The 72,089-nt window shown below is 38.1% G+C and overlaps 1 protein-coding gene, 1 non-coding gene and 1 pseudogene across 2 annotated transcripts; 2 read left to right on the top strand and 1 right to left on the bottom strand.

The window, feature by feature from the left end:
• Positions 1-28,565: 28,565 nt before the first annotated feature.
• On the top strand, positions 28,566-29,576 carry LOC124235173 (olfactory receptor 4C16-like; annotated as a pseudogene).
• A 2,118-nt stretch (positions 29,577-31,694) lies between these two features.
• LOC124236528 (small nucleolar RNA SNORA18) lies at positions 31,695-31,824 on the top strand. Its single transcript, XR_006887763.1, has one exon. It is a non-coding gene; the product is annotated as a small nucleolar RNA SNORA18 (small nucleolar RNA).
• A 10,517-nt stretch (positions 31,825-42,341) lies between these two features.
• Positions 42,342-43,292, bottom strand: LOC124236289 (olfactory receptor 4S2). The gene has a single exon (XM_046655162.1). The coding sequence runs from the start codon at positions 43,275-43,277 to the stop codon at positions 42,342-42,344; it is 936 nt and encodes a 311-aa protein (XP_046511118.1). The 5' UTR covers positions 43,278-43,292.
• Positions 43,293-72,089: the final 28,797 nt, after the last annotated feature.

The raw sequence follows: 72,089 nt of genomic DNA on the forward strand, positions 1-72,089 counted from the left end.
AGATCAAAGGAAAATATGGTGGTGGAAAAAATCAATGGTTAATGCTTTTTTGGGGGAAAAAGGTTTAAGGATTTCCACCTCTACCATATTTTCTTAACTTACCCATACTCTTTTGTTAACCTTTCTTAATAGCAGCAACATGACAGAAAACACTGTTTGAAATATATTAAAGTCCAAACAAACTGAAGGGTCAGTGGATTGCCACTAATTGAGAAGTATAAACGTGCCACCTTCCATATGACATATGACAGTAATATCATGTAAGGATTGATCTGATCTGCATCTTGGCCCCTTTAATCACACCTAATGAGTTCAAATTAACAAGGAGGAAATTTTAAACTCAGTAAAAGAGGTGTCATAAGCTCAACAAATGTATGTCTGAAAATGGAAGAAACCAATTGGATTAATTGTAGGCTTCATCTCCCTGAATTTATGGGAGTAGAAGTTGAAAAATCACTTACAGGGAATATCGCATGGTGGATCCATCACTTAAATAGGAACTTGGGGAAGATGGGTGAACTCACCCTGTCGTGTTGGGACTCCACAGAAATAGGGAAAACATCAAAGACTTTGGTCTATTCAAGCTCATTTACTTCATTCTTCACCATTTCCTTTCACCGTCTGTATCTCCACATCACACTGCTCTCACACATCCATCAGGGACTGATGAAAATAGTGTTATCCAAATACGATATTACCAATGACTGTGTGGAGTGGGCTGATATAATAGGCCTTTTTCTGTGTCTGGACTCCTTTCCTTCAACCTTGCACTGAAATCCCTAAAGATGATAATAATAAAGTGGTGGTAGATTTGGGCATACGTGTAACACAATTAACAATACATACTAGTGATAGGCTGCATAACCACACTTGTTAGAATACAACAGCAGTAAAGCTCGATGATCCAGTAAGTGGGAGGTCCTCTGTATGGCTAGAGGCCGCAACCTTAAACTCTCTGGAAATTTGTCTACAGAAACAGGCTATGAACCGTGCACCCAAAGCAGCTCTCAATCTCTGTGCTGTTTAACAAATCGCTCTTCCTCACCAGACCTCAGTCTGTCCTCCATGAGAAAGGGTCTCAGCATCAACTATCCTTGAAATCCTGTCGAGTTTCAACAAACTGTCTCTATGTATCTATGATTCTACTGCTGTGGACACGTGTCCCCACTATGGAGCTAATTTTAAAAAGAACTGTCTTCATACCAAAGAACCTCATTGTCTCTAGGCTGATTTGACCTCAGTGGCAATAATGATATCAGCTAGAGAGTGTGAGTCATGGAAGATCAAATACGTTTAAACACAGCTCCCGTAACTGGCCTCTCTTCTGCATTGAGACTTAATAAGGACTTCACAGAAGTGGTTATACACGTTATTCGTGTTCAGATAAATAAAAATTAAGACCTCAGTGCAGCACCGTGACTCACCTAAAGAGCAGCAAAAATGAGAAAGATTCACAATGTCAATGTCAAGTACTTGCGTGAGTGTGGAAGAACTGCAGCTCCCACATGTCGACAGCAGGAGTCAGAATGGACGGTCAGCTTTGGAAAACTGTATGGCAGTATCCAGAACAGTTGGCCCTACCATTCCATTCCGACTTTGGTATCAAATAGAACTGAGTGCATACATCCAGCCCAGACTGTAGGAAAATGATCACAGTCACATTACTTGAATCTGAAAAATAATCTAGAGCATGTTCATTGAGATGCCCCACAGCAATGAGAAGGAACTGTCACCACAGGCGAGAGCACGGAGGAATCGTACATCCATAATATAGAGAAAAATAATCCAGACATAAAATAAAAACTGAATGATTTCACTTCTATATAGTTTTCTTAAAAAATACAAAACTATCTATCATACTGGACATCGATTTGTGTTAGGGCCCACAGACAGTCTCTGAAATGTTCCTTATGTTCCGTATTTTGGTCTGGGTTCTGGGTGCAGGGATGTTTTCACTTCTGAAAATTCACTTGCTATTTTATAATGATAAATAAATAAATACACACACAAACACATACATATATATAACTTTAAAAGCTTTTCAAAAACAAAGACTATTTACTATCAGATTGCAGGCAACTCCAGGATTTCATTATTAATTTTTAAATCTCTTAACAGGTTATTGTATGTGTTTTTAAGATATTCTTGTAAAATTAATAAAGCATACAACTTTCATAGAATATTTCATTAAGTGATTATCTTTTATATTACAAAAAATGTGCTGTTTGCTTATAGAATAAAGATGCTGTTAGCAACCCACAGCTCCTGGTTTTCTTTGTTGGGGAGGGGAAAATTTCCCTCTACCCGTCTTGATTCTTCAGCATGGCCTAATAATTAATTTGACACAGACAGATTAATGGGAGAAAAAAATTTAATTTAATTTTGTACGTACACAGGCCCCAAGATATGAGACCCAAAGAAGTGACCAAAGCAGACAACCTTTACACCTTTTAGAGCAAGAAAAAATAAATTTGTGAAGCACTGACACGACAAAAGAAAACTTAGGCTTGGGTACTAATTAGTGAAGCAACTAAGTAGAGTTTGTTTATACAGACTTCTCCTTGGCTATTGGGTAAGCAGCCACAGGCCTTACACACAAGAAAATGCGTGGCATGAAGAATAAGACAACCACTGTGAGGTGGGAGCCACAGGCAGAGAGAGGTTCATGCCACCCTTTAGAGCTGCAAGATTTCAGGGAGCATAGGATGACCACACAGGAGGCAATAAGGATAAGGAAGATGGTCATATGCATCGCCACACTGTTGAGGATAATTAAGAGGCCCAGGACGTGGGTGTCCATACAGGCCAGTTTCAACAAAGGAAACAAATCCCAAATAAAGTTGTCTATAATATTGGGGCCACAAAAGGGTATGAGCAGAAGCTGTATTACTGCATGGATAAATACCCCCACGCAGGCCCCTCCCAGCAGCAGGCAGTGCACCCGAGGACTCATGATGGTCACCCAATGCAGGGGCTTACCGATGGCCACATGGTGGTCCTAGGCCATCATGATGAGAAGAGTGATCCCCACACCACCACAGAAATGCTCCATGTGGCCTTTGAAGAAGATGGTGATGCTCTCAGAGAGGGAGTCCACAACCATCTTATAGGCAATGACAGAGAGTAGGCGGCATCCATGAGGGACAAGACAGTAAGGAAAAATTACATAGCTGATCTCAGACTCTGACTTGTGATCATGGTGGCCACATGAGTAGGTTTCCCAAAACTGTGGACGCATACATGATCAGAAACATGGCAGAGAGTATTTTCTGTGGCTTTAGGTTCTCTGAGAGACCCAAAAGAATGGATTCTGTCACCTTGTTTGGATTTCCCATTTCTCAGGTTCTGATATGACCTCCAGCTGAGTTAGAAAACATAACAAAGCAACATACGCTTTATAATTAGTGATTGTTTGACTTCATATATTTCTAAGAGTTTGGGGAACTTATTGCTTATTTTTATTCATTTATTCACCATTCAAGCATTTGGCTTTTAAGAACATGCTAAATAAAGAGCTTAAAAGATAACTACTTCATTAATGCAAGGTTTCCTTCAAGGCTTTTCTCCTCTCTCTTAAAATGCTTCTTCCATGTGAATAGGTTTTTCCTCCTCCTCCCTTTATGATTGTATTTATTAATAGCCAACTTTTTGGAGCATTACCTTACTCCAGGCACTAGAATGACCCTGTGATTAATCCTGTCTTATAGATGAAGGAACAGACTCTCATGGAGTTTAGGAAGCTTAACCAAGATGGCGCAGCTCGTGATGGGGAAGCCAGAATGTGGAACATGTTTTCTGACTCCAGAATCAGTGCCCTCAAGCATCAACATTGCTTCTCTAGTAATTATGCTCTAAGTGTATCATTCACCAATCACTGAGTTAAGTAACATTACAATCGTTATCCTGTTGTGTCTTCTAAACAATCTGACATGGGTTTTTCTTCCTGTGCTCTTTTTCAAACAATTCGGCAATTCTTTTGTAATTTTGTGCTGTACTTCTAAATATCAAATGATCAAAATGCATCTAACATTAGTGATTCTACAGTCCCTGACTACTACATTGTTCAGTGATGATTACAAACCATGATGCTCATGAATTGGCCCAAGTCATTTCTTTCAGCTTCCTCTACTCCCTAAATGAAGCAAAGGATCCCAGAATGTAATAATGACAGAACAATTAGCATTTAGGTTCTCTCACTATGTTGCTGGGCACTGTGCCAAGTATGATACACGTATTATCTCATTTGATAATTCGATAAAAATTATCTCACTTGACAAAAATGATACCGTGTGAAGGAGGTACCATCGCTGCTCCCATTGTAAAGAAGAGAAACTGAGGTCGTGGGAAGTTAAATCTCTTGTGTAAGATTGTATAACCAGAGTGCTCTGGAGCTGGCATTTTGATTACACAGCCCAGATTCTTAACTACTGTGTTCCCCCACTGCAGAAGAGAAGAACAGGTAATGTGGTGTTTCAGGAGGATTACTATTGCAACCTAGAAGAAAAGCTACAATGATATGCCTCATATGATGGGGGACATTTAAGCATGTCCTAGAAATTTTGCAAAGAGCATAGAGTCCAACTGATATTTGAATTGTAAAATTCTGTGATTGCCAAGAGCCACTCTTGCTATTCAACAAGAGTTGGGTAGCCCCCCCCCCCCCCCCCCCCTACACGAAATGCAGAGCATCCCCTGGAGACTGTGGAAGCGCCATTTTATTCACATGACTTAATCTCATCCTCTCCGTGCTAGCCCAAGAACTGAGATCCTTCTTTCAAGAGCCTTTGTGAACTATAAGGAGCATGGCTCAGGAGGCAGGAAATGAGAAGTGGATTTTCTTCCAGGCTGTGTCACTAATGTGCTCTGTTCTTTGGGCATGTTGCTGGCACCTCTGATTCTGTTTCTTCATTTGCAGTATAAGGTCCACTAGATGAGAGCGACAGAAGAGACTCTGTCCTCTTCACACACAGACTCACCTCTTAATTGCATTGTTTATGCCTCTGGGTAAGAGTTCCTTAAAGAGATGATTCATTTCATGGTAAGAAAAGTTGAAAGCCACTGCTCTACGTCATATCTAATGCCCCATCTGTCCTTATGGCTTGGAACTTAGAGTGACTTCCTGTCAATACAGTACAGAATTGATTTTTTCTACCCAACATTCAAATCTTGTCACCAGCACCTCCTTACTATTCAACTTCATTTCTCTGTCCTTCTCACTTAATTTATTCCAATGTCATCCCACCCACTTCTCACAGACTCACACCGTTTCTTTCCATATCCATCTTTCTGTTTGCAGGAAATGTCACTGGATTCAGACACTGCAAGCTGCCCTCTAAGTCACAGGCAGGCCACTTACTGGCTTTGAAATCTTAGCCTCCTCAAGCCTCAATTTCTGTGGAAGCACGATGTGCGTATTGCTGACTGCTTGAGTGGAATGCAAATGAGGGCTTTTCTCATGGAACCATGATGAACAGCCATATGAGGTAAGCACTATGATCGTGAGCATTTTCTGAAACAGACCTGAGACCTGGAAAGTTGTGTGACTTCCTCACAGTTTCTTTGCAGGCTCATGACTGGCTCAAAAGCACAAGCGATTAACCACTATGCTTTACAGCCCACACTACTTTCACCTCCCGCCTCACAGAGCTGCTGTAATGGTCACAGGAGGTAACACAGGTGAGAAAGCTGTGAAAACAGTGTAACACATTGTTTTCCCAATTGTGTCATTATGCCTATAGGCTCTCGGCTTGCCTACTGCCGTCGTCCATTCCCTCTCCCAACCAACTCATCACCAGCCTCCTTCATGCGGCCCTTCCTCCTTCACCCAATGCCCGCCTTCCCCAGCCTGAATACTCATCTACTAACTCATAAAGCTTCTTTTCTACATATCATTATTTCATGCTTCCCTCATTTGCATACGGAAATGTTTAAGGATTGCTACTTCCTTCGCATTTCTCCAAGTTCCTAATAATTTAGTAAGGATGCAGTGGACATCAACACAGTCCAAGACATTTCATCAACTGGAAGGAAGCTGCAATGAGCTGTAGGGCCCAGGTGATGCTGGCGCCAGCTCATCCTCCAGGGTGGAGAGCAGTGTGTAATCAGAGTCTGGTTGCCATTTCTCTGTCAACCAGGCACGATGATGCCGTTTACAGGGCAGTCTTCACTGTTTGCATTCCTAGATATGCTTCAGCCAAAACCAAGAACAAAACAATACCTTGAACTTCCAGTTCAGTGTTGACTCCCACCACCAGCTGCCCCCATGAGATAGTTCCTTTCACTGCGGGTCAGTGAGGAGTTGCTTTTTATTAGGCTCTTCAAGTGAAGACAGAGGCTATTATAGTGAATACTTTTCTTTTTCTTTGCCAGTCCACTTCCTTCATGTTCCATAATTATTTAAGTAAACAACAAATATTTAAAACATTTGTCAGATGTGGTCCATTTCCTTAAATAAGGGCAGGACTGGTAAATTTAAAATAATGATAACAGAAATCATTGTGAACTAAAGAAAAGAAACAAAAAGAAATTATCTAAGTCTTAAAGCTAGACTGTGGCTCAGAGAAAGGAAGACTAGGGCTATTCCCAGCAGAGGAAGCAACATGGGCAAAGGCCCAGTGGTGGGGATAAGAGACAGTGTGCAATGTAAAATGGAGAGCAGGGGCCTGGTTGACAGAGCAATAGCAACCAGACTAGTTCTCATTTGACTTCTGGAACACTTTTTAGCTGTGTAATTTACTAAGGAAGATTTATTCTTTCAGGTGTGCATTTGTATTTAGAAATATTGAATTCATATATTTATACATACACTTTAATAGTATAATTGTATAATAATAGGTGCACATATATACTACACTTGACATTTTAATAAGTAATTTATCATTGATAGCATTCCATGTCACTATGTGAAGATTTATCTTATTTCAATTTTTGATATTTCAGCATTGCTGCCATGAACATGTATGTGTTTCTGTAAGATAAATTTTTACAATAGAATTGCAGAATAAAAGGGTATAAACATTTTAAATTGGAAAGAGTATTGGTAAATTCTCCTTGAAAAATGTTTATTAACATCCATAATGTATTAGACAGCATTTTTCTTTATATAACTTTTTGTCTTTCTTCTTTATATCCATTTCTTCCTTTTCAGTTGTATTATTTTTCTTTTATCTTTATTTTCATATAGACATGCATTGTATATTATAAAATAATTCAGAAAAATTTTCAACAAACATTTAAATTAGTTTTGTGGATAAAAGACAGTGAAAATTATTTTTTGTAGATTCATCAATATGCTCATTTCAAAATAACGACCGTAATGACAATAATTAGCATTTATTAATCTTAGCAAATTTGTCCCTCCCTTGAGGTCACAGAGTTAGTGAGTGGTACAGAGTTTGGATTTGAATTCCAGGAAGCCTGACTCTGTGGCTTCTTTCTTTCTTAGTTCTATTTGACATATATATATATATACACACACATAATTTCTCCAGTGAACACTTGAACACCTAGGTGGTTCTAACCCTTACACTTGGATTGCCAATTTTCTGTGGCATGTGCTCATGGAGCCCTGTGAGCAACTAGACAATTCAATTTATCACTGACGGACTTCAAAACAACTCCTTCATAGAAACACATGCCCAGTTCCTTTCTCTTTTCATAAAACTAAGGACTAGCTAGTAGGAGTGCAGCTAACTCCAGTAGAATTTTGCAGGATAGACATGTCAAATAATGTTCTAATTTTAAAAGTTAAGGTCTGCTATAACTTATTTCTGTTTGCTCAGGATGCTCCTCCATTTTGTCTATGGTCAACACACTAAACCACCAGCATCAACAACATCACCATCGCCATCATTGTCACTGTCACTACAGTTCCCTATGGGAAGATCTACTTGCAACTAAATTTGGGTCTTCTGTTTGACATATAGAAAAACATTAAAAAATTCAACTTATTGTTAAGTTAGAAAATCAATATAAAATATTATTGACTAAATATTACAAATTTTAAGAAAAGTAATACTCCATATTTTGTTTCCCTTAAGCAGAGATCAGAGACCAACAGTAGCGAAGGAAAGAGAGAAGAACTTTGGGGTCTAGGAAAGAGGAGAGTGAAGGGGAAGGAGAGAAATGGAAAGACAGTGGGAGACACAGACACATACTCACAGGGAGACAGAGGGAGAGAGAGAAGTGAAATTGGAAAAAGGGCATCAGACTGATGAAATCCCACTTGTTTATTCTTTCTATTGTATCTCTTGTCCAAGGAGACATGGTGTCTGAAAAGATCCTTTTAAGACAGATGTCAAACAGTGTACTGCCTATCTTTTCTTCTAAAAGTCTTATGGTTTCAGGTCTTAACTTTAAATCTTTGATCCATTTTGAGTCTATTTTTGTGAATGGTGTAAGAGAATGGTCTATTTTCATCCTTTAACATGTGGCTGTCCAGTTTTCCCAACACCATTTGTTGAAGAGACTTTCTTTTCTCCATTGTATGTTCTCAGCTCCTTTGTTGAAGATTAGCTGTCCATAGATGTGTGGTTTTACTTCTGGGCTTTCAATTCTGTTCCACTGATCTGTGTGCCTCTTTTTGTACCAATACCATGCTGTTTTGATTATTATGGCTTTGTCGTATATTTTGAAGTCAGAGATTGTGATGCCTCCAGCTTTGTTCTTTTTTCTCAAGATTGCTTTAGCAATTTGGGGTCTTTTGTTGCCCCATCTGAATTTTAGGATTCTTTGTTCTATTTCTTTGAAGAATGTCATTGGGATTTTGATTGGGATTGCATTGAATCTGTAGATTGCTTTATGTAGTATGGACATTTTACTATGTTTATTCTTCCCATCATCAGACTAAAGAGCTTCTACAAGGCAAGGAAAAACAGGATTGAAATGAAAAGACAACCCACCAACTGGGAGAAATATTTGCACATCATATATCTGACAAAGTGTTAATCTCTATAATATATAAAGAACCCACACAACTCAACAACAAAAAATCAAACAACCCAATCAAAAAATGGCCAGGGGATATGAACAGATGTTTCTTCAAGGAAGACATACAGATGGCCAATCGGCACATGAAAAGATGCTCATCATCGCTGATCATCAGGGAAGTGCAAATCAAAACTACACTAAGATATCACCTTACATCCGTTAGAATGGCTATAATAACAAAAACAAAAAATAACAAATGTTGGAGAGGTTGTGGAGAAAAAAGAACCCTCATACACTGCTGGTGGGAATGCAAACTGCTGAAGCCACTATGGAAAACAGTAAGGAGATTTCTCAAAATATTAAAAATAGAAATACCATATGATCCAGCTGTCCCACTACTGGTTATCTATCCAAAGAACTTGAAATCAGCAATTCAAAGAGACTCATGTACCCCTATGTTCATTGCAGCACTATTCACAATAGCCAAGACATGGAAGCAACCCAAGTGCCATCGACTGTTAACTGGCTAAAGAAGATGTGGTATATATACACAATGGAATACTACTCATAAAAAATGATAAAATCATCCCATTCACAACAACAGGGATGGACCTTGAGGGTATTATGTTAAGCAAAATAAGCCAGACAAAGACAAATACTGCATGATTTCACTCATATGTGGAAGATAAACAAACACATAGACAAAGAGAACAGATAGTGGCTACCAGGGGGAAGGGGTGTGGGGGGTGGGCACAAAGGGTGAAGGGGCACACCTATAAGATGACAGATAAATAATAATGTATAACTGAAATTTCACAATGTTATAAACCATCATAACCTCAATAAAAAAAATTAAAAAATTTTAAAAAGTGCATCAGAGAATCTTCTGGGAACTATTTTCAGATAACATTATCCACTCCTTGTCCTGCTGCCTATCAGCACTTTTTGGAAATGACCATATTTTATTTTATTTACCAATTTTTATTTCTAAGATAGAGGCCCATTCATTTAGTTTTTAAATATTTGCTCAAGAGGGTACAAAAACAGATCAAGCAAAATAACTCAATATAACTCAAGTTAGAACTCAAGTTCATACTCAAGTTTCCTTACCCAGAGAACAAATATGGCTCACAGGCAAAGGAAACAGGTATTGAGCGTAAAGTGTTGACTATTTTAAGAGTAATATGTACCCACTTATTCAACATAATTAAATTAATAATTGTCATATTTTGGAAGTAATTTATGTGCTATAATTATACACAATAACTAAAATCTATTAAGTATTAAATACTTAACCAAATAATAAAGATGATTCTTAGAGCTTAGTTTTCACAGTTGGTCAAAAATGGCAAGTTGTATAAATACCGTTTCTAAGGTCGTCTCAGTTCTAACCTAAGATCTTACCAAACTCAAGATTAATTCACATAAAGGAACTTCAAAGAGTCCAAGAACCAGGGGGAAATATTTGAGCTTGGTTTTTCTAACCGTGAAGGCAAGCTGTCTGGGACATAAACGAGGGAAAAGTCATCCAGTTATTACGTATTGGTCAAATTTGTAGAACTAGGACTCTTATTGCCTTCAAAGAGAGCTTTAAAACAGAAGCCTTCAGTATTTACGATCCTAATGAATAAATAAACTTTCTGGTTTACCAAAGGATTTACACTGTCTCCAATTAAGGATGATTGCTAAAAGGCACCCAAGTACAGTGTTTACCAAATCTTTCAGGTCCCTTTTTGAATCCTAGTTGACTGCGTTCTTAGGTCAAAGTGGAAACACTGTTCATTGAGCTTCTTAGAACATACAGTACAATGTAGTGCTCTCCTTTGGGTGATGGAGCTGGGCTGTAAGAGGGCAGAGTGGCTATTTGAGCAGCTGTGATGATGCACAGACTCGCATCAATCTAGTTGCATCTCCTGAGGCTGATTCTTCACTGACGGCGGTGCTAATCTCTAATCCAGGAAATATCCACGCACCTAATTTAATAATAGGGTGTTTGCAGGGGCAAGAGCATCACTGGGGCCAGATCAAGATGTTGTTCCACAAGTGGAAATCTGGATCACAGTATTAGCCATTTAATCATTTGTTCCTGCCCTGTGAACTGTGCCTCAGTTACAGAATGGCCACATGTGCTTTCATCCGGCAGAGCCATATACTTCTTAATATGCATTGCTTTGTTTTCCTCCCTTTGGGATAGTTTCTTTTTAAAGCTCAAGAAGTTATTGAGTAGCAATTGGTATCCTTGAGTAGTTCTGTAATATAAATGGAAAGCAAGACTGGGTTCTTTATAAGAATTCCTAACTTCTCCAGATTCTCTACCCTGAGATAGTCAGACTGACTTACATTACATCCTAGGGGCCTGTTATTTCCTGATTTGCTGTTGCCAATTTTCAATTTCTGTATCTCATTCATAATTATTTTAGCACCTCCCCCATTGAGCTCTTGTTATCTTTCAATTAGACTCCCCTTCATTAGCTTTGATATTATTTAAATAATTGTATACGGCCTGGATTAAATGGTATTTTTTTCAATACTTCCCCATGGCTGACTCTTGACTTACTTTTGGCTGTGTGCTGGCCTCCCAGGCAGGATATGAATATAAGATGAAGAAAAAAGAAGGCAGGAATCTTTTATTCTAATTTCTGCTACCTCTAATTTTTAGCAACAATTGCAACTTCTGTCATTTTTAATATTTGAGTATTTCTTGTAATATTCTTCAGGAATTAGAATTTCTGGAAGCAAGTGCAATTGCTCACAAATCTGAGTGAAGCAGTCCTTCGTGCTGCAGTCACTCAGCAGTGGGAATGCCATGCTCTCGCGGTAACAAACCTTGACAGATGCAAAGAGAGTTGAGAGACCCTCAGAGCTTTTGCGAAAAGAAACTTATTGTTAGAATTTGACAGAAAGTATCATATTCAGAGACTCTTTACATGTTTCTCTGTCAAGTATATAATTTTGCATTTTCACGGAGGAACATTATTGCTTTTAAAAGTTTCAGTTGAAGAAGTGTCATGATTTTCTAACTGGTTAGTCAAATTATTTTTTAATGACTGAAACTGTAGTTGAAGTTGAATTAACAAAAATTATCTACAGGAACTTACACCCCGATTAAAGCTGTATTCTAGAACACAGAACACTGAAGTCTAAAGATACCAGTTGGAATACATTATCCACAGTTACCAGCTGTGGAATTTTGAGCATAAGTAAATTACTAATCTCTTAGTCTTACCTGCTCATCTGTTGCCAAGAGCTGGAAGAAGATGGCCTCTGCAGGGTCACCTTCCAAGTCCCTCAGGAAGGCAACTAACGGGAGGAACCTAATGTGCATCCAGAGACCAAGATGGCGGGAGTGTGGGAAACGTGGCTTTTAGCATGCCAGCACCTTCCAAAGGGAAGGTAGGTGGAATGGAGGTGAAGGGACTGATGCAAAGTGCTAAACACAAGTTTAAAATTCGGACTATGGCTGTTTACAAGGAAGAATCAATGTCTTCACACAGGGAGATCTTTAAAGGCTTTATTAAAATGGTAAGGGAAGGAAAGAAATAGATGGGGAATTCCTTGGTAACTGGAGTAGTTTCTATCCTTACTTCCTAGCACTGAATTCTAAGCCATTTAGCTAAAAATATAGTAATAAAGTGATCATTTTATCTAATGGTAAATTTTCCAAGTTTACTAAGAAACTAATCTTTTAAAATATGTAGAAATATGCATATGGTTGATAGTGACTTATACACGATGAAAGTTTTGAAAAGACTTTGAAGAGTTCTTCAAATGTTTTGGTGACATGTTGAAGTCTAGTCTAGAGTTGTTTAATTTTAGTTCAATTTATTTTTATAATATAGGGCCAAAGATCTGAGTCTACCAAGTTTTTCTTTCTTTGGTTCTACACATTTTAGAAATGTATTTATTCTTTCCACAGATATTTATTGAGTAACTATTATGTGCCAGACATATTTTAGATGTTTGAGATAAAACGGTGAACAGAATAAATAAAGATTCCTGACATCAAGAGCTGAGATTCTAGTGAGGGAGAGAGAAAAATAAACAATCCACAAATACATAAGCAGATGGCATGTTTTGTTAGAAGTTTATATGTACTGTGGAAAAATAAAACAGAAGATGGTAAGGAGGACCATCAGGGCTAGTGGCAGAGTCTAATTTTAAGCAGATGGTCAGGGTGGTCTTCGTGGAGGGCATCACATTTGAATAAATATTTGAAGATGGTGAGGGAGTCAGCCATGCAGGGTATCTGGTGGGTTCAAGGAACGGCCAGCTGGCGAGTGAGGTGGGACCCCAGTGAGGAGGAGCAGATGAGGTCAGAGAGGGCGTGGTGGGTCCAGATCACACAGGGCTTTGTAGACTGTATTAATATTCATTTTTTACGAGGTTGAAATTCTTTTCCAGTTGTGTCAAGGTTTCTTTGTGAAGTAGAAAGTAAAGTCATTGGTTGAGACAGAACAAAGGAAGGAACACATAGGGGCTTTAATGCTAGAGGGAGAGGTGGAAATAGTCCTCTAGGACACGCAGTCCTTTATCGCTAATCGTCTTAATAGTCCTGTGGTCACTGTAGGAGAGTGAGAGAATAAGTGGACTGTGCACCTGCGGGGTGGTGGTCTAGCAGCATCAAGGGCTCACTTGACATCCAGGTCATGAATTTAAAGTGAAACCAGTTAGTGTGGTCCCAAAATACCATGTCCTGGGTGAAGTACAAACTGGTTAAAAATTCACACAATGCACTAGCATTTTCTGAAGACAGGCAAATCCACAAATTCCTCTAAGACCAGGTTACGTTGAAGGAGCTGGAACTTGTCTTATTATTTGACTTGATTGTAACCTGGCAGGAAGATTGCCTAAGGGCCAAATTAATCAAAGCATTGGAGTGCCACAGAAAGGAGCGTTCAGAAGGTTGCCCTAATCTGAGCAAAGACTAAGTTGTGTGGCTTGTTTCTCTACCTGGTTAGGAAATCATCCTGCAAATTGGTCTTTATCTGAGCATTTATCGTAGCATTGGCTTAGCTTATTTGTCCTCAGGTGTGACAAAATTCCCACTTAAAAAAAAAATGTATTGTTAACCCTCTTCAGTAACAAGCTTTTCCTTTCCCCTTCAGGTGTAGAGTCTTTGTCTCTTTATTTTTCTCTGAAAGGTCTGCACAGTGTTGTGCGTCAGTCAAAAGTTCTGTAAATGGTTCTCCAAACAGATTTCAAAACATCTTAAACGTGGCAACAAGGCACATGTGAAAGCTGCCTCTGCGCCCCGGGAGCAGGCCCCAGAGTATCATTCATTCCTGACTTCATCCCAAATCTCGCTTGCCAGCTCCGCCTGTAATTAGCAAGATTCCTCCACTTTGCTGGGCGCGTAATCATAAATGTGGTTCAGGTCAGTTTTCCCGTGGTAGATTGTTAAAGTCACTTTCTTACACAGTTTCGTTCTCCACTTAGATCGTGTTACAGCCCCAGGACCGCGGCACTGGCTCGCTTCGCTTCTGCTCTTCCAATGACCATTTCCAATCTCAGAGGGAGTTACCTAAATTGGCAGATATCCGACAAAGCAGAACTACTACGTTATAGGGCTGTTCCTTAAACTCCACTGGTTACTTCCCTAAGATGAGGGTACTTTTTCATACATTTCTGATGTTTCCTATAGTTCATGAGGCTTTAAAAATTATGACATGCTCAGTTTGTAGCCTGGTTTGGGGCTGTCTTATAAGGGCCAGCACGCGAAACTTTCAGGGGATTTAGAAGGGAGGTTGTAGCTGTATCAAGTGGACATTTAAATTTGAGTTTTTAATATGTGGTACCTGGATGGGAAACCCTGAGACGGAAGTTCCCTTGTGACGAAACTCACATTTTACAATAAGGAAAAATGAGTTAAAGTTGGCTTTTGCTGACATGGAAATCATATTATTTGTATTTGCACATACGTTTATCGCTTCTGGTGGCCTTCATTCCTCTCAGTGCATCCAGACTTCCATCTGGCGTTATTTGCCTCTGACTGACGGGCTTCCTCAGCTTCTCCCGTGGTGAAGTCTAGTGCTCATGACTTCGTGCGTCTGAAAGTCTTTACTTCGTCTTTATTTTTGGAAGATAGTTTTGATGCATCAAATTCTCGGTGGACAATCTTCGTTTCAGTACTTTAGAGATGTTGCTCTGCTGTCTTCTGGTTTACACGGTTTCCGGCGAGAAGTCTGCTCTAATTTTTATCTTTATTCCTCTGTACGTGAAGTGTCTTTTCTCTTTGGCTGCTTTTAACATTTTCTCTTTATCACCACTTTTAACCAATTTATTATGATGTATCTTTTAGTGTCTTTTCTTCCAGGATTTTTGTGCTTGGTGTTTATTGAATTCTTGGATCTGTGGATTTATAGTTTTCATGAAGTTTGGAAAAAATGTGGCCGTTAGTCTTTTAAATATTTGTTTTCTAGCTCTTCTCCTATTCTATTCTTTGAGAATTTCAATTACTCGTATGTTAAGGCTGTTTGAAGTTTTTCCGTAGCCCATTGATGCTCTGTATATTTGTTTTTCAGTCCCTTTTTCCTCTGTTTTTATTTTAGATAATTTCTATTGCTATGTCTTCAAGTTACTAACCTTTTCTGTGGCAGTGTCTGATCTTCTACAGTGTCCAATTTTCTGTTAATCTGCCATCCCATATGTTTCTCATTTCAGTTATTGTATTTTTCATCGCTAGAATTTCAGCGTCTTTTTTATATTTTCCACATCTCTATGTACCATACTCAATCTTGTCTCTACTTTCTTGAAAATACTTAATATAGTTATGATCATTGTTTTCATGTGCCCACTTACTAATTCTGTAATCATTGTCATTTTTTGTGTTGGTTTGAATTGATTGTTTTTTCTCCCCATATTGTGAATTACGTATCTCTGCATCTTTGCATACTTGGTAATTTTTTACTGTCTGTTAGACATTATGAATTTTACCTTGGTTGCTGGATATTTTGCATCCCTATAATTATTCTTGAGCTTTGTTAAGTGGGATTAGAGCAGTATTTAGTTTATGGTTAGTTTATGGTTAACTTTTCCTTGCTACTGAAGCAATGCACTTCTGAATACTTGGTGCCTTATGCATTATGAGGTTTTCTATTCTGGTGGGTGGGGACCCAAACTGTTCCCCATCCTGTGTGAGTTACAGGGGTTTCTTCCGCTAATGTCATGAATCCTGCCTGAATCCTAAAGATGCTCAACATTCTAAAGATCTCAGCTCTCTGCAAGTTACACATTAAAGAATTCTCAGGGCCAGCCCCATTGCCTAGTGGTTAAATTCGGCATGCTCTACTTCAATGGCCCAGGTTTGTTTCCTGGGCAAGGACCTACACCACTCGTCTGTCAGTGGCCATGCTGTGGTGGTGGCCACATACAAAAAGAGAAAGATTGGCAGCAGATGTTAGCTCAGGGTGAGTCTTTCTCAGCCAAAAAAAAAAAAATTCCTAAGTAAAATCACTAATAATACACTTTTTAACTAGACAGATTTGTTCATATTGAAAAATAAACATGCAAAACATGGGCAGGTAAATTTGAACATAAAATGAGAGAAAAGGGTTCCAGATATTAAAATATAGCACATAGCTATAATAATTACAAAATTGTGATATTAGCAATAGAATAGACACAGCAGTGAAAATGAACGCAAACGCTAAAATAGGACATAATAGGCATGAGATTTTGGAATAAGGTTAAGGTGGTATCTGAAATTACTGGAAAAACATTAATTATTCAAAAAGTTTCTGAGGCAGCGTATCGCTATGTGGAAAAATATTCTTTAGACCATGGTAAATAAAAATAGATAAAAATTGAAATGGAAAAATGTGTCAACGTGTTCGAGGAAACTATGGCAAAACTGTTTTACACCTTTACAGCAGAGAAGGCTTTCCAACAAGGATGCGAGGGCAGATGGAAGTGAGAGGCCTTCATAACGAGATTAAGCAGATGGGAAAGTTTACGACTAATGAGAAGGGAAAAAGGACGCTAAACGTGATCATTTTCTTGAAATTATAGTGAGGAGAAGGATCTGTGCTTTACGTCTTGGGAACCTCCTCTGGTCATGTGAGTATGTGTGGAAAGATATGAATGATCAAGAGAGTCCAGCCTCGTGTTCTCAGAAGAGCTCAGCTTCCTGTGATGTTTGAGAATTTAACTGTTCCCAGATACATTTTATGCCTCAGTCCATCCAATCCCTAGGATTAGGGGGCAGGGTGGTGACTGGAGAAGCAGGCATGTGTGGCAGCTGCTGCTCTGGGCTGGGGTTTCAATAAGCTTATTGGGGTCAGGGGTCAGAGAAAGATCGCAGTTGGGGACGATCTTGTAATCTGAGCCTTTTTGCATGTTTTACGTGTTGACATTCATTCTATAAGCAAGTGGAGGTATACATATGTACTTATTTTTGCAAGAGTGAAATGCTCTAATGTTAGTAATGATCATGAAAGCTATAGTACTGAATGGCTCAAAGACAGTTAAGATATTTCAAATAGTTAAATAAGAAAATAGATTGGTAGTTAATGTAAATATTAAGAGAGTACGTTGGCTACATACAATATTGGGAAGAATGTTATAGCCTTATTGAGCCAAAAAATGTTTTCAAAACTTAATTTTAAATCAAGGAGAATAATAGTGTTCAGAATATGTCAAAATTCTAATCTTAACATAAAAGTTTGATTTTTAGCATTTAAAACATCAGCAAAAATAACTTTTAAGAACTATATTTTAAAATAATTTATTTAGGTTAGAGATCTTTCAAGAAAAAGCACTCCTTGGAAATTCTTCACACTGGATAGTGGTAAATTAAAAAAAAAAAAAAAAGGAGGGTCCTCCCTGGTGGTGTAGTGATTAAGTTCATGTGCTCTGCTTTCTTGCCCTGGGGTTAGCTGGTTCGGGTCCCAGGCAGGGACCTAAGCTTATCAAGCCATGCTGTGGTAGACATTCCACAGATAAAACAGAGGAAGATGGACACAGATGTTAGCTCAGGGCCAATCTTCCTCAGCAAAAACAGGAGGATTTGTGGCAGATGTTAGCTCAGGGCTAATCTTCCTCAAAAAAAAAATCCACTGTGCCATCTCAAAATATCAACAAGAGGAAAATTCCCAAAACGTACAATAGCATACATAGTAAATTATATTTACAAAAGAAATCAAACATAATAAATAGTACAAAGAGTATGAAGAAAAATAGTTAGGAAAAATAAATTAGCCAAGGTCAGTGATCAAGCTTATATGAAGGCAGCTGGTTGGTTTTGTCACCTTTGACAGCCCAGATGGGAGCATAAGTACCAAATATGTGTTGAATGTCATTTGTTTCCATTCCAAGAACCCATAGGCCCTCAGGTTAGAGTTTGTTAACACCAACATCAAAGTAACCAAGAGCAAACAAATGATGACTCAACTGGAGTCCACACCAATCTGAGAGCACATTTCATTAGGGATTCCTATGACACAGTGGGAGCTCTGATCCCATCTTCCCAGAGGCCTGGGTCCCCACACAGTGTGCCACATGGGGCTGATTCCAGGTATCACCAAGATGAGTCGACTTTACTGTCCAGCACTGATGTTACAGAGACCCCACACACACACTCAGGTGTGCTAGCACGCTTCTCTGATGCCACACAGCAAGCACATGAATCTTGGCAATTGTTAGTTCTCAGTCTTGTTCCAATAGCTGGGAACCATAGGTCAATTTCTGTTGTAGCATGCGCTGTCGGGAAGCAATCCAGAGAGATCATTCTGAAAATCTTTGTGGGTACCAGAAGTGGTACCTACAGCATCCACCATCCCCAGGTGGCTTCATGAAGAGCTTATTGTCCTTTGCTCCAAAGACTGTGCATTTTTAACTTGACTCAGTCTCCTGCATCTTAACTTTTCTTGCTCCTCTTCCTCCTTCCTGCCCTATCCTGGAAACTTTCAACATCTCATTGGAGGAATTCACCAAAACCCCTTCCAATGGTCACCATTCTCTACAAATGTCCAAACCAAACAAAAAGTAAAAGTATTTTTAAAAGATAAATTTCATATACTTTAAGCAATTTAGATGTTACAGAATTAAATATTACAATTTAAATATTTCAGAGCTGTACCAGCCCTATCAGATAATTTTATTAGTTTGAAGCAAGAAGAAAAAATAGGATTCCATTCTTTATCAGTGAGGTGCTAGGTTAAGAAAAATAAAGGAAGAAAGCAGTTACGCAATTTCATTTTGCTTTGTGCTCCTCTTTGCTTGTTGCTGAAGTGATTTACTGTCAGTTGCAGCTGTGGTTGTCATGTCTATGTTCACATTTTAGAAAAGAGTTTAGTATTATAATTATTGATATTTTCAGAATGTCAATCTGCTTAGTATTTCATATCCAAAGAAAACCAAAGGGAAAAAAATAAAACAAATGAGGAGATATTCTCCCAAGTAACACCTAGAATGTTCGCCAATATTTGGGAGTAAATTTTCACACATCAACCATGAACCTGATGCCGTGACTAGTTTGTAGTAGCACCATCCTGCAGGTGGGACATGGCAGTACCCTCTCAGTCCTACCTCTGAAGGGCAGAGATGCTGGAAAAAACCCTGATGTAGGCCGTTAGTTCTGCAGCCTTTCAAATGCTGGAGTCTCAGCTGATAAATATTTGGGCTGAATACGGAGGCTGAAGCTGGACTTCAGAGCACCCTTATTTAAAAGTCTTCTGCAAGATACTAAAATTTGAGAAACAACTGTCTACACGGCAAAAAGGCACACTTAGGTTTCATGTATCTAAACAATGGAAACTTCAAAGGGACACACAAGTTTTAAATGTGAAGATGGTGCTGTGCCATGTTCTGAAGGACAGGAAGAGGGAGAAGAGTGATCTCAGGAAGAGGGTGTGTGAAGACAGAGAGTTGGCATGAACTTGTGGACTGGGGAGAAAGGAAAGAGGCCTCAGTCACAATTCTTGATTGGGCATGGCACCTGAGACAGAGACACCATTCAAAGTGGCTGCGGTAATGTCTTCAGAGAACCTTTTGTTATGTTGGGGGAATTGGGGCCTGCCAGTAAGAGTCGTTTTTAGTAGCTCAATAGTAGGATTCAGCTTCTTGCCAAGAAAGCATTCATTGCTAGAAGAAGTTATCACTGGGGAGTTGAGAAACAACAGTGCTTGTTAGCATGGAAGTGATTCTGGCACCAAGCATTCTGAATAATTAAAGTGTTACATCAGCCTTGGAGACCAAGAGACCCTGTTGGAAGGAGGTATTGACCACAGTTGGCATGTACCTCAGGGAACGCACTTTTCCCTTCCATGCTTCATGAGCCAAAGGCAGGGCTGGCATTCAGAGGCATCTCTGTAGGTCTGGCTGATCTGAAGACTACATCATTGTCGTTGACTCTATAGCTCATGACCCCCAGAAATTACACCTTAGAGAAACACTCAGTATATATGTATAAAAGTCTATACACTGGCTAGTCAATCATATTGGATTTTTTAAATTAAAGACTTTTTTTTTAGAGCAGTTTTAGATTCACAGCAAAATTGAGAGGAGATAACAGAAATTTCCCATATACCCCCTGCCCCAACACACACATAGCCTCCCCTATTGTCAACATCCCCCACCAGAGTGATACATTTGTTACAATTGATGAACTCACATTGACACATCATAATCATTCAAAGTCCATAGTTTACTGAGGGTTCGCTCCTGGTGCACATTCTGTGCATTTGGACAAATGTACAATGACACGCATCCGTCATTACAGCATCACACAGAGTTGCCCTAAAAATCTGTGCTTCACCTGCTCATCTTCCCCCGACCTCTTCATATCGAGTTTGTAAATTATGAAATAGGATGTAGGTAAATCTATCTTTAATTAGGCCATCCTTTTTAATTCTTTGCTTTTAAGGAATTTCTTATATAACGTACCTGCAGACAGAGTCTGCCATTAGAAGGTACCAGGTCCACCAGGGACATGAGGTCCTGGAGGTTCATCTATTTATAGAGCTCTTTAACATTCAATAAGGGAGTAAAGACGGTACATCTCATTATCATTTTCCAAATAGAAGATGTTATTCTACTTGGCTAGGCTTTTGAGCCCATGCTATATTCCAGGGAACAAAGAACTTTATGATATCAGGCAATACCCTAAGATCCTTCATTACCATGCCATTCCTAATGTCTGAAGTCATCTTCAATTAAGGTAGGTATGTAGGAGTAGATGGAAATTTTTTATAAATATACTTCTCATTAATAAAAGTGTAATCATATACCTCAAATCTAACTTTCTAGATCACAAATTTTAATAATAATTAATAAAGAAGGCGAAGTCTTCCTGCCTCAAAGGAACTCTCTTCCCTTCACAGGACATCGGTCTATTTAGCATTCAAAATTTTTATTCCAAATATGACACAAATTGGCTAAGAATTGGCATTTTTAAACTGACATTAAAAAATATGAACCCAGCTTGTTTTGCGGGTTACAAATGTATCCACGTTCTTAATTAAAACAACAATACAGAACATTTATCTGCTTAATCCTTCTCTCATCATGTGGAGGTTTTTTGATCTGTTCATAAATATTCCAGTCCTCTCCTTTCTTGGCACATAGTTAGGCTGCATTTCCTGGACCCCTTGTGGAAGAGTATTATGCTGTCTTATAAAGCTGAATATTGCCACATCCTGCAACATATCGATTATGCTCATAAGGGATATGTTTAAAAATGTTCATAGTTACTATGCATAATAGTCAAATATTCATTGACAAGATAATAGATGAACAAATGTTGAAATAAGCACACAATAGAGTATGTATAGAAGTGAAAATGACTCTACAAATGCATTCAACAACTGATGTAAAACTTTAGTGTAATGTTGAGTGAAAAAATAAAAACAATTCCAAGAAGTCTGCATCTAGTATACTAATTTCTTTAAAATTCAAAACCAGGAAAAACTAAAAAACATACATGTGTAATAAAGATACTTTATTTTTAGGAAGCAAGATAATTGTACAATTAAAAAGTCAGGATATTGGTTATCTTTAGGGTAAGGCAGGGGGCAGGATATGGAAAAGGCTAAGAATTTAATTATTGGCAGTGGTGGGTAGGTACCATCTTAGGATGGTAGTAAGTTTACAGGTATTCATTATATTATTTAAATAAATGTACAAAGGCTATAATATAAAATGAATAAGATAAAAGATGGTAAAATAGATTGGAAATGGGTGAATTCTATAGCTGAAATTCTATTATAAGAATGGGTTTCTTCTACTTGCCTGTTGTCTCTGCTTCCTTTTATGTTGGCTCCATTTTCAATCAAGCTGTCTTCACCCATGATCAGATTAGGAGCAGGACTTTCGTGTCTGTACTCTCAGAAACTCTATTAGGAAAAAGAATAATGACTTTTCTCAGGAGTCCAAAGAAAAGTACTGAACTTGCATCTCATTTGCTAATAGACACATGACCCAATCATTACAACCTGGGGAAGTACTTTCTGATTGATCACACAGGAGTGACATTCTCGTGTTTGGGAGATAGCACTACTCATACCTCATATGCTGAAAAGGGAGAAATTGTGGTTTCTCAGAAGAAAATCAAGTTTCAGTTGCTCCAAGAAGGAAAATGGACTCCTTGCAGACAAAAACAGTCAATTCAGGGCCTACCAAGTCAGTTTTTATAACTCATCTTTAGCATCCTTGTGGGGAACGCAGGATGTATCTACAAAAGTGTTTAGATATTTTGACAGCAAAACAGCAAATGTCCACCAAAGGTTGAGTGCATCCTTCTTATGGGTGCTACGCTCCACACCGCAGCATGAGAGATACCACACTCCATTATGGGGACAACCTGACATTTTCAATATCCCAACTGATGTCTCCCAGGGCTGTTGATTCTAAAGGCTATTGAGGCACATAAATGAAAGGATTCCTAGAGGAGTATTTGTTGTGTCTGAAGGCTTGACCTCACTTCTATCTCTGTATTAAATCAGTGGTCTTAGTGTAGCTCAGAAAGAATCTCTTAACTTATTTTATTTACCATTATTACATAGGTACTTTTTCAGAAAAGGTAATGATAAACTGTTACTCAAATTCTTTTCAGTTTGGTTTGAATTGTTTAATTCATTTGTTCACTTACTAAACAATTGATAATTTAATGCATAATGTGAACCATTGTTTATAAATATTTACTATTGTAGATATGGTGGAGAAAAGATCGTCACAATCCCCACCCTCAATGAGTATTTGCAGTTTACAGAACTCGATAAGAGTTTGAAGAAAACAATAGGCTTTTTTTCCCCTGGTTTCTGGTCTTTATGCAAGATTTTCCTATTTTTAACTTCTCATTAATGGTCATTTCAATCAGGATTGCGTGCATCTGGGTTTCAGACACTGGTGCTCATGTGGCTTTCTTCTGCAGAAAATTCACTTACTTCTTGAAAGGCTACTCCTTTGGGTTCCATTTCACTGTCCTTTCATGATTTTACTCATGATTCTCTGAGCATGCTTCTTACAAGTCTTCAAAAATTCTTTTAAATGCTGACCTAACCCTACATTTTGTTGTTGGCTCACTTCTCCAAACTATCAACCTCTTTTCTTTGGGTGGCCTCACCCAATCTCATGATTTAAACTATCATTTACAAGTGATGATTCCCAAATCTAGTTCTACAGCCCTAACTTGAAATTCATCCTTTAAAAACATCCAGCTGCCTACTGAACATTCTCCCATGTATCTCCTATGCCTACCTGAATTTCAGCCTGTCATCATTGCCTTCTTATTCTAAACTCTTCAACCTGAGATACCATTGCTAGCCATGAGAAATTTCTTTCATCGTCATCACTTTCTAGTACTCCCTGGTTTTCAGTTTAGGTTAGTGTCAGGAAAATGTGTGGAAAGAAGACAAACCAGCAAAAAAGAGAGTCGTTAGTACAGATCTCCATGTTGAACTTACTAAATGTGCAACTTGGGGAAGCTGCTTAACTTCTGTGAATTTTAGTTTTCTTTTATACAAAGTATCATTGTTAATACCTACCGCATGGAATAGTATAAATGAAAAGATATGACATGTAAAGTGATAAACAGAGCTTATTATACAAAGTGTATTCAATAAATATTTGGTGAAGTAAAATTCTTCTAATAAAATGTGTTCCTTAATAAATGTCTCTTTACTAACGTTAGTTTGCAAAACAGATAGAAATGAATTGGAAAAAATATGAGATAGCTATTCAATGCTCAGTATACATATGAACCCTCAGAGCACTTGCTATAAGTCTATGGTTCCTTGGTGAGGGGTGGCTATAGCACACAGACTGGAACCCCTCGTTTCAGGACACCCTATTGCCTTCCCTGCATCGTACTCCAAATAAGTTACAAGAGCTAGGAAGGTGTGTCTCCTAAAGGACAGAGGGGTAATTTAGGGAACTAGGTGGGAACAGATCCACGTCCTCTTTTACCAAAGACACTGTTTTTAATTCTTCTCATTCTCTTATCACCCTCTCCGCTATCCATTTGTTTTCCTCTTTCTCCGTTATCTTTGGTCAGCCTGACACACCTAATACTTCCAAATCCTCATTTGTATTAGGTTACTGAGTATGAAGAGGGTTAACTTTCTCTTCTGTGGACTAAATGGACAAACCAAAAGTTAAATTTATCACAGCATTTGGGATGCTTCTGATTAGCAAAGCAAAGAAAACCTTATGGAATACTACTCTCTAGGATGCTTATATTTTACATCATTATGTCTTAACATATTCCCTCAGGAACTCAGAATGGGAATTTTTTCCAGTATTCTCTGGGGTGGCCGCTTTCAGAAAGAGGCAGAAAGGCATGACACTACTTTAGGGTGTTCTAACAGGTAAGTGACAGATTAGTTACGCCTTTGTACTCAGAGAGGCATCATTACAGAATAATGCAAATTAATTTTCAAGCATGTTTTATATGTCTTGTAACTGTATTGCTCCTAGTTCCTCTGAGAAAGGAACAGAAAAAAACGAATAATGTTTTTAAAAGTTTACTGTTAATACGGTAAGTAAATAGAATGAAATATAAGCTTTAGAATAAAACAATCTTTTGAACTCAAAAAACATTTTCTGAGTACCAGGTCTGTGACAAGCCATCATTGTGTGTGTGGATACAGGGATGCATTTCATGTCCAAAGGTTTATTAGGGTTTCTTGAGAGGGCAGAGTGTAGAAATTTCACAAATGCTTTTCATGTAAGGCAGCTGAGCAAGATAAGTCCTCACTATGGGTATTAAAAGTTACAAGAGTTTATGCCTGCCTAGAAATTCGACAAAAAGCTAATAGATGTAGTGACCTTCACATAGCTTCTGGATAATGTCATCTCCAAGTGACAGTTTTAAATAGAGTGTTGTATATCACATTATAGAGTTATTACTCTTTGCATGTTCCTAAAATGATATCATAAGAATATAATTTCCAGTTGACATGCATCTCAGATTTAGTTTGAAAGCTGAATAACTATTTGTCATGGAAAATTTAGAGGAAACATGACAATGTGGAGGCTACATAAAGAAGGGGAAAGGTAATGTGTGGGAGGGGAGTTTTTGTCATTCTTTAATTTGGGCTCTTGAGGGATAAAAAAGTCCTGAGTCAACCTGTTAACCTTCCCACAGAGAATGATAAATTTTGTGTAGAAATAAGAGGAGGGATTCTCCCGAAGGCAGAAGTCTAGCGTCACCGAATCAGGGAGGGTTGGGCAGTTTAAGAGAGAGTCCTTAAGGAAAGCAAAGATTCTTACTGTGGCCTCTGCAGTGAAACAGACTTTTAGGATGGAAGGATCCACCTCTCATCTGTTTTCCACCTTCATCTCTCTGCTTTTTCAGCTCTTCTCTGGCACCTCCACACCCAACGCATTATCTGCTTATCATTGTTTTGACAAATTTAGCCATTGTAAAGTTGGCTAAACTTGTCTGAGGTAAGGCCAATAGTTATCAAAGATGTACTATTTTATTAGTGTGGTTTTGTCTTCAGATCATTGTTACCCATTTTTGTGTCAGATTCCTTTGAGGATCTGATGAAAGGTGTTAAAACACCTCTGGGAAAAAATGCACATATGGTCATCCACAAAGACGTGCACAAAAACATATCAGGAGGATATGAAAGATGTCAAGGCTCTCCTTGCATTCTTTAAGCACCAAGAATTCATGTAAAAAAAATGTCAAATGCTTAAGATGATCATTTTTATGGGTGTCAAGTCCCAAAATCTTACATGGCTGTGTTGTGCTGTTCAGACTACAACACCTTCTATTCCAGATTGTGGAGCTGATTTACGGAGTTATTTAAAATTGATCTCAGTTTTTTCCTGAATTTATAAATTGGGAGTCTGTTTGTCTGTCTACCATACATAATATGTAGAAGGCCACAGTATTTATGTGGATGCATTTTGTAATGAGAATCTTACTAAACCAATCAGATAAATATCATATGTTAAGAGGTTATTGAGAACGTTCAATTTAAAAACATTTACTAAGCACCTACATTGTACAAGGCATTGGGTTTTGCACTGTGGAGGATAAAACTCTGAGAATATGTAATTTTCAAACATTCTCATTGCAAGAAGGAAGCTAAAGAGAGAACACACTTAATTGAATCTAAATAATAGTATGGAATATTATAAGAAAAGCGATAAGCTGTTAGAGAGCAGGAGAGAAAACTTCCTTTATCACAAAGCACTCACTGGAGGCCACCAGAGAAAGTTTCCTAGCAGTTGGGCCCTGAAGTTTTAGGACAGTTGAAGTAGTTAGAAATGAAGTGACATTCCAGGAAGGAAGGAGACTACTGATTAAACTGTAGATTAAATATTTGATGAGAACTCAGAATTATTAACAAGTTAATGAAAACATAAGCATTTATGACTCTTAATTTATCTTAAAAATATATGTCCAAATGTATAAATAAGCTTGTTCTAGAAATGAGCATTCTAATGGGATTGATAACATATAATCAAAAGCCATACCCTCAAAGGAGTAGCCACAATCGTGGGTCTTATTTTCAAATACAAGTATTTCACGATAGATCACTGTTTCAAGTGAATAAGGAAAGAATGAGCTTATTGTGCAGATTAAGGTACCAAGGCTCAGTTTCCTCATAGTTGAAGACTTTTGTCAAGGATTTCATAGTCCAAAGAGAATTTTTTTAAAAATCTGGTATCCTAAATTACATCATCAGACCTTCTCCCAAAGTAGTTTTTGATCTGGAGGAACATAAGGTATATTTTTGTTTGCTGAGGTGAAGAAAGTTTGCCAAGAGAGAGGAAAAATATACGAAGGAAATTTTGTATCTCTTTAGTCTATCAGAGTCTGCGATTCAGCCACTTATAACTTTCAAGACAATGTATTGAAGGTATGGATGGGACTGAGGAGGAATACAATGGAATAAGTAAGTCTTCCAAATTACATTTAAATCTATCACATATGAGTTTATATTTTTACTTGCATATGGTCCCCTTCAACATTATCTTGACAAGAAAGATCTAGAGGAAAGGTTTTGTTTTTAGAAATGAAGCCAGTGATAATATTCCTTTCTAAGTTTTAAAAAAAGAAGAAATACATTTCCAAGTTAAGTAATCATTGACTTTGCCAGGGACAGAAAACAAATTGAATGAAGTCAGTTACTGACTATCTGCTGTTCCTTTCATCTAAAATTATATCTCCCTCCCTCTTCTGAGTCTCTGCTTTGTTACAAGAATGTGGGGTTTTCAGGTACTTGGATAATACAGATTACAATCATGGTCTGATCCTACACCAACTGCATGGTGACATCTCCTTAAATGACTTCAGATTGAAAATGTTGAAGCTAAACGCTTGAATTGTGAAAACAAGGACTATTGAGTAACAATACCTCTCTTTCATTTACATGTAACCTTAGGGCTTTGGGTCCTCTCAGGGGTGTTTTTCAGAAATAGGAAAAAGAAAAACAGAAATGAGGATATTTGAGATATTGCCAACTATCAAAGAACATTCACTTCTCTATGTTAGTATATGTCAAATACTCAATATCCTAAAGGCGCCTCAGGGTAATGGCATATTATTCAGAGGCTGTGTTTCCTGTTGCTCTTTTCAAGCTATAACATCTGGGAGTGAGTGTGCAGTAAAGGGGAGCATATTATATATTAATAAATATTTCCATTTCTAGAAAGATGTATAACTAATATATGATGATAAATATGTGTATAAAGAAGACATTCTTCATGGGTGGGAGTCGGGTGTGATTTTACATTTATATCATGAACTTCCAAAAGCAGTCCAATAGATCCAAAATGCCAAATGATGCCACATCCAAACACGGACCCCAATTTATTGAATATGGAAAAATAATTAAGCTAATAATAAAATAGAGCCATCCCTTTTAACTTTATATTCATCGAATTAGCAAAATTAGTCAGAACCATGTAAAAGGCACATAGGGCTGTATTTGAAAAGTGTTATCAGAAAGTGTAACATTCACAAGCTTATTTGAGACTCTCAATGACCCTATGACGTGGTCCTTACAAATTGTGGAACAAAATGTTGTGGCGACTTATTAAAAAACCGCAGCTAAAATGTCTACGATGAGGAAAATTTATTTTTCTTAAAATATTTGATAACATCACATATCACGCCGTGAATGAATTTCTTTATTTTTTGCAGATAAACCATTTCACTCTGACTCCTTCTCCTCATTCGAGAAATCATGCAGCTGAACAATAATGTGACTGAGTTCATTCTGCTTGGGTTGACCCAGAAACCTGTTAGGAAGAAAACAGTTTGTCTCTTTCTTGCTTCTCTATTTGGGGACGTTGCTGGGTAACTTTCTGACTATTGCTACCATCCAGATCAGCCAGGCACTTGGGAGTCCACTGTACTTCTTCCTTTTCTGCTTTTCCTTGTCTGATACCTGTTTCTCTTCTTCCATATCCGCTAGAATGATGTAGATGTCCTTTTGAAGAAGACCCCTCTCTCTTCCAGCGAGTGCATGATCCAAGTCTTTTCTTCACATTTCTCTGTCTGCCTGGAGATCTCTATCCTAATCATCATGGCTGCTGATCACTGTGTGGCCATCTGTAAGCCACTACCCTACACAATCATCATGAGCCATCAAGTTTGCGGCGCCTTGGTGCCTGTGGCCTGGGTGGGGTCCTGTGTGCATTCTTCAGCTCAGAATTTTCTGGCCTTGAGTTTACCTTTTGGTGGTCCCAATGTGATTAGTCACTATTTCTGTGACTTGTAGCCTTTGTTGAAACTTGCGTGCACAGACACCTACGTGGTTGACCTACTCTTGGTGTCCCACAGTGGGGTCATTTGTACAGTGAGTTTTGTCATGCTGATGTTCTCCTATGTTGTCATCTTGCATTCTCTGAGAAACCACAGTGCTGAAGGGAGGAAAAAAGCTCTCTCCACCTGCATCTCCCACATCATTGCGATCATCTTGTTCTTTGGTTCTTGCATACTTATATACACACGCCACACAACCACCTTCTCCGTGGATAAGATGACAGCTGTGTTTTATACAATTGGAACACCTTTGTTCAACCCTCTGATTTATACACTGAGAACTGCAGAAGTGAAAAATGCCATGAGGAAGTCATGGAACAAGGAGTTGATCTCAGATGACAAGACAAATGGAAGTTTCAAATTTTTCTTCATAATTCGTATTGATCTAGGAGAAGTCCATAGAGAATATTATCTTCTTATCGTTGAGTAAATATAATCCTAAATTGGGTAATAAGAATTAGTTTCTTCAGGAAAATAGGCAAATGAACACATATATTGATTAGTGTTGAGTCAATTTTGTGTAGAAGTAGAGACAGCCCCAGGTAGAAACAGCCACATAAGACTCATGCCTCACTCTGCCTCCCTTGCCTGCCTAATATCACCGTGGTTTTGATCTAGTATTTTCTCTGCCCTTCTTTATATTGATTCTTGGCGTTCTCTGTTTCTACTTCCACTTCTATGTGCTTATATCCACAGCCCGGCAAGTTTTCCTCCAAATGGTTCATTTATTAACCACTGTGGTCTCATAATGTCTGATCATGAACCTTCAACTTGGTTGTTCTTCCTGACTCAGCAGAAAGCACCATATTTAAATAATTATAGAAGCTTCATATTGTGAAGGACAGTATATAATCTAGATAACCTCCCTTCAATTTCTTGATGTTATATTTTGAATTCTTACCATATGTTTACCTAGATCCTTCTAGAACAATGACAGAACATTGTGAGGAAATTCACCCTTCTGAAGGAGAGTTTTTATCTTAGGAAGGTTCTGACTGTTGAGGTTGTACCCATAATATTATTCTTTTTGTAAAAATTCCTTTTTGCTCCTAAAATGATCCCTTTTAATTTGGGGAAAGCATTAAGTTTTCTCTTGGATCATACCATTTATAATAATTTGGTTATAATATTGGGTTATTATGATCGTGGCATAGATGGCCAAAATTAGGGTAGATATATTTATGTGGAATAGAAGTAAAGAATACATGCAGTTGGTTATAGGGAATTTGAAAATGATGACTGATTAAAGAAAGAACGTTATAACCCAGAGAAGGATTTTTAGGCTTTGAAACAGAAATAGCTATATCACATATGAGTTATTTTAGCGAGTTTTAATACAATCCAGAAAAGAGAATAACTCAAGAAAGACTGAGATATTTGAGTGAAAATTATATTTATGCAGTGAAGATGGATATCACCTTTGTCACCATCCATCAACACCACAGTCTCTAATTACACGATCACTAAGAATCTTTCTGATTTCAATTTGTTTTCTTACTTGTATTTTTATCCACAGAGAAAAATCAATATGAGTACTTTTGTTTATTTGGAACTTCTATTTCTATTTATAAATTACTAAATTATATTAAGATTACTAAATTAGTGTTAATTTTATTGTACTAGGAACTTTAGTATGTCTTTAACTTGAGAAAAAGATCATCTATTTCTCTGTGTGGGAGTGGAAAATTGTGAATTCCACAATGAACTCTAGTAACATAAACACATCACGTTTTTTTCAGATTCTGTGAATTTCAAGGCTAATTAATCTCAAGAAGTTTATCATTGATGACAGCTGCTACGGCTTGATCCTGCTCTTGCAAGGTTTGCACATTACTAGATTCCAGTTGGCAGAGTTTTAAGTGAAGTCTTCTTCTATTTCAAGACAAGGGAAATATGAAAAGGGGTGTATGTTGGATCCAATTTAGGCGCCTCCCCAGATGCACTCTATCTAGTATGTCTTCTGGGCATGCTTCTAACACAGAGCTCCCGTGCCCACTGTCACCACATCTCCTGCCCACAGAGATTATGGTCTAATTTTGGTCCAGGATTTTATAATAAAGATAATAGAACAACAAAAATGACCAAATGTGTGACCTCACCAGAATTTTCATGTTGAAGTCAGGGTTCCGATAAGGAAAGAGTGGGACTCTGAGATCTAAATAGACACATTTGTTTGGGGAAGGGTGAGAACCACGAACTCAGAAATTATCTTGCATCCTCTTGGTTGTCATAAGTAGCTTCCTCTCCCTTGAAAGAGGGGAAAGAAGAGTCTTCCCTAGCCGAGACACCGTGCCGTTACCTTATTTGAAGAAGTTGTCATGCAATGACACTTTTTCTCCTCATGAGCTTCCCCCTACACCTATTGCTTCCAAACAGCTAACCAGGGGAAAGTCGAAGGAGAGTCCAAGCAAGAACATACAATCTTGCTCTAGAAGAAAATGACATGCATGAGAAAATTGCAGGACTTGGCTACTGTGTACAAGTGTGAACCAGGAGAGTGCTTCATCATGGGAAGTCTTAACACAGAATGGCAAAATGTCAATCTGGAGTTGAGGTCTACCCAATGGGGCTTTTTCTGTAGACTGACATCATTGGAAATGCCTTGCTGAGTAACTATCTGGTTTGCTTTACTCACAGAACTATTTGTTAGATCCGTGGGAAAGAACTACAAGACAGAGTTGCTCACAGTATGAAAGACCCAAGAGTCAATTTTTTTTTTTAAATCTTAGGTATTGGCAATATCTTAAATATCTGTACTATTCTTGGGTGTGATAGCTTAGGAGTGAATATGATTTGAACTTAATTCATATTTAGAAGACCCTAAAGGAAATTGTTTGAAGAAGTTGGATCGCAAAGTTTTTAGGTGGGAACTTTTTGAAGTATGTCATCAGTATGTCCATATTCCAGTGGCGATAAAAATAAGCCCAACAAGAAGAATTGTAGAGTGACTAACGTGACAACTGTGGATTAAACGTAGCTTCTATTTATTTGTTTGTTTATTTTTATTTTTATCTTTTAGCATTCTTAGAAACATGTTTATTAAAAATGTTCTTAAACACTTCTCTACCTGCATTACAGAATGGCACAACTTCCATTCACTGATATTACGCTGTTCTCAATGCAGCTTGCAGGTGGCATTCTAGAAACATCTTTACAACAGTGTTCTTAAACACTTATCTACATGCGTTGCATGATGGGTATAACTTCCTTTCACCAGTATAACACTGTTCTTAATGCAGTTTGCAAGTTCTTATTTTTTTAATGGTGATCATTTTACAATATATAAATATATCAAATTAACATGTTAAATTTACACAATGTCATATGTCAAATATATTTCAATTTTTAAAAAACATAGGTTCCTTTTAAAGGGCTGTCCTATAGATCAATCTTGACTCAAATTTTGGTGGAACAGAGGTAAGCTTGATGGGGAGTGGAAGGAATCACAACATGTGAAATTCCTTAAATAAAAATTTATTGACTTTAAATAATTTCACCTAATGTTACACATAATAAAAAAAACCTTTGCACTTAAATACATATATATGGATATTGAAGAGTTTTCTGACATGGGGCATTCCCCTATGACTTTTTTTGATACCGTTATGGGTAGAATTACATCCCCTAAGAAAAGAATATGTCTGAGTCCTAACCCCCAGTACCTCATAATGGGACCCCATTTAGAGATAGGATCTTGTAGTGTAAGTATCTGACAATTGGGTGTTGGGTTGTAATGTAAATACTTGACACAAAGCTTTTTATTACTGAGGCGTCCTCTTCAAAGACATTTATGTGGAAGAAACACATTGCCAGCTGCACAACTAGATAAAGAGCCAGGCTGCCCCACCCATGAAGATCCCCTTTTAGAAAGCCCTGGGTGACCTGTAACTGACCATTTGAGCGACCTTGCACTTCCCTTCCTGTGCTTTAATCCCACTCATGTTTTAAATTCACCAATAGTGAACCTGCAAGCCCTAGGCACCCCACCCTTGAATCCAATAAAGGCAGAACCTCAGGTTCATGAGCGCTCTCTCTCTCTCTCTCTCCTTACCTGTGACCTCACTCTAGCCATGCCATGTATCCTCTATGACCTGTGAGTCATAAACACTTTTTTCAAAGTCCCCTGATGGTTGTTGATGAGGTGTGTTTTGCAATCATAAAAAGAACCACAAGGGCCCATCCAGTCACAACATGGGCTCCAGGTGGAGAAATGTCTGGGGCTCTCCACAAATAGTGCAGCCACATGAGTGCCCACAGGCCTTCCTTGCTGATAGCATCAGTATTAATCGGGTGAGATGGACGCAAAATAGGTCTTTACAGAGGCAATCGAGTTAAAATGACGTCTTTATGATGAGCCCTAATCCAACATGGCCGTGTCCTTATAAAAAGGGGAAATTGGACACATACAGACACACATATGGGGGGAATGCCATGTGAAGACGAAGGCAGAGATCGGGTAACATTTCTACAAATAAAAGAATGCCAAAGATTGTCAGTAAACTACCAGAAGCTGGGAGAGACGCACACAACAGATTCTCCTCATAGCCCCCGGAAGGAACTAACTCTTCCAACCCTTAGATCTCGGACTTGTAGCTTCCAGAACTGTAAGACAATAAACGTCTGTTGTTTAAGCCGCCGGGTTTGTGGGTCTTTGTTAGAGCAGCCCTAGGAAAATAATACTGGTGTCCTGACAAGAACATCTGCATCTGGCTCTTTAAAGCACATGCAGTCGGAAGCTGCATTGATTTCTGTTGCTGCTGTGATAAATTACACCGACCCAGTGGCACAATTATCTTAGAGTTCTGTAGATTGGGTCTCTCTGGGCTAAAATCCAGGTGTCTGCAGGGCCATGTTCCTTTCTGGAGGCTTTATGGGATGTGCCATTTCCTTGACTTTTCCAGCATCTAGAGGCTTCCCACATTCCTTGGCGTATGCCCTTTCAACTCCATCTTCAGTGCCATTAATATTGCATCGATTTGACTATTCTTTCATTGTCACATCTCCCTCTGACTTTCTTTTCTGCCCCCTCTTCTGCTTTTAAGGACCCTTGTAATTCCATTGGGCCCACCTGGACTAATGCACGAAGACGCTCCCCTAGAACGCTGCTCCCTGGTGTTACTGGAAGCGGGGGGATTCTAAAATAGCAGGTGGCTGTAGTCAATGCCTGTTCGAGGTAAAGTGGATAGAATTATATGATATCAGCAAAACCAAGGTGCAATCAGGTGTCTTTTCTCGTAGGGCTCTATGACAATGGAAATTACGTCATGGTGTTTCTAGGGACGAGACAGATGGAAAGCCAACTAGGTGGATAAACGTGCAACTAAGATTTTGCACGGCTTATTTAGTACACATCACATCTATGTGAAATTTCGACTGAAACATAGAATAAATTCTAATTTATTTATTGAGTATCTTCAAGTCCAGCAATCTGTCTTCACAACAACTCTTTAATTGTCATAGTTTTATAATATACTTCAATTCTGAAAGGTACGTCTATCTTCTTTGTACCTTCTTCAAAAAGTTAGCTTATGGGGCTGGCCCGGTGGGGGAGTGGTTAAGCTCGTCCGTTCCACTTTGGCAGTCCGGGGTTCACCAGTTTGGATTCCGGGTGTGGACATGGCACTGTTTGGCAAAAGCCACGCTGTGGTAGGCGTCCCACATATAAAGTAGAGGAAGATGGCACGGATGTGAGCTCAGGGCCAGTCTTCCTTAGCAAAAAGAGGAGGATTGGCAGCAGTTAGCTCACGGCTAATCTTCCTCCAAAAAAAAAAAAAGTTAGCTTAACTACTCTAGATATTAACTGTATCTGAATTTTGGATCAGATTTTAAAAAATCATGAGAACCTTTGACAGAACTTTTGTTGTAATTATTGAATGCATTGATTAATTTGGGAAGAATTAACATATTTTCTATATTGCTCTCCCCTAATCATAAACATGGCATGTCTCTTTACTTGTTTCAATCTTTTTATATCTTTTAACACAATTCTGTATTCAAGGAGGGAATTCTATTTTTAAGGACAAATAACCCACAGTTAAAAGAATCTTTAACTTTTTCTTTTAAACAAATCACACCACAGCTCAGAACGATTACAATGGGAGATTTGCTTGTGTGACGTGATACTTCACCCAGAAATTTTGCAAGAAATTAGACCACAGGGTGTTAACTTGGGGTTCATGGATGAAATTCGAATAAAATATCCATGAACTCCTTAAAATCCTATTAAAAATCTCTTTGTGTGTCAAATGTGCATTTTTCTAAAACAAAGTGATAGGAACTCAGATGGAGTAAAGGTCAGTGTTTAACTGTAATTATAACTTCGCAAACAGATTGACAAGTTTTGTCAACGTGTAGGGTTAATATTTTTTAAAAACTGAGACTTAAGCTTAACATTTTTGTGATACATCCTAGATCAGGTTGCAGAAAGGAAGTAAGAGATGTAGTGTGATATTCTGCCCCAAAGAAATGTTTCCTGGGACCAGCTGAGTGGCGTAGTGGTGAAGTTCGGCAGGCTCTGCTTTGAAGGCCCAGGTTTGCAGGTTCAGATCCCAAGCACAGACCTACGCCACTCATCAGCCATGCTGTGGTAACGACTCACATACGAAATAGGGGAAGACTGCCACAGATGTTAGCTCAGGGTGAATCTTCCTCAGCAAAAACAAAAGAAAACAAAACAAAACAAAAAACCTTTCTAACTAAAATATTCCAGGACTTGGTCCCAAGGGTGTATAATGAGCCTGGCAAAGAAAGAAAGTGGTTCAATTCAAAGAGACACAAGGTGTTTAAAGAGACTGAGTGAAGAAGACTTTCTAGATGTGATCACCCTCCAAGGCTGCTGTCACAAAAGGAAATGCTGGAAAGTGTGTCCAAAGGATAAAAACAGTGAGAACTCCTGGGTTAGATGGGAGGTGAACTGGGGAATAAGGTCAACTCCAGGAAGCCATCAATGTACCAGAAGCCCACACAATGGAGCAACCCTTTTCCCCACAGATCTGCTTGTTGCTCTTTCTCTCCCTCCATTTTTTCTTTTTTTCAATTTTTTTAAATGTTGGTGAAAAGGTTCTAAAGGCACTCTCTGAAACTGTCACTCAGAGGTCTCCAATATTCAAAATTATGAGCTCACTGAAGTCTTATGACATTACTGAACTTGCAGGGTTTAGCACGGATCTAGTCACTGGGAGGGGGGTAGATATGGTGTGTGTTTTGTGCACTGCTGTCCCCTTAGCACCAATTATAGTGGTTGTGTCCTAATCAACAATCAATATATATTTATTGAATAAATGAATGATTTTTAAAATAAATCAGTAATTTCAAAACGTGGAATGTTTCAGGCATGTCGACTTCCCCCTCTACACGATCAAACGCACAGAAGCAACGAGACGAGAAAACATCACAGAATTTATCCTCCTGGGACGTTTTAGTGATGAGGATGTGAAGGTTGCTTTATTGCAGTTCTCTCAGGAAACCCGCTCATTCTTCTTACCATCCGTGACAGGCGCCTCAGCGGAAGAGCATCTCCTACCATGGCTGCACAGCCCAGATGTTTTACACCTACTTCTTTGATGCCACTGAGATCTTCCTCTTGGTGGCTGTGGCCTATGACCACTAGGCAGCCATCTGCTGGCCCCTTCACTATACGGTCATCATGAGCAGACAGGTGCGCCATGTCCTCAGGATGGCCTCTATTATCAGAGCATTCATCCATTAAATCCTGCATGTATTGATTCTTATTGAACTTCTCTTCTGTGGACCCAAACAGATAGACCACTATTTCTGTGATGTACTCCCCTTGCTGACATTGGCCTGCACAGACACTACCCTGTCAGGCATCATGATCATTGCCACCACAGGGGTGATGTCCACTTGACCTTTGTTGCCTTGGTAATTTCTTACATCATCATCCTGTCCACCCAAAGGACTTGTTCATCCAAAGGCCTCCAGAAAGCCCTCTCCTCCTGCGGCTCACACATCACTGTCGTGTTCATGTTCAGATATCCTGACTGAGACACCTCTCACAGATTGAGGGAGGTCCTAAGCACTTCCATGTTTTTGAGATCTTCATTGCAATGAAAAAATTAAGCAGTGCCGGGGGCCAGCCCAGTGGCATAGCGGTTAAGTTTGCACTCTCTGCTTCAGCAGCCAGGGGTTCCCTGGTTTGGATCCCAAGCAGGGACACACACACCGCTCATCAAACCATGCTGTGGCAGGCGTCCCACATACAAAAAACAGGAAGATGGGCATGAATGTTAGCTCAGGGCCCATCTTCCTTAGGAAAAAGAGGAGGATTGGCGGCAGATGTTAGCTCAGGGCTGATCTTCCTCAAAAAAAAATAAATAAATAGTAAAGCACCGCCAAAAATTTTAGGAGTATTTTAATTCCTTACATTAGCAAATCATGCTACTAAAATAATGCAATGCACTGTAATTATAGTACTCACACTATACTTGTGGAAGTTATTGTAATTTAGTCTTAATACCCTACGGGTGGTGTATTACAGTACAGTTGGCCCTCCTTATTTCCAGGTTCCCCACCCATGGATTCAACCAACCATGGATCCCAAGGTCTGACATGGTTGTGTCTGTACTGAACATGTAGAGACTTTTTCTTGTCATTTTTCCCTAAATAATACAGTATAACAACTATTTACAAAGCGTTTATATTTTATTGGGTATTATAAGTAATCTAGAGATGATTTAAAGTATACAGGAGGATATGCACAGGTTATATGCAATAACTACACCATTTTATATAAGGGACTTGACTACCCCCTGACTTGGGTATGGGGGGCGGTCCCGGAATCTATCCCCCACGTACATCGAGAGACGATTGTAACTAGAAGTTTCAAATTGGGTGATGAGCATATTTTTTTACTTCTATACATGTAATTTTATGACTTTATTACCTCACTTTAAAAATCTTCACGAGTATACCAATTAATGCTCTTTGTAAATGTGCAACATGGAAAATTTCCCATCCTGTGGGAGGCTCTGAGCTCAAGTAGGCACATAGCCAAAGAGATGGATGTATCTGGGTGCATTTTGTTAATCCTCATTGCTCTTTATACTAATAGCATATTTTGACGTGTTCTTCCACTGTTCACTCTGCAATGCTGTCTCACTTCCACTCAGGCAGGCCCTCCTACTAGGGAGAAATCAAGAAGATTGGACTTAGAAGTAGGTATAACCAACTGAAAACTGGGGCGCAGGCCGAGATCGTCTTTGGCACATTGAGGTATTTGCTTAATTCATAGGAGAATTCTCAAGCTTTGTGAATTGGAAGGGACTCTGCTGTCATCTAGGGTCACCCACTGGCACAACATACACTTGAGGAACTGAGACCTGAGCGGGGTTCGCCAAGTTTTCAATCATGAGACGCCCCTGTTGTTTTCCAGTGCTCCTTCCTCCTCACCACGGCCCCCACTCAGAAACTGTACTGCACATTAAAGTATCATTGTCCCCTGTTCAACAGCAATCCAAGCTTGAAGGTGAGGAGTGCACTTGCAGAAAGTAGCCATAGGGTGATGAAGAATTCGGCAATAGTTTTTATTTTCCAAAAAGCCCCTGACATTTGTACTGCCTGAAAAATTAGAGAACTTAGAACACAAGGGGAGGAAGAAAAACAATGAGGTGTATTGAACAGGAGACAAGAAAGACAACAGCAGACCAAGTCAGGGCTTAGTTTTGGTGTTGACCTCCTGGTGGCAATTGCCTCCAATTCAGGACGGTGAAGGTCAACAGAAACTTCTACAGCTGCGTGGGCCAGTGTCTAAATAGGGTGTTTAATTTTAATTAAGTCTGTTATTAATGCATACGTAGGCCCCATTCTCCAGTAATGAATTAAATTTCCTTTTTGCGACAAATTCGCTATTTAGTTTCTCCCAAAAGAAGACAGGCCTTTCAGGAGTCTGTTTGAATATGGTTCGTATTTATCTTTTGTTGACTCTCTTCTTATAATTTATCAACAAAGAACGGATGAAAAGGAATCTACCCAAGTGTGGTTAGTAACATGTCCTTCTCTTCCTATGTGTTATCCACGGATGGAATAGTGGGAGGGAGGCCGGCTGCATCCTTAGGTATTTAGGATTTGTCCTTTATGTATATAACCAAGTTTATTTGCAGCCCCTCATGTCCATTCTCGCTAGCTTGGTCTTTTATACTTCTCCTCTCAAAGTGCCTTACCCTGAATATATTGGAGGTTTTGTTAATTCAGGAATATGCTTCAGAATCCCCACATCTACAGTTTGGCCATGCTATTCTTGGATCAGCCAGCTAAATAATGCCATGTAACAAGCCATTCCAAAACTCATGGCTTGTACACTAAGCATTTACTTCTCACTCATGTGCCTTTGGGTAAGCTTGGGTTCAGCTGATCTAGGTCAAGCTTGACGGGGCTTAATTCCAGACCTCAAGGTAGGATCAGACACTTCATATAGTTCTCACTTTTCTCATGCATAAAATGGAAATGTTATCTCAGTTTTTCTTGAAATTGAAATTTTATGTTCTACACATGTGATGTTTGACTGTACCATTGACTGTTATGCAAGTTCAGCCTTGAGTCTCTCTCTACACTGTGGTGCTTTTAACTTGTGGAGTTTTTATTCTAAAAATGTACAATAAAGACTATTTTGAAGATTGGAATAAAATGATGAGGTTGCATTATACCTCAAAACAAAACAAAACTGGTCATTATGTAAGAACTGGACACATCAGAATACTGTCAAAATGAGGCATTCCCACTCAGTTACTATAAAAATAAAGTTCTGAAGGCTCTGACATGTGATAAATGTCTAATGTCCTGGATAGATTTAAATGAGAAAAGGCATAACGTGTGGAGGAACATAAAAGCTACCTTTACATATTCAGTTGAGCAGTGCATGGAAATACGTTTAAAACATTTTATGCTACTCCAAGGAACAGAAGTATAATCACTGGTTATAAGATACAAGGAGACATAATTTTATTGTTTTCCACTATAAAATAAACGAGAAGGGTTGCCATTTATTTTCATCAATGAAGGCAATAATCAAAGTCACACCTGCCATCTTGTAACAGCAAGGTTATGAAACCATAAAGCTGGCAGCCAACGTTGAGATCATACATCTATGAAATAAAATGTTGACAGACCCGCTCCCCACCGAGGCTGAGGAGGGTCTGAGTCCTCGTGATGCTGGGCCATCTCTTTCCGAGAGGAGGCTCTCCAAGCATCTCTGAGTGGGATTGACTCTCAGGAACTTCTGTGAACAGGAATAAGTTTACAAAGGCACTGGTAGAAGCTTGAGTACTATTTTATATTTCCCACTTCTTGGTCTTTGAGAGTAATGAATCTGTCAGCTTTTACCTTCTTAGGGACTTCAGACCTTCAAAATCACCAATATCCCTTGATAGTCAGGACTTTAGTGCAAAGACGTAAAGGAAAGAGCACTGTGGAGAAAAGTGATCAAATGGATAACATTCATTTCTTTTTATTGATTCCACAGTTCCCTAGATTCAGTTCAAGTTCAGTTCCCTTTGAGCTGGTGGGCAGAACAGACGGGGGGATGCATCCAAAGGGCGGGCTCTTTGGATTTCATTGACTCATAGACCTCCTGTTCTGTAAGAACATCAAGTATCATCTAGCCCTAGTGTTTGCAAATCTGAGTGCCCAGACGAACCACTGACTGTTTAAAAATTACCAGAGGAGCTTGTTAAAACTACAGATTTTTGAATATCCTTTAACCCTAGCCTACTGGGTCAGAAACTGTTAGAATAGATACTGTTATCTGTTCAAATTTCTCTTAAGATGATTCCAGTGACAACCAAGTTTGAGAAGAACTGACCTAGTCATCATTTTAAAATTGAGCAAATGGAGGCCCACAGAGATCCAATGATTACGTGTCTAAACTGGGACAACAAACATGGATTTGGGTGGCCCGGGGCAAGGGTTTCTTAATTATAACTTCTAATTCAGAGGTCTTGCTGCCTTTTGATCTTTCTTATCTTTAATTTTGTGAATGCATCAACATCAGACATCATTTTTTAAAGTACTATGTATAGTTCTTAACGTAACGTACACCCACATACACACTCCACAACCATAAACACGTTCCCAGGTATAGGCAGGAACTTGAATAATCAGATTTGTGGAAAAGACAATGAAACAATGGCAGAGAGATAATAAGGGATGTGTTCATTTGCTGTCGAAAAATAAAGCTCATTTTACACAGAGTGAAGGAGGGATGTGTCACCAGGGCAAGAATCAGTTCACATAAGAATGGCACGTTTGTCCAGAAACGAACACAGCTGGAAATCAGGTTAGGTCAGTCAAGGAAGTAACGATAAATGGCTCACTGTCTTCAGAAAAGCTGCTTGTTCAAACATTGGGGGAAATACAGTTTCTGAATCATGTTTCAGTAAATTGTATTTACCCTGTTGATCAAGTCGTAGTCACCTATTCATGACAGATGTCTTTGTTTTCATTCGATTTCTCTAGTTTTTCCTATTAGTCACTTTACATTAATAGGGACTGCTGGCTGCAGACGACGAGAAAAGATTAGTGTCGGCAGAAGCATATTAATGGGATGTTACAATTAAAATGAGGATCTTAGAGGTAATTTTTCCTCCAATTTCCTTATTGTTTGGGTAAAGAAAATGAGTTCTAGAGAGAGGAAAATCTTTTTCCCAAGACCAGAGGATGAGAACCGGTCTTTGTTTTTAAGCCTGTGCTTTCTCTTTCAGATGCTACACACACCTCCCTCCCATTCCAACCTCACCAGCTTTAGTTTCCACGAGTTTTGGAGGACTTAGAATGCTTTAGCTCGGATCCCTGTCATTTTTCATACGGCATATACATACTGAGTGCTTAGTATGTACCAATCACAGTTCTAAACACTAGAAAACAGCCTTAAGTACTTCACAGTAAACTCTCATTCTTTACAGAAAATAACAAAAAGGCAAAAATGAGGAGGAGAAAATAACAGTGCTGAGTATCATCATGCTGAGTTTCTGAGTTTAACAAGATTTCTCTGGCCTAGATATTTCAGAAAGTCATTTGATTATGAAATATGAGAACAAGTATAATAATGCATAATACTTTACTTCTGTAGAATGCGTCATTCTCTCATTTGTTCCTCCGAGAAAAAAACCTGTGAGGCTGTTATTATTGCCTTCCTTGTACAATTGAAAAAAATTTCAGATCATCCCTGTTAGATTACCTCCAACTATTTACCATTAGCCTTCCAGAAAACCTTCCCGCCCCAGACTTTCTTCATTGCATTCTTTACTTCTGCATTTCTCAGTGTGTAAATCAAAGGATTTAACATGGGGGTGATGATGGTGTAAAATACAGCCACCATCTTATCCTCTGAAAAGGTGGTATCAGGGCGCATATACATGAAAGTACAGGGACCAAAAAAGATGATGACCACAGCAATGTGGGAGCCACAGGTGGAGAGAGCTTTGCGCCTGCCTTCTGCCGACTGCTTTCTCAGGGACACCAGGATGATGGCGTAGGAGATTAGCAAGATAACAAAGCTCCCTAGAGCGATGGTACCGCTGTTGGCTGTCACAACAACACCAACAACATACGTGTCTGTGCAGGCAAGTCTCAGCACAGGGTGGACGTCACAAAAGTAGTGATCAATCTCACTGGGTCCACAAAAGGGTAGTTGGACCACCAGAGCCACCTGGATAATGGAGTGCAAGAACCCACCTACCCAGGTCCCCAGCAACAGTTTATTGCATCTGTCCTGGTCCATGATGGTCATATAGTGCAGGGGTTTACAGATGGCCACATAACGATCATAGGCCATCACAGTCAGGATGAAGATCTCGGTGCAACCAAAGAAATGCACCCCAAAGAGTTGCAACATGCACCCCACATAGGAGATAGCTTTCCTCTTGGCTAATAGGTCAACAATCATCTTAGGAGCTGTGACTGAAGAGTAACAAATGTCCACAAAAGACAAGTAGCTGAGAAAGAAATACATAGGAGACTTGAAAAGGTTGCCCACGTAAACTGTCAGCATGATGAGGAGGTTTCCTAGAAGAATGACTATGTAGAAGACAGAAAACACTACGAAACAAACTTCTTCAATCTCCAGGTTCTGAGAAAGACCCCAGAAAATGAATTCAGTTACATTGTTTATTTTTTCCATGGAGTTAGTCTAGGAGGCCAAGTTCCCAAGAGACAATTGAATTATCTGGAAGAAAAATATAAGAAGAACCAACCACATTTATTTCTAACTGAAAACAAACAGATAATCACAATAGTTGAAGATGGAAAAATGGATATTTACTGCTGCTTGGCATGCATATTTAAAGAAATTGAAGTGCACATATTCCGATCATCTTCCCTCCATATGATGGTCCATTTATTCGCTTCAGATGAGGCAACAAAGTCCGGTGAGATAAAGCAAATCCCCTAAGTCACGCATCTAACCAAGAGTCCTAACTTTTATTAAGGTTTTTCCATCTGTTTGTTTCTAAAACTTTACTTAGTTCTTATTCTGTATAAGATACTAAACTAATTTTGAAACAACCTCTGTGTTTGGGGATATGGCAACAGTTTTCTATCTAGAAAGGTTCATCTTATTTTGACACAGAAATATGAACATATGCCTGCATTTTCCCTTCTGAGTACTGCCATGAGTGTTCAGGTAGTTGAGGCTAGGTGACCTCTGTTGGCTCTTCTTCTTATGAAACTTGGATCTTTGTGTACATGACTTTATGGTCTCCTATTTGATATCAAGCTCTTATAGTCAAGAGGTGCTGTGATGTATCAGAAAGAGAACCAGAATTATAGGAACACGTGATTCTGAGATAAAGGTGCTGCAACTCTAGATAAATCATTTCATTCACGGGACTTCTGTCATCCCATTGTGAAATGAGATAGTTTCAATTTCACTATCACCTATCATATTAACAGCTATTTCTCCCATGAATTAAATCAATTCTGTCAGCATGGAATAGCCATAAAACTCTGATAAGGAGGCAGAAATGAGAGAAGATAAAGCAATAAAAGAAATTGGTGGACACACAGCAGGATCTGTTTGATTTGAAAGGAGGGGAAAGGGAATCTCAGGTAATTTCTCCATCTTTAAACTCGGTGTATGAAGATTCCCCAGGAAATATTTTGCCTTAGTATTTTAAAGATTTGTCTGTTAATTGAAAGAAAGAAAAACTCAGCCCTTTAATCTCACCACTCCTTCACGCATCCTTTTAATCTTTCAAATTTCATGCTGGTTTACATTAGTTCTCCCACTTAGAATGAATTAAATAGTTCTGGAAGAGGTCATCACTGAAAGATCATTTAAATGGGTTTAGGAAGAGGACAATATTTAACTTCAATGGATGAATCTTCAGTCGTGGAATTTCAGGTACTCTAACGGCGTCACTGGGATGTATGTGTGGAAAGGGGTATGTAGAATAGTTTTGATTAAAGGGGCTTACAAGCTATTCCTCAAATCAAGCCACACATCTAAATGACTCCTTTAGTTATAGGTTAGGACAGGATTACACAGCATCCTAGATAATCATTAGGAATTGTGTCCACCTGAGGCCACATCCCCTCAAGGTCTGTCAAGTTTACTGCTTACAACTCCGACTGAACTCTGTGCTCAGCTGACCCTTTGTGGCGACATTGTTCCTGCCACTGCCGGTCTTTGGGAACATACAGGGCTGTGTTTCCTTGGGTCTCTATGTTAGAGTCGATAGAGCAGTCACCACGGGTGTGCCTCCTCTTTTACAAAATAATGTTAATAACAATAGTAATGGTAATAATAGTAATAGTGATAATCAAAATTCAGACTCAAGTACACCCCTCTGCTATTTTCACATGCTCATTCCCCTCTGGTTTCTCCTTCTGAATTAAAAAAAAACCATGCTGTTCTCACTGAGACAGCCCTTCAATTTAAGAGAGCTCAAATCATAACAGTTTTTGACAACGATGCGTTGTGCTGCTTGGTTTTCATTTAGAAGCGGCCTGAGAATTGTGCTTTCATCGTCCACACTATAGGTCCTGGAGGAACTCTTCTTCTTCCTTGAATCAAGACCCATCTCAAAGAATTCCTCCCTCCACTTTCTGACCACTTCAAACATGATGATGCCTTGATTTCTTTTGAAGTTTTTGGCATTTTCTTATTCGCCGTCATGCTACCCTATTTCATAGCCATGTATAGATGCGCTTTATCTTATCAGTATCCTAATCATTTTATCTTCCTCTTATTTCTGAGAACGGTATCTTGCAATTATATGACAGGCATTAGAAAATATTACACTATATATATTACAAAATATAGAAATTTTATTGAATTCCACAAACGTTTTATATTAGTTTTAGGACAAGAAAAAATTCTCACCAATATTTTCCAGGGCTTGAGTTTTGCTTTATTTTCTTCTCTCCCAAAATAATTTGGGTGCAGCTGTCCAAAAGAAAGTGAGAGTGATGCCTTAGGAATTGCTTTACGAATAGTTAGTACCAGAGAATCCTCAGCCCCAGAAACTCAAAGGTTGGGAGAAGTCGAGTCTTTGTCGTTCCTGGGTCTCTCTCCCCTGCCGACATCTGCCATTCTACCGTATCTTCAACAAGAAATGCTCTTCTCTCTACCCCTTAAAAGGTCTATTTAAAGAGAATGATGCAAAATGTTAATGACCTCAGGGAAAGCCTTTCCCTCAGTCTCCCTCCATAATCAGAGCCACGTCAGAAAACTAACAATGAGCTTTAATTTCTAGCTGTCTTTTCAATTTGTTAAAAAATATTAAAAATTTTCTTTATTTGCTAAATTTAAAAGCCAATCAATTCTTCCATTTAGGACCACAACACTAATCCAAAGTATTTCAGGAAACAGAAGTAATTGTTTTATGATTGCATATCTTATTCATTGGATTAATATGTTTCAAAATATATATTTAATATTAGATACTTAATATAACGTATATATTAAAATATCTCTTTTTGTGGTATTTCCCAATCGAATTTTAATTATTCTACTCTTGAAAATTCTATTTGATCGGAAGATAGTGGATTCAATAGTGTCATTTGGGGTTCACTGCTTTTCCTTTTAATTGAGTCTCTGCTGATTTTTGGAGAAATTGATGAGAAGTTCACTTCTAGCCGGTACCCGGGATGAATCATAGTGAACTTCCATTCTTTTATTTTTTAGTTGTAAACCATTAAGGTTGATTCTTGACCGCTTATATTCTTTCTTATTTTTTCCCATCTCTACTCTTTCCTTTCCCCTCATTCTTGCTTTTATTTCTTTTGCCTATCTACCCTGATCTCACCTCCTCCTTCTTTTTTCATACAATGTCCAAAAAATCACACTCTTAGAGGGAACTTATGAGCTGTCCACCACTTGCTACTAAGCACAGCTGATTTCTTGATCCACTGGACCTTCAAGAGAGGCTGCAGGCTCCTTTTCCAAACCATCTGTATATAGCTAGAAACAGGAAAAATGTATCCATTGATTCCCTTTTCTCACTGGCCAAAGTTCACCCCACAGTGGGCCATTTTCCCTGCAGTTTCTGGCCATGTCCCTGGACCCTTCCTGAAGTTGTAGGAGAAGACAGAGTCCAAATTAGCATCAGGGGCGTTCATCGCAGGAGGCAAGCTTGATGGGAAAGTCATTGGGTACATTTAGGCAACACTCAAGTCACATAGTATCTGCCACCCCAGGAGCAACAGGGAATCTCCAAGGAAGGATTCCAGAGGTACCCACATGGGTGTGAGCCAAGGTCCTTTCAAGTCAAGCCCATGAGTGGCCAAACTAGTTTCCAGGGGTCTCTTCATCTATGGTCTCCTAATATCATGGTGAAGTGCAGGGCTTTGCTAGGGTGTCTCTGGTTACAAGCAAGGCAAGTACAAGAATCTGGGTGATTCTTCGTATAAATAAAGTCCAGCACAGTCCACCCTTGTGACACTTACATCTGTTTGAATTTTCTAAGGATATTGAGGTCTTGTTGGAGAGTGAAATATATCACCTTCTTCCATGAAAGGAGAGGAGATCAAAGTTCCAAGTCAACTTCCTTAAGGATGTGGCCATTTCTAGTTTACTCAGAAGACTTAAAGTGGGTGAAAAAATCAAGTTCTGTTCCCCACTGCTGCAGCTGTTCTGAGGGCTACAGCTGATACTCACCACCTTATTCCTCCAACCATCAGGCCTGGTCTCCCTCACATTCAGTTGTTAGTTCTCAGTTGCTTGACAGCTCTGGTGACACTCGCCTTCACCCAAAAGGGACTTGATTCTTTCTTGCTTTGCTCGTGTCAGTGGATCCTACTGAAAACTAGCAGTCTCCCTAGTCACCTAACAAATGATTTGGAGTAGCACCCCTGTTACAGGCTCAACATCAGCCCCGATATCAGTTCCCCCACATTGAACCCAGCGGATATGGGGTTAAAACTAAAACCCACCACCCCCTTTCCTGCTTCTCTAGCTCCACTCACATGTAAATACCTGTTTCTTTAAACTTGGACTCCTTGAGCTTTACAACCAAATGGGAGTTACAAATTGTTAAAAGCCCAGGTGGCCTGGAGTTGGAGGCACACTAAAGTTTAGCTAATCATGTCTCCTTGAAGTTTGCCAGGAAAGCCGCTGTCTCAAGAATATCAAGGAGCCGGGGCTTCCCAGACCTCAACTCCTCGACTCCCGGGCTCGAACTCGCCTCAAACCGGAAGACGAGACAACAGCGAAGGACGTACACCTGCCATCCTCCTATCTCACCATGCACCCCCCCCCTCCCCCACCTCGCTGCAAGCAGCCTCTCAAGGCCAAACGCAGGCTGGTGGGAAAGCACCGACTGCACAAGCTACATGCGCCCCCTCCCCTACCCAAAACCCCAAATAAAAATCTCTACCCATTCCTCATTGGGGAGCTAGCAATTTTTGAGGCATGAGCCCTTGCTTTGCTCCCTGTGCCTGGCATAGTAAAAATTTTTCCTCTTCCACTCAAGACTCTGTTCTCGTTATTTGGATTGGCATTGCGTTTAGAGACCGAACTTTCGGTTACACCTCCACGTACAATATATGTTATCTCCAAAATTTAAAGGCCCATCAAGTACTGTGTCTCTTTCCTGGTGGTAGGAGATGTAAACAGAAAACATTTTTTATTGAGAGAATCTCTGCATCCTCCAGACCACAGGACTCCTAAGAACTCGACCTACATGACAGTCCCCTGAAACTCCACAGTGTTTACCTTCCACTTTCTGCCTGTGTGAATTTAGTAGGTGTATAAGTTACCTATTGCTATGTACAGGCAAACAACACTAAGCCAAAAATTAGTGACTTAAAACCATACAATTTAATCTCAAAATTAGTAGTTTAAAATCACAAAGCCAAAACTTAAAGGCTTAAAATAAAAATACTTTGTTTATGATTCTGCAATTTGGGTTGGATTCAGCTGGACAGTTTTTCCACTGGTTTTACCTGGAAACAGTCTGATAGTCTGAATGGAGTAGATGGTCCAATATGGCTTCATTCGTATAGCTGACACTTGTCTCGGGTACCTCCGTTCTCCTTCACTCTCCAGTAGATGGATTGGCCTCTTTCACACCATAATTGTTTCAGGGTAGTGGTTGTTTCATGAAAGGTAAATCTTCAAGACCTCTCAAGCCAAGCTTCAGGCACTGTACAACCTCACTTTTTCCACATTCTACGCATGTGGCTAAAAGGTTACATGTGACATGTGTCACAAAGTTAGCCCACATAAAAGTATGGAGAGAGAGAGTCCACTTTTTGATGGAAGGAGTTGCAAAGAAGACATGGTCACTGTGAACACTGGGTTATACAGGGCGCTTCCTAATTCTGGCTCACCAGTCCATTCAGCGTAATGGCATCAATATAGTGGACGAATGGATGTTTTGCACAGTGTTCAGAAGACTAAATTGCCTGGGATTCTAATATGAAAAAAATGACAAGAGATAACATGGTCCTCAGGCAAGACTCTACTGTCCTTGCCATCTAAGGTGAATTTAATTTGTTCTACTCTTTCATTGGGCTGGAGAAGAGCTACCAAGTGCTAGAGGCTCTGATTCTTTAGTAACTAAAGTTAATACATCTTGCACTGAATCTTTCCCCGGGGCTACTACCTAAGTGATGTTACAGTGGTCCACAGTCATGTGACTCATATGCTACAATCCATCTGCTTTTTGCTTGGGCCAGGCCAATTAATTAAATGGTGATACTATGGGAAACTTGAATCCTTCAAATATTTTGTGGTTACTTTTATTGCTGAAATTCCTTCCAAAATATGGTTTTGCTTCTGATTTTCTATTTTGTCTGTGATGTAGGGGCTCTTACAGAAGAATCAGCATGAGGTTTCTTCCAGGTGCTAAGTATACATATATTCCAATTAAATATTTGATGAATGGGGACGTGATCACAGGATACATTAATTGACACATCAAAACAATCTGAGGCAGACTTACACCAAAACTCAATTTACCAGTCTACCTGGAGGCTTATGATAGTATTTTAGGTCTTCTTGTATCAGTGACAGGTCAGATATTATATTGAATAATTCTCAAGAAGTCTGAGTATTCCCTTTTCCCCAACACACAGTTCCTTTGGCAAATCAATCCCTTGTCAGCCTCCCTTCTCTCCCAGGAAGCTCATGCACCTTCATGTAATTTGCTATAACCCATAATCCTATCCAAGCTCCAAAGAGATGGCTGTCCATGAAGATTGCCGAAATATTGAATCTCAAGTCCCCATTCAATACTCAGGACATCCTTATCTAGAACTAGGTTCTTCCCATCACTCAAATCTAACACTTTCGAGATCCATCCCTCAAGTATTCTCCCGACTCACACGATTTCATGTGTGTGAGGCCCTGCAAATACATTTGGGGTGTAGGCTATGTCCTGTCACATTCAGAGCTTTACTTGTGTTATGTTGATATTTGAGACTACTTAATTGGTCTAGGGGTAATGAGGGTTGTGGCATCTGATTTTGAGAAGCACAAATTTCAATCTTTTGAGGATCCTGTTTCAGGTGAAGTCTACGTGTTCTCTAGTCAAAGGAATGGTATTATTTTGTAGCATGGGTAGGGAAATGACTCTGTCAACCCAAAGGTTCGGAGAATTTGAAGGCTCAAGATTTCAGGTTTTCTCACCATGAGACAGCTCGGGTACCTGGCACTCCAGTAGCACATAGGACAATGTCCACGGTGCAGTTCCTATGGCACCATTCTGCAGATTACAAACAGGTGGCCTTTTCTCATGCTACATGATAGCTAATATTCCTAATAATAAAATTTCCAAAAGTCATTCTGTATGATTTATATGCATTAAATTATCAAATACAATGTCAGTCATTTGAAATTTTAATCATGATAATTAGGGATTCAAAGTCACTGTTATATACTAGTTTTTAATAGAATATTTACACATCTTCCATTCAGTGGAAAGAAATTTTTAATGATAGTTAATGTTCCCTGGATTTAGCATTTATTTCTTTTTAACATCTTTATTGAGATATGATTCACATACTATACAATTCACTCATTTCAAGTGTATAATTTAATGGTTTTTAGCATAGAAGGCTGTGCAACCATCAACGCTATCTGATTTTGCAACATCTTTGTAACCCCAAAAGAAATCCCATACCCATTAGCAGTCACTCCTCATTCCTCTCTTCCACCATCACCAGCAGCCCTAGCCAACACTAATCCACTTTCTGCCTCTACAGATTTGCTTTTTTGAACTTTTCATATAGAAGGAATCATACAGTATGTAGCCTTTTGTAACCTGCTTCTTTCACTTAGCATCTTTTTCTTAAAATTTCATCCATGTTGTGACACGTATCAGTATTTCTTTCCTTTTTATTGATGAATAATGTTTCACTTTATGGATATATCATTTATCTGTTCATCAGTTAATTGACACCTGGGTTGTTTCCCCATTTGGCTATTATGAACAATGCTGCTATGAACACTGTTGTACAAGTTTTTGTGTGAATATATGTTTTCATTTCTCTTGGGCAGATACCTCACTGTGGAATTGCTGGATCATTGGTAATTATAATTATGTTTAACCTTCTGAGTAACTGCCAAACTGTTTTCCAAAGTTATTGCACCATTATACATTACCACCAGCAATAATTGAGAACTCCGGTTTCTCTACAGCCTCAACAACACTTGCTATTGTCTGTCTTTTTTGATTCTAGACATCCTAGTGGGTGTGCAATGATATCTCATTATGGCTCACGTTCACATTTCCTAATGACTGATGTGTTGAGCATCTTTTCATGTGCTTTTGACCATTTGTATATATTCCGTGCAGATCTGTTTATTCAGATGTTTTGCCAATTTTTAATTGGATAATTGCCTTTTTATTATTAAATCGTAGGAGTTCTTTATATAATTTGGAAAAAGTTCCTTATCAGATACATGACTTGCAAATATTTTCTCCCAATCTCTGAGTTGGATTTTCACTTTGCTGGTGGCATAATTTTCAGTACAAAAGTCTTTCATTTTGATGAAGTCCAATGGAACTATCCAAAGCCACTATTATGTACTAATTTTCAATAAAATAGATTTACTTTTTCCATTCATGGGAATAAAATTCTTAATGACAGTTGCTGTTCTGTTTTTTTCTTTTGTAGACATGATGACTAAATTTGATAGACTTTTTTTATTGGGACTTACAGATATTAAAGGTTTTTTGTACTACAATTCTTTTTCTGAGATAAATTTTACATTCAATGAAATGCAGATCTTTTAAGTATATGGTTGACGAGTTTTGATAAATGTATATACTCATGTAACCATTGACAAACTCAAGATCTAGAATACTTTCATTAGCCCAGAAAGTTCTGTCATTCCCCCTTTCAGTCAGTTCCCCCAGATGCAACCACGGTTCTGATTTGTATCACTCTATTTTAGTTTTGCTTATTCTAGAACTTTGCATGGTTGAATCACAGCATTCACTCATTTGTGTATGGTCTCATGGTTTTTAAGATTTATCATGTTGAGATGTGTCTCATTAGTTCATTATTTTTCTTTGATGAAGATTATTCTGTCTATTCTGACAATTTCTGTCTTTTAAATGCAGCATGTTTGCATTTAATGTAATTGTTAAAATGTTCGAAGTTAAGTTCATCTTATTATAATTTACTGTTTCTTTGTCCTCTTTATAACTTATTTTCTTTCTTTCCTGTATTCTTTTGAGTTAATTGAGTAGGTGTTTTTTGTTTAGTATTCAATTCTATCTTCTCTATTGACATCTTTTTTTAATAGACTTTATTTTTTTATTTATTTATTTTTTTTTTTAAAGATTTTATTTTTTCCTTTTTCTCCCCAAAGCCCCCCGGTACATAGTTGTGTATTCTTCGTTGTGGGTTCTTCTAGCTGTGGCATGTGGGACGCTGCCTCAGCGTGGTCTGATGAGCAGTGCCATGTCCGCGCCCAGGATTCGAACTAACGAAACACTGGGCCGCCTGCAGCGGAGCGCGTGAACTTAACCACTCGGCCACGGGGCCAGCCCCCAACAGACTTTATTTTTTAGAGTAGTTTTAGGTTCACAACAAAATAGAGCAGAAGGTACAGAATTTGCCATGCACCCCCTGCTCCCACTCATGCATACCATTCCCCATTATGAATATCCCCACAAGAGTGGTACATTTGTTACAACTGATGAGTCAATACCGGCACATCATTATCATCCAAAGTCCAAAGTTCACATTAGAGTTCATTCTTGGTGTTGTTCATCCTATGGGTGTGGACAAATGTATAATGACATGTGTCCACCATTGTAGTATTGTAAGCAATTGTTTCAGTGCCCTAAAAATCCCCTGTGCTCCATCTATTGATCTCTCCCCTGACTCTAACCCCTAACAACCACTAAACATTTTACTCTCTCCTTAGATTTGTCACTGCCAGGATGTCAAATAATTGCAATCATACAGTAAGTAGCCTTTTCAGGTTGGCTTCTTTTACTTAGTAATGTGTGTGTAAGTTTCTTCCACGTCTTTCCAGGGCTTGATAGCTCATTTCTTTTTAGTGATGAATAATATTAATTTGTCTGGATGTACCAGTCTGTCTTTTCACCTACTAAAGGACATCTTTATTGCTTCAAGTTGGCAATTATGAGTAAAGCTGCTATAAACATGTGTGTGCAGGTTTTTGTGTGGACAGAAGTTTTCCCCTTCTTTGGGTAAATTCCAAGGAGTGTGATTGCTAGATGGAATTCTTAATTCATATCCGTGATGTAAATATTGCTGTTTCAAAGCATAAAATCCATCTTTGGGTTTTCTCCTTCTTTGTTTTAATCTATCAATGTTTTAAAATTTACTAACATCAACTGCTTACACTCTCTACTTCTAGTCCATATAATTGTATCACCTTTTATTTGGGCCATCTACGCTACAATTAAACTATCCCAATATTAAAACAACACACTAAAATTTGTACAATTCAAGAGAAATCATAATACTATCCCCCAAATGAGAAGGGATCAAATTAGGAATATAAAGTAGATTTTGCCAAATGAATATTGTTATGAGTATAAACCCAAAAATCAAAGCCTTCCTAGGATCAAACAACTACTACAGACGGGAGAATTTTCTCTTGATGTTCTATCACTATTCTAGAAGGATCTAGGTAAATATATTGTAAGAATTCAAAATATAACATCAAGAAATTGAAGGGAGGTTTCTAGATTATATACTGTCGCTCACAACATGAAGCTTCGATAATTATTTGAATCTAGTGCTTTCTGCTGAGTCAGGAAGAACAGCCAAGTTGAAGGTTCATGCTCAGACATTATGAGCCCACAGCGTCTAATAAAGGAACAATTTGTTAGGAAAACCTGCCAGGCTGTGGATATAAACGTACAGAAGTGTGACTATAAACAGAATACCAGAAGTCAACATGAAGAAGGGCAAGGAAAACATTAGATCAAAACCACAGTGACACTAGGCAGGCAAGAGAGGCAGAGATACAGCAGTGAACAATATCTCAGATGATGGACCTTACATACCTGTTTGTACCTGGCAGCCAACTGTGCTGCGGCTCCCCATGCCCAAGAAAGTGACTGAAAGATCCATAGCAGCCACATGCAGCTGAGCATTACAATCAGCTGGCCAGGGGGACAGCTTAACCTACCTGGGCAACTGCAGCAAGAGCAACCCTGCTATAACAGAAGGACACATGTAGCCCACACAGGGGTCACTCCTGGAACATTTGGAACTGGTTACAAGAGGGAAGCACACTGCTGGGCCTCACAAGGCATCTCTTACAGAATGCCACCTCTCAAAGATCATGAGACACAGCAGACCTACCTAATACATAGATATAAGCACAGAGAAAGAGGCAAAATGAGGAGGCAGAGGAATATGTTCCAAAGAAAGGAAAAGGATAAATCCTCAGAAAAAGAACTATATGATACAGAGATTAACAATATGCCTGATAAAGAGTACAAACTAATAGTCATAAAGATGCTCACTGATCTTGGGAGAAGAAAGGATGAATTCAGTGAGAACTTCAACAAAGAATTGGAAAATAAAAAAAGAACCAGTCAGAAATGAAGAATAAAGTAATGGAAATGAAAATTTCACTAGAGGGACTCAGTAGCAGAGTAGATGATACAGAAGAATGGGTCAGTGAGCTAGATGAAAGACTAGAGGAAATCACTCAAGCTGAAGAGATAAAAGAAAAAAGAACTAAAAAGAATGAGGACAGTCTAAGGGACCTCTGGGACAACATCAAGTGCACTAACATCCATATTATAGGTGTCCCAGGAGGAGAACAGAGAGACAAAGGGGCAGAGAAATCTACTTGAAGAAATAATAGCTGAAAACTTTCCTAACCTAGGGAAGGAAACAGAGAAGCACAGAGGTACAGGAAGCACAGAGAGCACCAAACAAGAGAAACCCAAAGAGGCCCACACCAAGACACATTATAATTAAAACATCAATAATTAAAGATAAAGAGAGAATCCTAAAACCTGCAAGAAAAGGCAACAAGTTATGTACAAAGGTGATCACATAAGGCTATCAGCTGACATCTCAGGAGAAATCTTACACACTAGAAGGGAGCAGCACAATATATTTAAAGGGCTGAACAGAAAAAACTTACAGTCAAGAATATTCTACAGAGCAAGGTTATCATTCAGAATGGAAGGAGAGAGAAAGAGTTTTCCAGACAAACAAAAACTAAAGGACTTATCACCAATAAATCAGCCTTACAAGAAATGCTAAAGGGACTTATTTAAGTGGAAAATAAAAGATCACAAATAGGAATAAGAAAATTATCCCAAAAAATCCAATACAATCACTGGTAAAGGCAAAAATACAGTACAGGTAGCAGATCAACGACCTATGAAGCTAATATGAAGGATGAAAGACAAAAATACTAAAATTACCTATTTCCACAATAAGAGGACAACAGAGACACACGCACAAAACAAAGGTTAGATATGATATCAAAAACATAAAATGTGGGAGGAGGGGAGTAAAAGAGTAGAGCTTCTATCAAGAGGTCTAACTAAAGAGACTATCAACTTAATACAGATTGCTATATACATAGGTTATTATATAGGAACCTCATGATAATCACAAACCAGAAAGCTGTAATAAATACACAAAAAGTTAAGAGAAAGGAACCCAAACATAATACTAAAGGAAGCCGTCAAGCCATAAGGGAAGAGAGCAGGGGAAGAAGAAAGGGTCAGAGAAGAACTACTAAAACACTCAGAAAAAAGTAACAAAATAACAATAAGTACATTCTTATCAATAGCTACTTTAAATGTTAATGGACTAAATGCCCCAATCAAAAGACATAGGGTAGCCAATTGGATAAAAAAAACAAGACCCATATATATGCTGCATACAAAAGACACACTCAGACCTAAAGACACTCACAAACTGAAAGAAAAGGGATGTAAAAAGATATTCCATGCAAATGGCAATGAAAAGAAAACTGGGGTAGCAATACTTATATCAGACAAAATAGACTTTAAAACGAAAGCTGGAACAGGAGAAAAGAAGGGCACTACACAATGATAAAGGGAACAACCCAACAAGAGGATATAACACTTGCAAATATCTATGTGCCCAACACAGGAGCACCTAAATAGATAAAGCAATTATTAACAGACATGAAAGGAGAAATAGCCAGTAGCAGAATAGTAGTAAGGGGATTTTAACACTCCACTTACACCAACGGATAGATCATCCAAACAGAAAATCAGTAAAGAACCATTGACCTTAAATGACACACAGATAGATTTAGTAGATATATACAGAGCATTCCATCCAAAAACTGCAGAATACACATTCTTTTCAAATGCACGTGGAACATCCTCCAGGATAGATCACATATTAAGCCACAAAACAAGTCTCAAGAAATTTAAGAAGATTGAAATAATACCAAACATCTTTTCCAACCACAACGGTATGAGACTAGAAATCAACTACAGGAAAGAAATTGGAAGTCACAAACATGTGGAGATTAAACAAAATGCTACTAAACAACGATTGAGTCAACGAAGAAATCAAAGGAGAAATCAGAAAGTACCTAGACACAAATGAAAATGAAAATGCAACATGCCAAAACTTATAGGATACGGCAAAAGTAGTTCTAAGATGGAATTTTCTAGCAAAACAAGAAAATTCTCAAATAAACAATCTGACAGTGCACCTAAAAGAACTGGAAAAATAAGAACAAAGCCCAAAATCAGTAGAAGGAAGGAAATAATAAATCAGAGCAGAAATAAGTGAAATAGAGACCCCCAAAAAAGAAAAAAAATCAATGAAACTAAGAGCTTGTTCTTTGAAAAGATAAACAAAATTGACAAGCCTTTAACTAGACTCACCAAGAAAAAAAGAGAGAAAGCTCAAATAAATAAAATCAGAAATGAAAGAGGAAAAATTACAAGGACACATTAGAATACTATGAAAAGCTATACACCAACAAATTAGATAATCTAGAAGAAATGGATAAATTCTTAGAATCATACAACCTCCCAAAACTGAATCAAGAAGAAATAGAGAATCTGAATAGACCAATCACCAGTAAGGAGATCAGAATAGTAATCAAAAACTTCCCAAGAAATAAAAGTCCAGGACCAGACAACTTTCCTGGTGAATTCTACCAAACATTCAAAGAAGACTTAATACCTATCCTTCTCAAGCTGTTCCAAAAAATTGAAGAGGAGGGGAAGCTTCCTAACTCATTCTATGAGACCAACATTACCCTGATGCCAAAACCAGACAAGGATATCACAAAAGAAGAAAATTACAGGTGAATATCAGTGATGAACATCGATGCAAAAATCCTCAAAAAAATACTAGCAAATTGAATACAATATATTAAAACGATCATATACCATGATCAAGTGGGATTTATTCCAGAGATGCAGGGATGGTTCAACATCTGCAAATCAATCAATGTGATACATCACATAAACAAAATGAAGAATAAAAATCACATGATCATCTCAATAGATGCAGAGAAAGCATTTGACAAGATACGGCATCCATTTATGATAAAAACTCTGAATAAAATGGGTATAGAAAGAAAGTACCTCAACATAATAAAGGCCATATATGACAAACCCACAGCTAATATATTCAACAGAGAACTATTGAAAGCTACCCTTTAAGAACAGGAACCAGATGAGGATGTACACTTTTGTCACTCTTATTTAATGTATTATTGGAAGTCAGCCAAATTGCCAGAGAATTCCTTAGTCAGGCAAGAAAAAGAAATAAAAGGGACCCAAATTGGAAAGGAAGAAGTGAAACTGTCACTATTTTCAGATGACATGATTTTATACAGAGAAAACCCTCAAGAATCCACCAAAAACCTTTGAGAAATAATAAATGAATATGGTGAAGTTGCAGGATAGAGTATCAACATACAAAAATCAGTTGTGTTTCGGGGCCAGCCCAGTGGCACAGCAGGTAAGTCTGTGTGCTTCACATCGGCGGCCTGGGGTCCGCCAGTTTGGAGCCAGGGCATGGATCACTGCATCACTGATCAAGCCATGCTGTGGCGGGCATCCCACATATAAAATAAAAGAAGATGGGCACAGATGCTAGCTCAGGACCAATCTTCCTGAACAAAAAGAGGAGGATTGGCAGTGGATGTTAGCTCAGGACTAATCTTCCTCAAAAAAATAAAAAAATAAATAAAATTCATTAATTTATTTTAAAACATCAGTTGTGTTTCTACACACTAACAACAAAGTAGCAGAAAGAGAAATTAAGAATACAATTCCATTTACGATTGTAACAAAAAGAATAAAATACCTAGGAATGAATTTAACCAAAGATGTGAAAGACCTGTACACTGACAACAATAAAACATTGATGGAAGAAATTGAATAACACACAAAGAAATGGAAAGATATTCCATGCTCTTGGATTGGAAGAATTAACATAGTTAAAATGTCCATACTTCCTAAAGCAATCTACAGATTCAATGCAATCCCTATCAAAGTTCCAATGACATTTTTTATAGAAATAGAACAAAGAATCCTGAAATTTATATGGAACAACAAAAGACCCTGAATAGCCAAGGGAATCATGAGAAAAAAGGACAAAACAGGAGGTATCACACTCCCTGATTTCAAAATATACTACAAAGCTATAGTAATCAAAACAGCATGGTACTGGCAGAAAAACAGACACACAGATCAATGGAATAGAACTGAAAGCCCAGAAATAAACCCACACATATATGGATAGCTAATTTTTGGTCAGAAAGGAAAGTCTCTTCAATAAACGGTGTTGGGAAAACTGGACAACCATGTGCAAAAGAATGAAAGTGTAGACCATTGCCTTACACCATACACAAAAATTATTCAAAATGCATTAAAGACTTGGAAATAACACCTGAAACCATGAAACTTCTAGAAGAAAACATAGGCAGTATGCTCACTGATATCAGTCTTAGCAGCATATTTTCAAGTACCATGTCTGACTGGGTAAGGGAAACAATTGAAAAAATAAACAAATGGGACTACATCAAACTAAAAAGCTCCTTCACAGCAAAAGAAACCATGAACAAAATGAAAAGACAACCTAACAATTAGGAGAAGATATTTGTAAACCTTATATCAGAGAAGGGGTTAATATCCAAAATGTACAAAGAACTCATACATCTGAATAACAAAAAAAAACCTAACAACCCAACTAAAAAAGGGGCAAAAGATCTGAACAGACATTTTTTCAAAGAAGATATACGGATGGCCAACAGGCACATGAAAAGATCTTCAACGTCACTAACTATCAGGGAAATGTAAATCAAAGCTACAATGAGATATCACCTCATGCCCATCAGAATGGCTGTAATTAGGAAGACAAGAAATAACAAGTATTAGAGAGGATGTGAAGAAAAGGGAACTCTCATACACTGCAGGTAGGAGTGCAAACTGGTGCAACCACTATAGAAAACACTATGGAGATCCCTCAAAAATTTAATAATAGAACCACCATATGATCCAGCTATTCGACTGATGGAACAGAAAGTTACCCTCATACTCAGTAACCAGATACAAACAAGGATCCAGAGTTGTTATTTCCCTCAGTCTGAACAAAGGTACCAGGAAAAGGATGAAAATATAAATAGATGGTGGAGAAAGTGGAGAGAATGGGAAAAAGAAAAAAATTACGTCATTGGTAGGACAGAAAGTTGATTACCAAAAAACAACTCTGCTCCCAGCCAGTCCCCTAAGTTGCCCACCTTGCATTAGAAAACAAACTTCTCTATCAATCCAGGAAAGGCAGTTTGGTTCCTGAAACCAGAGGTTCTATGCTGGGGACTACAAACATCCCCCCCCAAGGACCTGCACATTTATAGGAAGTGGCTTGAGGATTAGCGTTATATAGAGCTACTTTTGCCACCTGAATTAATATCATATTTTTTCAAATTAATTTCTATTTGTTTTCACTCTTGTTAACAAAAAGACACATTAAGGAATACAACTTATTGAAATAATTTTCTCAGCAAATGATTTTGAACACCTTTTGTACACTGGTGTTTGTCATTTACATAAGTCATATCTTTTAGTTCAAATAACTATTTCACTGTGTAGGTATTAATAAGGACATTTCACATAAGAGAAAAACGAAACTCACAGAAGTTAAGCCTCTTCCCTAGGTTATATACTTAGAAATTCCACACTGAAAACTGTGCTAATGACTGTTTAATTCCACAGTTTGTCTTCATCCCATACATTTTCCTGACGCCAGTCTAAACTGAAAACCACGTAGTACTAGAAAGTGAGGATAATGAGAAATATTTCTAAGAGCCACATCATGGTATCTCAGGTTTAGGTGCTTAGAATTTATAGTAAGATAATGAGGACAGGTGGAAATTCAGGCAGCCGTAGGATATACAGGTGAAAATGTTCAGTAAATAGATTGTTTTTAAAGTATGAATTTCGAGTTAGGGTTACAGAACTAGGTTTGACAATCATTACTGGTAAGTGATAGTTTAAATCATGAGAGACTGTGGGAGAAAACAGAGAGTTTAGAGAAGAGGACCAACTACAAAATGTGGGGTTACACCAACATTTATAAAAACCCCAGAACGGTCTCAAGATGAACACTCAAAAATCATGAGTAAAATCACGAAAGAGTAGTGATATGGCGCCCAAGGAAGTGGACTTTCCAAATGTATGAGTGAGTGTCCTACACAAGAAGGTCACATAAGTACTAATGGTTAAATCTCACATACATGCAGATTCTGACGGAAATGGTCAATGACCAGGGAAACAAAATAGACAAAGTTTACATAAAGGCTAGAAGCTAGGAGTTTCATTTTTATTCCTCAAACTCTTAGCCAGTTCTGTAAACTGTGGGGACTCACTGAGGATAGAGATCATGACTATCCTGTTTCCCACCATACCTTTTCATGGTCAGTATTAGCAAAAGACAGTTTATAGCATGCAATTAATAGTCAATTGTTTAGTAAGTGAATGAATGAGTAGAGCAAATCAAACTAAATTGAAAAAAGAAATTGAATAACACTTTATTACACTTTCCAAAATTACCTATGTAGTGGTAAATGAAATAAGTAGAAGGAATTCTTCCTAAACTACACCAAGACCACGAATTTGGAAGGACAGCAGACAGAAGGGAGGCCAGGTCTCGAGACACAACAAGTAGTCCTCTGGGAACACCGCTGTTTGAAGTGACTTAGAATACCAGCACTGGGAGAAAGCATCAAACGGAATGTTGAAAATGACAGGTTGTCCTCATAACAGAGTGCATATTTTTCATGATGTGGTGTGGCAAGTGGAACCAATAAGGAGGGCACATTCAGCCTTTGGCGGACATCTGCTGTTTTGCTGCACAAATCTAAACAGCTTTGCAGACACATCTGGGCTGGTGCAGAATGATGGTTAAAGAGGAGGCATAAAAACCGCCTTGGGGGTTCTGATTGTTTATACCTGACAGGCATCTATTTTCTTTCTTGCATAACTGAACCCTGATTTTCCTCTGAGAAAACACAACTGCTCCATTTTTCTGTATATAAGATTTAGGTGGTGTTACCTCACAAGGTTTGGAATATGAGTCCGTCCTGCTGGTTCGATCAGAATTCCCCACAGCAGTCAGCACTGTGTCAGATATCTATCGGCAGATGACATGCAGTCATTATTTTGTTTGGACTATTGAGAAAAGTCGTTCTTTTTTTCCTAAAAGAGTTTCTAAGAGTACAGATGTAGAACTCCTTCCCACAGTGAGTGGAGAAAGCCAACAAAAAGGCAGAGCTAACAGATAAGCAGGAGAAACCAATTTTTACAATAAAACTTTGTAGAGTTCACCCATGTCCAAATTATTTAACCATATTTTATTTTGTTTTGTATTTTTCCTTTTTTACCTTTACTTAAATAATGTCACAAATACTTGGAAACTTGCTTTCAATTTAAACAGCAAATTCACCTGTGATTTTACCCTCAAAATGAGTTTATTCGAGATAGCCAAGGGAATTGAAATTTGGAATATGCATGCTACGAGGAACCACATGCAAATCCAGGAAACAAAGCAGGGCAGCTGCTTTTATAGAGAAAAAGGGGGAATAGGGAAGGGCTGTTCTAAATCAAAGTCCACTGGGAGAGGGTAACATCTCCGGGCAGTGATAACTTTTCATTGGCTGGACTGTGGTGTTTCTCATTGGCTGAGCTTGCAGCTGTGCTGTGGCGTTTCTCATTGGCTGAGCTGTGGCATTTCTCATTGGCTGGGCTGTGATGTTTCTCATTGGCTGAGCTGTGGTGTTTCTCAGTGGCTGGGCTGTTGCTGGGTGAGGAGAGAAATCTTCCTTCAGTAGTAAAGTTTTGCTTCCCGTCCAAGATGCAAGCATCTGTCTCTTCCTGTTTGGTGTAATTGATGATGTGTGATGGGTGTGAGAGCTCCCCCTAGAGGCCTTCCCATCTCTAGTTTAGCTAGCTTTATTAATTTCCACATTGCCAAACATCCCAAGAACCAAAATATTACCCATAATTAAATCTATTTCTGAGCACCTTCTCTATCCTGTCTCTGCCTTTCTCTAAAGGTTACTAATATCCTAATACTTTTAGAGATATCAATTTTAAAGAAAAATGAATGGAAAGTATACTGAGTTCCCAGCACCCAGTGTCCCCTGTTAACATATGCATTAATGTTATATAATTTTTAGTAATCAGTGAACCTGCATTGACATGTCATTATCACTCAAAGTCCATAGTTTACATTAGGATTCACTCTTGATGTTGCACATTGTATGGGTTTCGACAAATATATAATGACATGTATCCACCATTACAGTATTATATAGAACATATTCACTGCCCTAAAAATCTCCTATAGTCCTCTTAATCAGTCCCCTTTCTTCCTCCCTCCCAACTCCTGGCAACCACTGATCTTTTTACTGTATCCATAGTTTTCTCTGTCCTAAATATCATACAATTGGAATCATACAGTATGTAGACTTTCACACTGGCTTCTCTCATTTAACAATACGTATTTAATGTTCCCTCCTGTGTTTTGTGGTTTGATAGTTCATTTCTATTTTTGCTGAATAATATTCCACAGTATGGGTGTTTCACAGTTTGTTTATCCAGTTGCCTATTGAAGGATATAGAGTGTATTTTTAGCATAGACCGAAGTTTTCAACTCATTTGGGTAATACCTAGAAACACATTGCTGGGTCATGTGGTAAATCTACATTTAACTTTGTAAGAAATTGCCAAACTATCTTCAAAGTGACTGTATCATTTTGCATTCCCACTAGCAATGAATGAGTGTTCCTGGGTTTCCATATCCTAAGATTTGATGATGTCAGGTTTTGGATTAACCAACCTAATAAGTTTGTGTGGTATTTCATTATTGTTTTATTTGAAATTCTTGAATGACATATGATGTTGAGAATCTTTTCATATGATCTTCTTCAGTGAGGTGTCTATTCAGATCCTTTGTCCATTTTTTAAGTTGGGTTGCTCTTTATGTTTTTATGGGTTTTTTATGGGTTGCTTATTTTCTTATTGTTGGCCTTAAGTGATCTTTTTACATTTTGAATATGAGTCCTTTGTCAGATATGTGTTTTGCAAATAATTTCTTCCAGTCTTTGGCTCGTCTTTTCATTGTCTTAATAGCGTCTTTCACAGAGCAGAAGTTTTTAATTTTAATGAGGTGTAACAACGTTTTTTTCAATTCCTCATATGAACATTTTTAATACACTTTATTTTTTAGAAGAATTTTAGTTCACAGCAAATTTAAGTGGAAAATAGAGAGTTTTCATATACCACCCTCCCCCCACCCCTCACACACACACACAGCCTACCCCTCTATCAATATCCTACCTTAGAGAGGTACATTTATTACAATCAATGAAACTGACACATCCTTATCACCTAAAGTCCATAGTTTACATTCCGGTTCACTTATAGTGTAGTACATTCTGTGGGTTTTGATCTAGGTATAATGACATGTAGCCACTATTATAGTATTATACAGAATAATTTCACTGCCTTAAAAGTCCTCTGTGTCCTGCCTATTTATCCCTTCCTCTTCCCACACACTGCCAACCACTGATCTTTTTACTTTTTCCATATTTTTCTGCCTTTTCCATAATGTTATGTAGTTGGAATCATACAGTATGTAGCCTTTTCAGATTGTCTTCTTTCACTTAGTATTATGCATTTAAGATGCCTCCATGTCTTTTCACTACTAGACAGCACATTTCTTTGAAGTGCTGAATAATATTCCATTGTGGACAAAACACAGTTTATCTACTCATGTGCCTACCGAAGAACATCTTGATTGATTCCAAGCTTTGGCAATTATGAGTTAAAGCTACTATAAACATCCCTATACGGGTTTTTGTGTAGACATAAGTTTTCATCTCCTTTGGGTGAATACCACATTGTGCAATTTTTGGATTGTATAGGAAGAGTATGTTTTGTGTTTTAAAAAAATCACCAAAATGTTTTCCTACGTGGCTGTACTATTTTGCATTCCCCTGGGCAAAGGAGAGTTCCTCTTGCTCTACATCCTCGCCAGCATTTAGCATTGTCAGTATTTTGGGTTTGGCTTCTAGTAGGTGCACAGTGGTACCTTATTGTCACTTTAACTGCAATTCTTTAATGATGTAGGATGTTGATCATCTTTTCATATCTTATTTGTCATCTATATATCTTTTCTATATTTTAGTACTTGTATTATTTTTGAGATAATTCTTTTAAAATTTTTATTTATTTTATAACATTTTTTATTGAAGTAAGAACACTTCATGTGAGATCTACCCTCTTAACAAACTTTGAAGTCCACAATACATTATTGTTAACTACAGGCACAGTGTTTTACAGGACACCTCTAGAACTTATTCATCCTGCATGATTGAAAAGCAACTCCTTGTTTCTACCTCACCCCAGCACTGACAACCACCATTCTACTGTCTGTTTCTATGAGTTTGACTTATATATACCTCATACAAGTGGAATCAGGCAGTATTTGTCCATGGCTGGCTTTCTTTCACTTGACACAATGTCCTCCTGGTTCATCCAAGTTGTTGCATATGGCAAGATTTCCTTCTTTTTAAGACTGAATAATATTCCATTGTATGTGTATACCACATTTGCTTTATAAATTCATTTGTCAATGGACAGGTTGTTTTCATATTTTGGTTGCTGTTAATAATGTTACAATAAACATGGGAGTGTAGATATCTCTTTGAGATCCTGATATTAGTCCTTTGGGATGTATAGACCCAGAAATGGAAAGCTGAATCATATGGTAATTCTATTTTCAATTTTCTGAGGAACTGCCAACCTGTTTCCCTTTGGGGTTACATCATTTTACATTCCAACCAACAGTGTGCAAGGGTTCCAATTTCTCCACATCTGCACCAAAACTTATCTTTGTTATTTTGATAAATCCATCCTAACAGGTGTGACATGATATCTCACTGTAGTTTTAATTTTGCATTTCCCTGATTACTAGTGACACTGACCACCTGTTCATATACCGTTGGCAATTTTTATGTCTTCCTTGGAGAAATGTCCTTTCAAGTCTGTTGCCCATTTATTGAGTTATTAGTTGTTTCCTATTGGGTTGTAGGGTTTTTAAAAATTTTCAATATTAATCCATTATCATATATATGATTTACAAATAGTTTCTCCCATTCTGCAGGTTGCTTTTAAACTCTTGTTTATTGTTTCCTTTGCTGTATGTAGTGATGCTGTTTCACCTGATTTTAATTTTGTTGCTTAAGCTTTTGTGTCTTTTCCAGAAATCACTGCCAAGCCTAATGTCATGAAGTTTTTCACCTATTTTTTCCTTGAGAAGCTTTATGGTGGTTCCATGCCCTACATTACTATGTGAGATTATGGAATATTTTGAGAAAAATTAAATATTCTTCATCAAGAACATTCTAACTGTTATTTCTTAATGTCATTTCAATACTTTGTTCCTCAATTTTTAATGACCAAGTCATTGGGAACATTGTGACTCATTGGGCATATTGAGTCTCAGTTAAGCTTGAGAATGTGATACTTTTTTACAGCTCTCTCCAAGTACAACCCTTTGTTAGACTTGACATTATTCTGATTAGTTTTGGCAACTCAATAAATATAAAATTGAGACAGTCTCCATTTTATTTCCTTCAGGTTTTTCATTTTAAAAAATCTTGGAACCCATGTTTAACGTGGTGTATCACTCCACCTTTAGGATACACATGGTGGCCCTTGTGGGGTCATGAATAATTATAAACAACTCACACACCCCTCTTAAGATAAAGAATTTTTATTCTTTATACATTCATCTATATATCATATATTATTATACACATTGATACAAACGTATATTATTTAGAAATACATAGTGTTCTCCACTTATCTGCTCATTCTCTCCCAGATATTCCAGCTTGAAAGATGGAACAGGAAACACTTATGGCCTTTACATAATCTGCTGAAAACTTCAAGCCTGATTGTTATATTAGTTCTTGACAAATACTAATGAACAGAAATAAATGGTTTTTAATAGTTGTTTAATATCTTAATATCTTCATTTCTATTGATCTTTCTTCAGTTTATGAAAAGCACTCCTGAGAGCAGTCAGAACTCCTGAAGTTACATTTCTAAGTTAAAGGGGGGATATTACTTAATAGTCTGTTTTCACAATTTGTTTTTAGCTAAAGCATTATAGTTCTAGAGTGGCTGTGTGTTAAGGTGTCACCAGGCAGATAGTGTAGGACCAGATCATGATTGTAACCCCCAAACCCCACATTCACAGAACAGAGCAGAGAAGCAAAGTGGGAGAGAGATGTGTTTTAGAAAGAGGCTTAGTAGAAAGTCAGTAACTGACTTCTTTATTAATTTTTTCTGTTTTAGCACAGTCAATGATCATTGAATGTGGAAATACCACTTCTTCCAACGAAGATTTCTTTTTTTCAAATTTGAAAAAAGAATTATCGTGACTATTTCCAGAAACAAAATCTTTCTCTAGATATTTCTTGCAAGTTGATGTTGGAAGAGACACCATATGCAAGTAAAAATATAAACTGAAATATAATATAGTTATATATAACCTGGAAGCCTTACTTATTCTATGTTCTTCCTCTGCAGTCTCACCTGTACCTCCAGTATATTTCTTGCAAGTTGTGAGCAGACCAAAGATCAGACTATGTTAGACTAACTAGACACAAATTTACCCTTTTATTTTTCCTCTTCTTTAGTAAATTTTCTTCTAAATAGATGAAGTTTCTCTCATCTTCCTCCAAATTAAAACCAACTCTTGGGAAAATGTCTGATGAGACTATTCATTTTGGAGTGCCAAGGATTTAAAAAAAACTCTCTTTGGACTTTGTGATCTTGGACAAAGATCTGAAACTATAAGAGAAGTGAGTCTTGGCACCTTAATCATTATAATGAGCTTATTATTTCCTTTATTCACTTAAATGAGTGCTGTATCACATAATATTAGCATTTGAAAATATAGTAGGCATTGGAAGCAAGACGTTGTGAAAGTCTCTATTGCTCTATTTAGTCAATGATTTTGGCCACTCTGAGAGTGGTTTTTTTTTAGTTTGGATATTATCAATCTATTAGCCTGTCCATTTCTGGGACAAACATTTATTTTTCACAGTAGGACATATATACTTACAAAATGAAGAATATTAAATATACATAATTTAGTTAACATTAATAATTGAGTCTTCATCAAATATTTAATTAATATTTAATCAATAGTTTTATGATGACATTAAAACCCTACACCTCAATCTGGAACAATAAAGCTCATTTCTATCCATTCATGTTCCAAACAATCCCGAATAATTCAGTCATATATTTATTAACTTCTTTGAAAAATATTCTCTATGGCCTCAAGTACATTTCAAAGATTCTTTCTATGTTAAATAAAGGGATTTTTAATGTATCTTGTAATCTCTAATACACCATGATCTAGAAAAGGGGGAATATAATTCTCAAATCAACAATGGTTTATTGAGGTCTGTGTATAAACAGGATACATTCACAATGCAATGGGAGCATACAAAGACTAGTAAACATGTCAGGTGGATGTCTGTAATGGAAGTAACGTAGTAGGTAAGGGTTAAAAATAAACAGTTGCAGAGCATCTAAACTCCTCTTGTCCTTCCCTTTCTTGTAATGCCTTTCCATTTCTAGCTGCGTCAACCTTCTGTGAGCTTTAGGATCAAACTGTTGAGAAACATCCTCTAGAAGGCTTTCAGTGATTGCCTGTTAAAAGGGAAATTCATTCTCCCAATCTCTAAAGCCTTTCTCTATAGCTTTTCTCATGATATTAGACATTATTGCTTATAACACGAGAATGAGTGTGTTTATTTTAGCTTCCCTCCTGGAATGAGAATATTGGAGAACTACGTATTTTCAGGGTCTCATTTTCCACAGTTCCAACTCAATGCCTTATAGTTTAGAGGTGCTCAGTAAGAACTTTTAAATTGAATATTCTCTACTAACCCTTAGAAAGTGATAATATTGAAATCGCTGATTTTGCCATACTGATTACAAAACACATTCACAACATAAATTTCCTGGGGCCTTCTGTCTATTGTGCATGGTAGAGAGACAAATATGCTTCCAATTTATAGTACCAGAAAAAAGAAAAGAAAAATGAGATCAATTTTAAACGACTTTTGAATAGTGTGCAACCTGGAGTAGAAGATGTTGCACTCTGAACAGCACCATGCAGCATGTAAGACATTGAAATTACTACACTCATAAAAACAATCATCTTAAAACATTTTTTTCATGAATCTTCTTAATGGAATCTGATGCAATATCAAGTTACAATGATCCAGAGTCAAACCAGCATCAGTAACACAGCACAACTTCTAATAACTGCTGTACTCATCTCAACCCTTCCAACAAGATAAGACAACTTTCAAACGGCTAAATTTGTCAAAACAATAGTAAGAGAATGTGTTGGTTTGAAAATGGATGGGCAACAAAAAGTAGTGGAAGAAAGTCAGAGAGGAAAATACGGAGAGTAGATGAGGGTGGAACATAGTGTTAGGTGGCTCCTACTCTGTGTCTATTTTATTGCAGATGCCACAGTGAGAAGCGTTGCTTTCCTCAGGTACCATCTCTTCAACTACCAGCCCCTCCCTGATCAGGTTACACTGGACTTCTATCTTTGGGAAAATCCCTACACTCACTTTATATCTACACAGAATTTACCCTTTTCTGTGGGAATGTTAACTAGTTGTCCTGGGATTCTTTACCTCTCAAAAGACCAAATAAATGAGTAATATAATCTACCCTCCTTGAACTCTTCACTCTTCATAACTGAATCCAATGTTTCCTGCTTATCTGTTCAGGAGATGCCCTGGGAAACAGCTTTACCTGAGAACCAAAGAGTTATCATGAAAGTCAACACCCATTACTTATGTTTCCTATATCAGGTTGCTCCAAATCACTTGAAATTAATATTTATTTATTCCTCTTTGCAAATCTTACTAAAGAGAACAGGAACATGATGGAGGGGCAAGGTAGAGAAGATCACATGTAGAAGAACATTGGGTGGGGATAAATATTGATGAAAAAGGAAGGTTTTTACCCAAAGTATTTCAGGAACTCCCTTCCTACCTGCATGGCATGTTATCTATCTTTCAGTTTTTAGCCTCCTCATTGCCATGTTTCCTGTGAGCTTCTCTGAGAAGTAGTTACTTTACTTTTAAATTAAATCTCAGAAGTGTGTCAACTGCAATCTGTATCCTCATGATATCATTTTGGGAGCATACAGGGAGTCATACTTTTATACCCTGACATAGAGAATCTACTCAAAGCTGTCTCTTGGAGATGGAAAAACTGACATTCTCCAGAAGTTACATGAAGGTCACTGCCTCCATTAACCTTTTCTATAATTTCTACCCAGACACGATTGTTTCTAACTTTCTAGGACCCATAGCTCCTAGTGAGGACTTACCTCATACACTACCTTACATTCAAATCATCTGTGAACTTTTCTACACTCCAGAAACTATAATAAACCTTGACACGTGAAATGCATTTCTCTATCCATAAACTGCAATGACAGCTTTTCACAGACCTGGTGCTCATAAAAGATTTATTGAGCTCAAAATATCATTTTTCACCAACACATATTTATTCTATTTATTTCCTATATTAACAGTAAATCTCAAAATACTTTGGATTGTTCTTTTTTTTCTGTTTCTTTCTCAGAGTATGTGAAAACAGTATAGTCAAAATAAAAATGGAAATACATTAGAAAATTATTTTGGGTTATTTTGTAATCCAAAATGCCTCTCTGTGTAAAAAGGTGGAAATATCTGTCACAACTGTTAGAAGACTCTTTGCATCAATGTCAAGTCTGACCATCCTTTTTTCACAGCAGCTTTCTCATAGATCACTGAAAAAAAACGTTCTTGTCTGCATTCCAGGGGGAATATTTTAAGAAATAATGACACAAGTTATTAGCATCTTAGAGAGTAGTATTCCCTTTAGTTTTCCTTACTTTGCTAGTCACAAACACCTCAGATGTAATAAACTTAACTTTTGATTCGTCTATTCAGCCTATAAGAAGAGCAAGTTAATCTCATGCGCATTAACCACATAGAAACAAGGATTCAGAGTTGTTATCAGACTGACAAATAGTACCAGGGAAAAAGAAGAATAAAACAAGTAAATGGTGGAAAAGGTGGTAAAGAACAGAAAGAATAAAATGAAAATAGGTCAACCAGAAATAACTCTGCTCCCAACCAGAGCCCTAAGTTGCCCCTCCCTGCCTTTCTCATTAGAGACCCTGCAGAACGACATGATACATTCAAACTGCTAAATGAAAAAAATGCCAACCAAGAATTCAATACCCAGAAAAAAGTGTCTTTCAAAAATAAAGATGATACAAAGACATTTCCACATAAACACAAGCTGACTGAGTTCATTGCCACCAGACCTGCCTGACAACAAATGCTATTACCCTACCGGACAGGACTTACTACACTTCTCAGGGAGTGAGAGTTCATCTCTATGAGGCTTTAACATACATCATGGAATCTATTTCAAATTCCATCAAAACACCTAATTTAATTCATCAACTCAATTTACTGTGGGAGGTAACAGTTGAGAATCATAGGTTTCTGTTGCTACTTAAATTAATTTTGACCAGTGGGGTCCACTGATACATTGAATATTTTGAATTCTTTGACAATTTGTGTTTTAGATACACTGTGTTTGGTATTAATGTTATATTTTTATGAAGTTAATATAAGTGTGTTGACTTCTCTCTTACTCTTTTTTTTTTAGAAGAAACACAAAACTTATCACTTATTTTCCTATCCTGACATATGGTGGAAATGGAGGAGGAGAACTGTACCATTGTGACAGAGTTCACTCTTCTTCGACTGTCAGATGCCCCTGAGCATCAGTCTTTCTCCCCCTCTGTTACTTCTCATATTTGGAGTCATGGTTTTGGCCAACCTGAGCATGACTGCAGTGATTCAGGCCAGCTCTCGACTTCACACTCCCATGTACTTTATCCTCAGGCTCTTGTCCTTTGTGGATTTTTTGCTGTTCCATCTTCATCATGCCAAAGATGCTGTCCAATATCTTAAACAAGGAAAAAGCCATCTCTTTCCTGGGATGCATGGTACAATTCTACTTGTTTTGCATGTGTGCAGTCACCGAGGTCTTCCTGCTGGCTGTCATGGCTATGACTGCTTCTTGGCCATCTGTAGCCCACTGCTTTCTGTGGTCTCCATGTCCCAGAAACTTTGTATGGTGCTGGCTTCTGGCTGCCACCTCTGTGGAACTGTGTGTTCTCTGATTCACTTGTGTTTAGCTGGTGAAATCCCATCCTATAGGTAAAGTGTAGTTAATGATTTCTTTTGTGATGTACCCCCTCTCTTCACTCGTGCTTGCTGTGACATCTCTATTAATGAACTGATGGTGTTCCTTGTGGCCACTTTTAGTGAGATCATCACCACCGTGATCATCCTCACCTCCTACTGTTTGTTCTCATCACCATCCTGAGGATGCTCTCTGCAGAGGGAAGA

This window comes from Equus quagga, chromosome 2 (assembly GCF_021613505.1).
Source record: "Equus quagga isolate Etosha38 chromosome 2, UCLA_HA_Equagga_1.0, whole genome shotgun sequence".
Taxonomy (NCBI): Eukaryota; Metazoa; Chordata; class Mammalia; order Perissodactyla; family Equidae; genus Equus; species Equus quagga.

Excerpts from the sequence above, each read along its gene's own strand:
- LOC124236289 (XM_046655162.1), bottom strand. The coding sequence starts at position 43,277 with ATGGAAAAAATAAACAATGTAACTGAATTCATTTTCTGGGGTCTTTCT.